This window comes from Lissotriton vulgaris, chromosome 5 (genome assembly GCF_964263255.1).
Source record: "Lissotriton vulgaris chromosome 5, aLisVul1.2, whole genome shotgun sequence".
NCBI lineage: Eukaryota > Metazoa > Chordata > Amphibia > Caudata > Salamandridae > Lissotriton > Lissotriton vulgaris.
The window spans coordinates 1,422,971,498-1,423,043,586 of record NC_141693.1 but is presented as its reverse complement, the minus strand read 5'-3'; positions in this window follow the sequence as shown (position 1 = coordinate 1,423,043,586).

Below are 72,089 nucleotides of genomic sequence, written 5' to 3'. Positions count from 1 at the left end.
CTTGTCACTAAGCATCAGCATGCGCCAGGCTTCAGGTGATGTACAGCTGAGTGTGTGACTTGGACTCGCTGCCTTGATGCATTCCAGTATTGCAACTTGCTGCAGAGACATGGACGGACTGGAGTTTATAAGCAGATGCTACTGCTGTGCATCTAGGGGTGGATGCTGGTTTTTGAAGCTGTGCCTCTTTGTGATTGGTTTTGTGAGCACTTTTCTATGATGTCTTTTCTGTGGGCATGTGTGTTTCTTTGTGAGTGTGTTACCATCTATAATTTTGCAAAGTATGTTACTGATGTGTGCCTACTTTCTTACAAGCACATAAAGACACATACACACATATATATGAGGCACCAGGAGCACTGATTTTTAATTCATCAAGGGGCTAAATAGTGGATTCAGATGTGTAAATGGTGAATTACTCCTCCCACCCATGGCCGATGCACAAATTGTGCCTGAACTGAATGAAGCAAACACAAGGAGATGATGGACAGAGCACTGAAACTTTTCAGACACTCCCCAGTCACAGATCTGGAATGAATCCATCATCGTTCTTTAGATCACTTCACTACCCCAGTTCAGACCCAGGTATATGCAAATCAGTTGTGACCCTGTGCCTCATGGGAACAGTCCAGCCCTCCCTGGACCAGAAACAAACATATTGGGACCGGTTTTGGGGCAACTTCCCTCATCAGCCAGGCTAGCTTGAATCCAGTGGCAAAGTGAGCAAGGGACCGATGTCAGGGCATACCCAGCCAACTTAGTCCATCATCTCCTTGTGTTTGCTTAATTCACCCTAAGTGCAGACACTGTTCAGACGCTCTCCCTCAGTCACAGATCTGGGTTACATCCATCATCGTTCTTTAGCTCCCTTCGCTACCCCTGTTCAGACCCAGATACATGCTTTTTAACATTTTTATTAGATTTTAAATTTTTCTTCCCTTGAATAAAGCATGACCACAAACCGATATTACTACTAATACAACAAAACATGGGGCATTGACAGACCTGTTAAGAAGAGAGGATAGAAATGACCATACAACAAGTAATACAGCAATCGATGATTATACAATTCAACAGAGTGTGCAGGACTATCGAGCATCCAAACCGTATTAGATAGCTACAGAAAAAAGAATGCGTACTACTATATTCATATCACAGATATCTTTGAAAGAATTAAATACTTCATTATTTCCTTATTTCATTGACTAAAGAAAAGCAAATAGGCAAATCAAAAATCAGAATAGAGAAACGGCAAGGAAATACAGGTAGCCCTCCTAATCCTTTAATCCACCAAGTCCGCAATAGGAGCCCAGATTTGTTGTCCCAATGCTTTCTTCCTACGGCCTCTTAGTTTATACATTGAAGATTCAATATTGTATGCAGCAAAAAACCTTGCATGCCAGTTAGAGAAGTTTGGAGGATCAGCACAAATCCATTGGGAAGTAATACACAGGCGGGCAATAGCCGTAGCTAGGAACATAAAGCCTGTTTCAGATCGTACCCTACTACCCACTTTAGTATTATTCCCTACTCCCAGAATAAGAAGAGCTGGTGTAACAGAGACTGATATCCCCAAAGTCGTAGTCAAGAATGTTTCTATATCAAGCATAAAAACAGCCTGTTTTGGACTGGAATAAAATATATGTACAGTATCCGCTACCTGGAGATCACATCTATTACATTTCCCTCCCCTCATTCCCCTCCATTTGGCAATCTTCGCGGGGGTATAATACAGATCAAATACTGACATAAAGTGTTGACTTCTGAGGCTCCCAGTAATCAAAATCTGGCTCGTTAGGGACAGGGAGTCCTCAATGTCCATTGCTTCTGCCCCACACTTGCTTGCCCATTTATCCGTGTGTGCTACCATATCATCCGGGAAGGAATCAAGCAAAATATGATAAATCTTTCCTAGCCAAGACTTCTAGTGAACAGCTTCCACCAGAGGTATCTTTTCAAAATTTAGAGCCTCTCTGCGCATATTTTCCCCCAAGAAGCTCAGGATCTGCAGATATTTAAAAAGATCACCCATACATAGACCGTATTTTTCCTGCAGTTTTGCAAGTTATGGTATGTTATGTTATAGAGGCTTATATAGCGCTCAGCTGCCCCATCAAAGGGGCGTCCCAGCGCTTCCAACAACAGAGAGATAGAACTGATTGCATCGGCGGAAAGCTCAACATAGCAGCTGCAGAATGAGCTCTATTAGAGAAAGAGGTAAGTTTTAATAGCCTTCCTAAAATCAAGTAGATCCTCCAGTCCCCGTATGTGAACCGGCACAGAGTTCCATAGTTTGGCTGCAAGGTATCGGAAGGAACGTCCTCCCGCTCACCCGAGGAACAGTGACCATGTTCTGTCCCAAGGAACGTAGAGCACGGGAAGGAACATACGGGGTCAACAAGTTACAGAGTAGATTAGGTGTGGCAAGTTTCAGGATCTTGAAAGTAAGGCAAAGAGTCTTGAATTGGATCCTTCCGCCATAGGGAGCCAATGAAGTCTCCAATGGTATCCGCGATAGGACGGGACCGTGGAAGACCTACCCAGGCTCTGGCCGCCATGTTTTGAATACTCTACATCCGGATAATCTCTGCTTGGTTAGCCCCCAATAGCAAGGAACTAGCATAGTCCAGGCGAGAAAGAATAGTCGACTGGACTATCAGCTGGCGCGTTGATGGGTCAAAGAATTTCAGGATGGGTTTAAGACCTTGTAAAAGGCCAAAACATGTACCTGGCACTTTTTTAGTGAGAATAGAGGAGTCCCTCCACACCCCCATGTTCTAGACTTGACTGCAAGTTGCCCATCTCTATAAAAATCCCCAAGCAATAAATACCCTTATTAGCCCACTCAAAAGTAACCCGAACCCGAAAGATTGGTGGCAGCGAACCTGTGGCTACAAATGGAGTGTATGCATTCCAATTAGAAATCTTAAGCTTCCGCCTGGCCAGTTTCCACACTTTATATGCTGCTCTCAAATTATTCCCCAACCCCAGTTCATATAGAGACGGGCTACTCTCCATTGATATATCAGCCTTAGCACTGACTAGTAAGATCGCCATATGCTGTAAAATAGTGGACCAGTAATAAAGCAGGAAGCTGGGTATAGCCAGACACCCACACTGTCTTGGGAGAATCATCCATTTGGCCGCTCTCCTCGACCTGCGATTGCCCCAAAGAAACCTAGAGCATACCCTTTTTAGCCTTACGAAACAGGAAGGAGAAAACTCAAGAGGTATGGTCCGAAATAGATACAGAAAGTTGGGTAAAATTGACATCTTAATAACAGTACTTCGCGCAAAAAGAGAGAGGTGCAAGTGATCCAATCGCTCCAATTTCTTATTAGCGATTTTGATTGTTGGACTGATATTTAAATCGTGTATTCTGCCAACCGCGGCTCTAATTGTAATACCCAGATAGGTAGCCTCTGCAATGACTTGGAAGTCCGGGGGGGGCAGATCATACCTGAACAGAGAATTTGAGTCTTATCCATTTAGCTTGTACCCCGAAAGAGCACCAAACTTAACTACTAAATCTTTCACCACTGGAAAGGCAGAGACAACATCACTCGTAAGAACCGCAATATCATCTGCGTATGTCAATTCCCTATACTCTATCTCCCCAATCCTAACCACTTTAATATGGATACTTCGCTTGAGTTTTCTTAAAAGGGGATCATATACAGGGCAAAGAGTATGGGTGAACAAAGACGCCCCTGCATCATGCGTCTGCTGATAATAAATGGTATGGAATCCTGGTCTGAAATCCGGATCACCACCTCTGGAGATGGATGCATTGCTTTAACTGCTTGAACAAAGCCCCTACCTAGCCCCTTCCAACATAGGACAAACCCCAGCAACCGCTAGGAGACCCTATTGGACGCTTTCTGGGCGTCCAAGAGGAGAACCCCCAGCGGTGGACCCTGTGTCCAATCAAGAAGGGCTATTACACGGCGGACCTGATCCGCCGTATCCCTTCCTGGGATAAACCCATGTGGGCTAAAAATACCAGAGGGGTAATAACCTTTTCAAGTCTAACTGCCAAAAGTTAGAGTAGCTTTTACTGTCACAATTGATCAAGGTTATAGGCCTGTAGGAAGCTGGATTGAGTTCAGTTTTTTCCCTAAAAACAATAATAATTGTCTTCCGCCAAGAATCCGGGATATACATTTTTTTTCGAGCATGTTAAAATATGAGCATAATATCATGCTTAAGTACTTTTCGGAATGTTCTTTAAAATTCCAGGGGAATGCCGTCTGGACCGACAGCCTTACCCATGGCTAAAGAGGTTATTGCAAAGTCTATTTCTTACCATGTAAGCTGGGCTTCAAGTGCTTCATTTTGATCCTTAGTTAACTTCAATGTTTCCATATCATTAAAAAAATCTTCCAGAGAATCTATCCCTGTCACAGCAGGTCCCTCAGCATAAAGTTGACAAAAATTATGACAGACATTCAGAATTCCTCTTTGGGAATCCTGGAGCTGCCCTGCATGAGCCTTGATTTTGCAGACATGATTGCAACAGCATGAAGTAGCCAATCGTTTGGCTAAAACCCTGCCTGTGTTACCCCCCCCCGCGCATGTGACTCAGCCCTCAGCTGCATATACTTGGATGCTACTTCTGTGCCGAAAGGATGATAAATTTTAGATTTTATAATGGCAATACATTGATGACATTCCACTATACTTGTACCCCCTTGGATTCTACTCATCAATTCACACACTGCTGACCTTAAATGTTGTACCCAGTTTTTGATTTCTTTCTGTAGTGATTTTTGACGGCTATGGAAAAGCTCAGTTTCCCCTCGGACGACTGCTTTAAAAGCATCCCACACAGTACAGACTGAAGCTGTATTGCGATTAATAGAAAAAAAATCCTCAATCCACTTGACCATATGAGTACAATATACCTGGTCAATCAAAAGTTTCCTTTTGAAGGTCCAGGGCCTCTGAACCTTTGAAATGCCCCTCGATGGAATCCCAATCGTTAAAGGGTTGTGATCTGAGATAGTTCTCAAAAGATCTTAATCTTACTTGTCTCACCTAACTGACTATATAGAAAAAAATTGTACAACCGAACTAACTTATTGTGGGGAGCTGAGTAAAACGTGAACCCAGGATCGGGTGATTCGAGTTTATGCCAGCTACCAAACAGCCCATGTTCCTTCAACAATCCTTGAAGAGCTTTAAAATCTCTAGCTTACCTACCTTGATATGGAAGAGTATCACATAAATCAAACTTGCTATCTGAATGGATATTAAAATCACCACGAAACATTACAGGGTGCGTCCATAGAGCGAGTTCAACACTTAGAAAGTTTAAAATATTCAGATCATCTAAATTAGATCCATAAATTGAGCAGAGTGACATAGGGGTATTATATACTATGATTTCAGCAATTACCCAGCGGCCCAGATTGTCTACTTTGACTCGTTTACATTAACCCACCCCGATCTTGACTAAAATAGCCACCCTCTTACTTGTTGTGCCCTGCCGGGTACAAGCGAACACTTCAAGCCCAAGATTCCTCAGCCATCATCGCTTGTTCCATGGTATATGGGTCTCCGGAAGGCATAACAAATCAATCTAATGTATAGCGGAGCTGTTTGGCTAGCATGGCCCGCTTTCTCCTTTCATAGAGACCACATATGTTAAGTGAGCAGATACGCAGACTACCCATCATCCTTGTAATTTATATACTCAGGATCACACATTACACAATGACACAAAACGTTGGGCATAGTAATAAAGCGCACTCCAAACTTCCATGTCAATATAGCAGCACAGTAACAAAACAAAATCCCCACAACACTCCCCCATCCCCCCACACCCTAGGCCCCTGACCTCCCTGCCCCCTCACCAAAGCCCCTCCCTTCCACCCACCTCATGAGGTGTATGGACCACTGGACCTCTGTGATGGAGAGTTGACTAAGACCCCCCTCTCTCCTGAGTTCCACCCCTACCATGGAAGAAAAAAAAATCCTCTCCACCAATATAGATCGCGAACAGGTTTAGAAAAGGCTACCTTTAAGACAGTGTAAGCCAGCACCAACATCAGCATGAACATAGATAAGTCAGAATGCTCCCCCTGCTTATCCTACAGAGTGTGCAAAAATTCCTTTGCCGAAACTTCAGAAAGAAAATATTTTGCCTCCCCCTTAAACAAACACTTTCAGCTTAGCAGGGTTAAACAAAAACGCCTGAGCCTTTTTTTCCTGAAATTGTGGAATCAATTGGCGAAGCTGCCATCTTTTCTAGATTGCTGCCTGGCAATAGTCAGATCTCACAAAAAAATCACACCCCTTCCCTACCCTTTTCCTATCTGGCCTTGCCAGATCATACAATGCCTCTCGGGCCAAAAAGTTATTAAGACATATCAAAATGGCACGGGGCTTTTCAGCAACTTGACCGGTATTTTTACGTTGATTGAACGGAAACCAGTGGGCCCTCTGAAGTTCAGTTTTCCAATCCCATTGCTTTGGATCAGGGAATGCTTTGGTAAACAGTTCCACGACGAACTGGTGAGCATCTGTGCCTTCCTTGCTTTCTGAGATACCCAATATCTGCAGGTTGTTTCTTCTTGACCGATTCTCAAGGTCCGTCAATTTCCATAATGTATCCGTCTTCTGAGCATCCAAGGAGTGAGTAAGGTCCTTTTGCGCTCCTAGTTCATCCTCCAATGTGGAGATTCTTGCTTCCACTAGTCCAATTCTAGCGGCAAAGTCGGAGCAGGTTTTAGCCACCCTGCGTATTGATTTCTGCAATTTACAGTAAGCCCCCTGGGTACCTGAACTCTCCACACCAGTCTCCTCCCTGGGAGCCAAAAGGCTCTCGTAAATGGTAGAGAGGGTTATTTCACTAGGCATGGCTTGATCTAAGCTTGGAGCTCCTAAAGCTGTCACTCTGTCGGTTGTGCTATTTCCATCCAGTTTAGGGGAGAAAAAATAGTCCCAGACCATTGAGCCTGCTAAGCCAGAGACCTTGTCTAGAGCAGGGGTGCCAAGTTCCCTTTTTCGGAGAGTTGCAGAGATATGAGGATAGGTCTCTCCAAACTCCCTCACCGTGACTGCTTGCCTCGCTCTCGTCCTCCGCCCAATCCCTCCCAGGACTTTTATCCCCTGAAGAAATAGAGGGGTCAGACATAGAATAAAATGTATCCCCTGAGTCCCACTCCTTTACAGGGTCCGCAGCACAAGTTTCTTCATCTTGGAGGTCAGAGAGAGGTTTCATTGCCATTGGGTCTGAGCTCAATACCTTCAGAGCGCTCCCCTGGCCCCCACTTGGAGAGACTACATTACCCATAAGGCATTGTTCTTGCACTCTGGCCATTTTTCTACTACCAATAATTCCTGGTTCCAAAGTCACAGCAAGTTCATCTTGACATATTTCAAATCTGGCAAATTCAGTTCCTTCACATAACACGCCCTGCCTCGCCACCCCACCAGTGTTACCTGCAGCTAAATTGCTAAAATCTGTCCCGAAAGAGGTCAAAGTACCTTGATTAAGCGCCTCATCTGGTGGCCCAGGAGTTTCAGATTCCAGATGCCAGAAACCGGTCCCCGGTAGCTTGTTTCCTTCCCAGTGTAAGAATTGGCTTTTGTAGTTTGGTTTGCCCTGTTCCCATCATGCACTGGGACAGGAACAGACTAATTTGCATACAGTCAGGTTCTGAAACTGGGATGGTGCAGTGAGCTAAAAAACGGTGTTGGATCTAGCCCTGATCTCTTGACTGGGTGAGAGTATTCTGTTTAATTCAGAGACTCTGTCCCTCACCACCTCTTGTTGTAAATATTTTTGTCCACCCTAAGCGTGGAAGGGTATACTCAGATGTGAGTCCCTTGCTCATTGCACCATCAGGATTCAAGCAAGCCGGGCCGAAGAGGCTGAAATGCCAGAAACCGGTCCCCGGTAGCTTGTTTCCTTCCCAGTGTAAGAATTGGCTTTTGTAGTTTGGTTTGCCCTGTTCCCATCATGCACTGGGACAGGAACAGACTAATTTGCATACAGTCAGGTTCTGAAACTGGGATGGTGCAGTGAGCTAAAAAACGGTGTTGGATCTAGCCCTGATCTCTTGACTGGGTGAGAGTATTCTGTTTAATTCAGAGACTCTGTCCCTCACCACCTCTTGTTGTAAATATTAAACATAAAGGAGACAGTCTGACGGGGGCCAGCAGAGGTGCCTCCTCGGCCTGCTCGGCCCACAGCTCGATCTGTGGTTCCTCCCATTCCCAGCAGGCTAGCAGCTGCCCCTGTAGCCGCCCGGCCAGTCTCTGTATCCCCTTCAGGTTTCCCAGGGCTTCCAGAGCCCGTAGGCGGCCCCCAGGTCTTGGGACCCTTTCCCGTTGTCTTTGGAGCCATCGTGGTTATCGGGCAGGACCAAGTCGTGAGACCGCTACCCAGAAGAGAGGGCTAGCAGAAGCCAAACGTGAAGGTGCCGGCAGCTCCAACCACCACAACCAAGAGCACCAGATCATGCCTGAGAGCATGGTGATTCTTTTTCCTCCACAACCACACCACCTCAATCCACGTACATAGAGAAAGGAACGTTGCTCAGGAGAGCACCAAATCTCAGCTCACTCGGCCAGCGTCGCGGCCACCATCTTGCCCCCGCATAGACCCAGGTATATGCAACACCACCTCAACACCCCATAAACAACTTTGGCTCAACTTGCAAGCCTGTATCGTGGCCAGGATCTGGTATGTGATATTCCAGTATTTCACCTGTTATTCCTTCAGCACACAGACTCTGAATGCCTATCAGCGAATCCAACATGTGAATCCAGGCTGGTTTCAGACTTGAAACAAAGAAATGTCAGATGGAAAGAACCAACATGCATCCCTTCTCTTACTATCCACCCGGACTGGTGCTGTCATCTGACACAGATTGTATTGTAATTGCATTTATATAGCGCTTACTACCCTATATGAGGCGTCTGTGTTTTTCTGCCAGTAGCATGCTACGCCGGAACCCATAAAGGATTAAAGGTGAATTAGTATGGTGAAATATGAAAGTAATTTGAGTGGTGGATATGTCAGTCTATTACTTGGATTGAAAAGGATAGTGGAGGGAAGGATTTAGAAAAATATATGTATATATTTTTTGTTTGTTTTGGAGCTCATAGCAGTAGGAGGAGACTTGGGATGTGTAAAAGGGAGGTTGAGAGGAGAGAGTCAGAGGGAACGGATTAGAAAGGCTTGTTTTGGGGTATTTGAATAGTAAAAGAGATATGAAATGATGCAAGGAGGGGTAGAGTAGTAAAGAGTCTAGAAAGGGTATTCTGGCAGCCGAGTTCTGAATCCTTTGTAGTCTGTTCCTGGTCATTAAAGGTGATCCGCGGCAGAGGCTATTGGTGTAATAGAGTTTGGACAGAACAAGGGAGATGGTAGCCTGAACCTTGTGTGGAAATCCCAAATGGGGGGGGGGGAAGATTTGTCACAGAGTTTTTATAGTAACAAAGCCTGATCTTGATAGTTTGTCCACGTGGGCATTCATCTATAGCTTGTAGTCCATGGTCATTCCGAGGTTTCTTACTTCTTTCGATACTTTAGGCGGTATTCCCAGATCATCAGGCCATGTGGTGTGCGGGTCATAATGCTTCCAATTGGCACATCTGAGTATTTCTATTTTGGAAGTATTCAGATTGAGATGGCTCCACGTCATCAACTGATCCACGGCTCTGAGACAACTGAAAATTGGGGAGTTTCCAATGTCTTTGGGGCATTCCAGTTGGAGTATTTTTGTGTCATCTGCATAGTTATAGCATGTTAGGTGAAGGTTTCATGTAGAAGTTGAAAAGCAAGAGTGAGATAATAGAGCCTTGAGAGACCCCTGCATTTGTGAAGTATGGTTTGAACAAGAAAGGTGGGGTATGGATGTAATTAGTTCAGTTGCGGTGGTAGGATGTGATCCAGTAATGAGCAGTCCCCTATATGTAAGCTTCATAGAGTCTTTGGATCAGAGTGTAATGGTCAACTGTGTCAAAGGCAGCTGAGAGGTCCAAGAGAAGTAGCACAGCAACCCTGTTGCGGTCATCTGTGTTCTTCAGGTCATCCGAGACAGCAAGGATGGCAGATTCTGTGCCTCTTACTGTACGGAATCCCATTTGGAAGTCTGAAAGTATGGCATTATCTTCAATGAATTGTGACATCGGGGTGAATCTGATAACCTACTTAATTCCTCCATTATATGAATAACCTAAAGCCCCTCCTCTTCATGGATCCATTCATCAAGAAGTAACCACTTCTAGTGCAGAATCCACATGAAGAGAACCTTTACCTTTGGAAGTTGTACCTGCCCTTACGTTGTCCTCCATTTTTTTTCCAGCATGCCATTCCACTCTTGCTTCAAAGCAAGGCTCACGTTTTATAAATATTCATGAAACCTACAAAATGGGGTATTATTCAGGAAACAGCTAAATTTGTTGTCACAGAAGAATTTGGTCTTCTACGTGATTGGCCTAGAATACATCAATGTGAAAAAGCACTCCTACTAAGGAATAAGTTATCCTACCTGTAAGGGCTGGACTGGTTGTCTCACAAAGGTGATGGCTGGAAGGGTTGTATGTACTTGTGTGGCTTTGCTCATGTAATGGCAGGAGTGACCATCTCAAATCCATACGATCTAGAAAAGGCAGTACAATGGTTGCCACTTCTCTAATAAAATGTGCCTCAAGTGATTGTCAGAAATGTGTCTGGCATGTAAACGCTCGAGACGTCTCAAAGCAACACAGTCTTCTAAAGGTTAAGGGAAGAATGAAATTGTTCAGGAAATCGTTGGAGTGTTAATCTGTTTGGAAATGTGCTATTATATTTGTAGTATCCGAAATGGTTGCCTCATTCTGGTTTGGCCGGGGTGATTGTCTGATTAGAATGAGGTATTCTGCATGTAACTTATGGTGTATTTCTTGAAAACAAGATGGCCTTCGATTTGGAGTGTTTGTCTATTCAGAAATGTGTCTGCATGTAAAGGCTGGAGCGACTAGCTTAAAATAATGTACTTTACAGGTGAATGGTTGTCTCTTAAAACAAAAATGATGTTATGCAGATAGTAATGGTCTTCTGACAAGACAAAAATGTAAATCATTATCTAATAATGTCAGGTAGATGCGAGGTCTTGTGCAATTCATTTTGATTCTTCTCTAGTGTAATCTCCCTGCAAGGCATACACTGTGTCAAGAGTTACACTAAGCATTCTCTACAAACCACTAACTTACCCATAGACAGAGTTATTTAAAACGTATGTACATCCTAAGTAAGAACAATGATTAGCAAATCCAGTGGGACTTTGCCATAAAACAATTGGCTATGCCAATGCTTTTTAAAAAAAATGTAGGTGGCCGATGTGAATATGAGCCTATCCGCAGTAGTTTAATGAGATATCTTAAGACAATACAAAATGCATTCAAACATTGTCGCTGTTGATATGCATGCATGCCTAGCAGCTTTCTTTGAAGGCAATTTTATTTTAGAAGTAAAATTCATTCAAAGAGCATAATCTCTATGTAATTTGTAAGCGTGCAACTGAGACAAGATTGTACATGAAGATGCCTTTCTCAATCAGGTGTCTTGTAAAGTGAGTGTGACTATTCATCCATAAGGGTCACAAGGTGGGGGTGGGGGGTTGAGAGAGGGGAGTCTGCTGATCCATGTAAAAGGGACTGTGGTTCAGTCGATGAGCCAGGTTTCGAGGTCCTTCCTGAATTGAGGCAGTGACGGTGATTGCCTGAGGTGGAGAGTTAGGGTGTTCCAGGTCTATGCTGTGAGGTAGGAGAAGGATCTTCCTCTAGCAGTAATCTTATGGATTTGTGGGACAGAGACTAGGGGAAGTTGGGCAGAGCGGAGGTCTCTAATAGGTGCGTGGAATGTAAGGCAGTGGTTTAGGTACGCAGGTCCCACGTCATGCAGAAATATGTTGGCATGTGTGAGGAGCTTGAAGGTGATTCTTTTGTTGACTGGGAGCCTGTGGAGGTCTCTCAGGTGGGCGGGCTGTGGATGAGGAGTCTGGCGGAGGTGTTCTGAATGTCCTGAAGTTTCTTGAGGAGTTTCTGGGTGATGCCAGTGTGGAGTGCGTTGCCGTAGTCCAGTCTGCTGCTTATGAGTGCATGGGTGACCATCTTTCTGGACTTGGTGTGGTCCACTTGAAGATCTTTCGAAGCAGGCATAGCGTGAGGAAGCAGAATGATGAAACCGTGTTGATCTGGCTGTTCATGGTGAGTGAGGAGTCCAGGATGATTCTGCTGTTTTATGCGTGGGGTGTGGGGAAGGTTCCAAGTGCAGCGGGGTACCAAGAGTCCTCCCAGGAAGAGGGGGTGAAGCCTAGGATGAGGACTTCGGTCTTCTCTGTGTTGAGCTTGAGGCAGCTGTCCTTCATCCAGGAAGCGACAGCCTTCATCCCATTGTGAAAGTTGTTCTTGGTGACTGAGGGTTCGTGGGTGAGAGAGGGAATCAGCTGGGTGTCATCGGCATAGGAGACTATGCTGAGTCCGTGGTTCATGACGATGCTGCGAGTGGGGCCATGTACATGTTGACGGGAGTGGTGCTCAAGGAGGGGCTCTAAGGCACTCTGCAGCTGATTTCTGTGGGTTCAGAGTGGAACAGTTGTAGTCTGACTGTGAGTTTGGTCCGTGAGGAAGGAGTGAGTTAATTCCAGGGCTTTGTTGCTGAGTCCGGAGTCATGAAGTCTTGTGCATAGGGTGCGGCAGAATATGTTATCAAAGGCATACAGGGGAACCAGGAGGATGATGGCTGCGGTTTCACCTCAACCAAGGAGGGTACTGACGGCAGCAGGGAGGGCCGTCTTGGTGTTGTGGTTGCTTTGGAAGCCGGATTGGGAGAGGTCAAGGAAGTGGCATGCTTCGATGAACTCAGAAAGTTGGGCGTTCATTGCCTTCTCAATGACCTTGGCTGGGAAGGGGATCAGAGAGATAGGTCTGAAGTTATTGAGGTCAATCAGGTCGACAGAGGGTTTCTTCAGCAGGGTGTTGTTCTCTGCATGTTTCAAGTCTTCTGGGAAGGTGGTGGAGTTGATGGAGCAGTTGATGGTGTGGCAGAGTCCGGGGCAATGGCAGTGCCAGCTCTGTTGAAGATGTGGTGCAGAAAGGGGTCAGAGAGTGCTTCAGAGTGTTAAGTATTTGGGGTTAGTCAGTTCTAGATGCCTTATGACATGATTCGGTAAGCAGAATATTTTTTGGAAGCTATTATTACTATGTTTTGTTTTATAAATGAAAGAATGTCGGTTTATTGAAATTATTAAACAATACTAACACACATTAGACTGTATTCCAAGAAATATATATTGTTTATTTTGTTTGAGGTGTATTCTAGTGAATATAATGGTCAGTGTCGGGTAGCCCAGTGGTATGGTGAAGATGTAAGGGAATGAAGACCAATTCTTGTCTCTCCTCAGCTTTGTCAACGCTGCATCCAGGTGACCGGCTGCTGCTCGCGGTTGCAGAAACAAGACCTCAGGATGACTTGGATCTAATGTCTTTTCTGAGCAGTTCACACTGTTCTTTTATTTTGTGTGATGCCATGTATAATTTAGTTTTCCTCAGGATAAATTCAGGCCTGCAGGTATCAGGATGCAAGAAAAACACTCCTCAATGAACATGGGATAGCTTGGGATCGTTCTAGGAATAGTGCATATTAAGGTGCAAAATAAGATACCTCCGTTTGTTGCAGTCTTTCTTTTTATGTCTTTATTTAATCCATCGTGCAAAGTGTGAAAAGGGGAGTGAGCTGCCTGGCAGCACTTTGCAGCTGCCAGGCCCTCATGAAAATGTGTTACCAAAAGGAGCTAGTGGTTAAGCGGGACGGGAGACTGGCAGCCGGTACCCAAAACATGGACAAAGTGCCCTGAAAGCATCTTGAAGTTGCCGGGCCTTTGTAAAAAATGTTAACTTGGGGAGTGGATGGGAAGTGGGACAAAGAGAGCGACAGTCAACTTGGGGAAGTGGAAGGACTGAAAAGAGAGCGAGTGGGGGAATATATCAAGGCAACATATACACTCCCGTGGAGTACTAAATGTTAAGCAAAGAAAGAGTCTCCTCAGGTATGCAGTGGAAGGATACAGCTCATCCAGTCAGAACTCTGCCAGACCCAAATGCCCCTGATTGGGACAAAGATGAGAGTAGAGAGGATAGAAGGAATTGAAGCCATTTGTCTGTACTATTTAGCCTCCCAACCTCCCATTATAAATGAATGGATATTTCGGGACCGAGACGACCCATTGATTTGTGTGAGCTGCATCTGTTTGGAAGAGTGGCTCTATGGCATTATCAATAAGGAGCTTTGTTTCCCAATTTTCTTCTAAAACTAATTAGGGCAGTCTCCAACTGCTGGCGTAGATCTATAAAATAGATAAGCTCATGCAAAACAGTAACTGGTGAAACCCTTTGTGGCATGGCACAATACTTAGTTAGGTATTGACGTTGGGAGGGTTTCGCCAGTGGTATATTATTGGGATTTCAAAGGTCGACAACATATGGAAGTCTGGCGATCTCAAAACGTTTGAGACTCTATTGGATTCATTCGTGTCCATGTTCTTGCCATTTACTTTAGGTATTTGCAACTGCAACACACAACAACTTCATGAGTACAAAGCCAAATTGACTTCCCTCCCAGAAATCAGCCTCTTAAAGGCTAACAACTATAGAAGCTATCGGGAAACCTAGAATAGCACAGACCTATCGTTCCCTGGCAATGAATGCACTAGACCATTTCATAGCACCAGAGTGTGCATAGAAACAGGATCTCGGTCCATTAGCGAATGTAGAGTGGGTTGAGTGAAAACAGGCTCTATGGGAACTTGACATATCAGCACAACTGCGCCTTATTTAGATCAAACACTTCTACAGATGTTGCTACTTTGCTGATAAATTACACAAACCGGGACTCTTAGATTCTTTTGCATGCTCACAGTGTAGAACTGACCATGCTAATTGGCTTCGTGTGATCAGGAAGAGTTCATTGATTCATGGTTAATGTCAAAGAATATACTTGATATCATATTGTGTTCCATGCCATTCAACGTTGTGCCTATTGGAGGTGATTGGAGGCTGGGATGACTGATGACACGGACACATGCTGATAGGAATGGGCTGCGTTCTATCAGGAACAAACATTGCTAACAACTGGACGCCAGAACACACTCCCCGCTTTCGAAAAGGACAAGGGTTATGGACCAATGTACAACCCACGAGAATGCAGTATGCCAGGAGAGAGGCTGTCAAAAGAAATATTTAATGGGAGCCCTGGTTAACCTATTTCAATTCGGTATGAAGTGAACATATGTTCACACTGCTTTGATGTTTGACAAACGAGCACTTCATTTCCATGTGCACTCTAGGGTTAATCCCTGCAATCGTAATAATGAGTATATCTATTTGAATGTGTTATTGTATAACTTGGTATACCAATAAAAAGTGTGTATCTAAAACAATAGCGAGGAAAGCCATCGAATCAACAACCGAGATAGACAGCCAAGCCATCTAATGATGAGCAAGTAGCTGACCCAAAGCTCACTTGAAGTATGTTGTATGTTGGAAACAACACGACTGCCTGAATAGCTAAAGCTGTTTGTATTCCAAACCTAAAAATGTGTAATCCTGTACAAATTCTGGTGACCACTGCTGTATGTACATTTCTTGATATTGTTTAGACTTGATCATTGGTTCACTGAACTCCTACATAGAACCTTTAGATGCGCCCTTATGTAGGATTTGCACTTCAATATGTGTCATGCTTGAGGCAATGTGCATTAGAACTGTCATAGGTCCGGTATGACGTGGGCTACCCTGATTTTGATATTGATGATCAACTCTGTGCATACCACAGACTGAACCATCTTCTACTATAGGCATCTTATTGCTAGGTATTTTCATCAAACTCATTCCGGATGAGGTCGACTTCAAGGGTCCAAGACAATACAGTCTTAGTGCTGCTGTGCAGACAGGAGCTAACCAGCTACGAGTCCAGCAAACCAGTTGTCTTTCAGGAAGATCTTGCTTGCGGTGGTACCACAGCCCCAAGGATCTGAGTTGCCTTTCAAAGCAGTGAGTTAGATTCTTGATGGGCAGCCTGGCTGGGACCAAGGTAGGTGTTTTTAAGAAAGAGACACAACCAAGTGTTTGAATGCTAGAGGCTAAACTGCAGAAGGTAAAAATAAAATTCTGTCTGTGTGAATAAAAGGCTACACCCTTGGTCAAACCACACTACTTGCAGTTGTCTCTCTCCTTGGGAGTTGTTTCAGTGGGGGACAGCGAGTTGCACTATCATTACCTCTTGGCTTTCCTACCAGTGCTCCTGCATTCAGCAAGGGCAGGAGGGAAGTGCAGAAGAATCTTCACAAGGACTGACTTTGAGGCACCCAAAAAAAGATCTGGTGGATTATAGCCTCCTAGACATCCAAGATACTAATCATTGACAAGCATCTCACGTGCAGACAGCCCACACCCTTACGAGGCCATGCTAACAGAAAATGTATGCTATAAATATAATATTAACATACCGTAGAATAACGCAGCATTGGCACTTGCTCACATTAAATTCACAGTGACATTCATGAATGACATGCTCAGAGGTTATATCCCTCAGTCCTTATGCCATAGGCCGTGCTGTTCCTTCCCTGGCACACAGCGTACGACTGGAGACTCCTAATCAACTGATCTTATTGCCAATGGGTACACACCCACAGCAGCAGGACATTAAAGATGAAATAAATGCACCACTGGTCAGGGCACATGGCATGCACCTAGGATAACTGTCCAAGTATTACTCACTCTTGCCTAATTGTCAGAGAGCGAATCCATTAGCTTTTATATTTAATCTTTTGCAGATTACTGGCCTACACAGGCACGGTTCATTAACGGAGCAAGAGGCTGCTAGCTCCACTCCCTGGTCGGGGAGGAAAACAACCTGCAGGCGACTGGCGACCGCCTGACCATGTCTTTTATTTATCTCTATGAGCCTGTTTATTCCCTTTGAGCCTTCCGACCAGAGAATGACCTAAACAATAAAGACCCCTCCATAAACAGAGTGCTGTCAATGTGCTGAGCCTGAGGCTGCCTGACCCAGAGGTTTTGTCAGGTGCTTCCTTTCTTAACCCCTCTTTCTTTCCCACTTGTTCTAATTTTTTTGGGTGAACAGATTTTATTCACTAATATCCAAGCATGCTGAAGCAATACAATGACATTTTAGCGGGTACATCATGCTTCCGATAACAAATATCGATAAACATGTCTGATGGTCGCACATTATCAGTTGCAGATTCTCACCATGTGTGGTCCGTACACAAAATGGTAACAGTATTTGTTGGTCGAATCAGAGTTCTCAGGGGAGCTATGCTCTGCATCCCTATGGTAGGAGATCTACATCTCAACAGACCGTCACAGTTCTAACTCGCAAAAATCACAGCAAACAATAAAAATAAAAAAAAACCCTCTCCCCCTCCCCCTTCCCACCCCCCACCCCCCAGGCATGTTGCTCCATCATCTATGGCTCTTTGGAGAACTGTGTCCAGTGATGCAATCAATCAATTAGTCCATTTGTAGAGCGCACCACTCGCCCATGAGGGTCTCAAGGTGCTGGTGGGGGAGGGGAGGGTTCTGCTACTGCTCGAACAGCCAGGTCTTGAGGAGTCTCCTGAAGGTCAGCAGGTCCTGGATCTTTTGTAGGGAAGGGGGGGGGGGGGGGGGGGTGGGAGGGTATTCCAAGTGTTAGCGGCGAGGAGGGAGAAAAATCAGTGTGTCAGTTGCAAGGCAACAAACACAGTAATTCCAGTAGGAAGGGATCCAAATAGGGGAAGTCGTTATGTAATATATGCTTTCAATCCCCCAGACTACATGTCCAGATAGGGCAACGTTCCAACCCCCACACACAGTTCTACTCACTCAAGGGGTGGTTCGGCATCATCAGTCGGGTGCTTAAGCAACTCTACTAACGCCACCCATGCTCTTGCCGTGTCTAACATTTTTTCATTGCCTATTATCTGGGCCATTGGAGCCTATGAATCCCTTCGCAATCTGCCCATTTTATAAATTCCTGCAGCCACCTCGCCACCTGGCCGCCTTCCAGTGACTGGTAATTTCTCGTTTAGCCAGGACTAACTGCAGGTCTATAAATGTGCTGGTAACTTTATTCTGGGCAGTTTGAGGAAAAGAGTGTAGCAGGCAAAATCCCGGGGTCAATGTCCTGTTTCTTTCCATTATGTCGCCTAATTGTGGAGAAGTGTGGCTCACTGGTTAGAGCAGGCAGACCCTGAAGCAGAGGTCAGACCCGGGACCAGGGTTCAATTCCCGACGCGGCAGGGTGTTGAGCTCAAATGTCCACGGACTTGATAATTCTCGCTTCCGTGCCTGACCTAATCATGGGTTCACACTCTGCAACTCTGGGCATTAAGCTTGCTTAATCTCCACAACGGCCCCCCGCGGCGGGATGCCTGGCTTTCACCTTGGGGATGCCCTGTAGGGGCTATCTCACAGGGAAAAACCAGGACGGGTTCCCAAGGCAAGCACGGAGATACCCCTTCGGGGGTCGATTCTGGCGCTATATAAGAAATATAATAATAATAATAATAATAATAATTTAGTCGATATCTCCTTCCAGAACCCCTCTAGTAATGGACATTCCCAGAACATATGTAAAAATTCTGCATTTTCTAGTTTACACCACGGACAGGCTGATCGGGCCCCAAAATACTCATTAATCTTGTGTGGGGTGAGATATGCTCTGTGGAGGGCAAAAAATTGATTCGCTGGAATCGTGCATTTCTGGAACCATTCCATGCTCTTTCTACTAGTGCCTCCCACTGCTTCTCATCTATGGGCATCCCGAGGTATGTCTACCAGTGCTTAATTTGTGCCGGTGCTTAGCACCAGCACTTATTTATCAGGGCCAGGTCTACTTGTCTGCTGAACCACCCACGTCACATTACGAATATTCACAAGCTATTGAGTACCTCCCACTCACACTGACTCGGCACAGTGTGTTCTCAAGGTCTTCCGCAGACTGATGCGGCTGGCTGTGCGAGCCTGAGCCAAGATTGAAGTTTGTTTCAGATATTTTGGCATTGGCACCTTTGGCGGTCCGTTGCCGGTGGGGGCAGCGGAGGGCGGGACACTGTCATTGATCATTGGGCAGGATTTGGGCTGGAGGATTTGGTTCTGCGGAGGCAGGGGCTGTGCAGCAGCGCGCGGATTTCATTCAGGTTGCCACGCCCCGGCACACCAGCAATGCAGCCCTACGACAACGCTGAGGGCAGGCAGCAGCACCAGGCCAAGTTAATTTCGGGGTAGAAGTTAAAGGCAGAGTGTGCCCACTAGTAACTGACGGTCGACCGCAAGTAAGTCCTAAATGGCGGTAGCCATTAACTGTTCATTACTGTCCGCCCCCAGCCTGTGGCGAAGCTTGCTCTTTGGTGTGGCACTGCACCAGTGTCTCTTTTTAAATAAAGATTTTCTTGACTGCAGCCCGGTGCACACACATTAATTGCTGGAGCTAGACAGTTCATGTACTGCAGGCTGCGTTTGGTGCGTGTGCACATCTTGTACCACCTTCTTATGAAAAGAAAATTCTGGACGTAGTGTGTGTAATGTGTCGCACATTTGTTGTGCTGATAATGGCTTCTGTGTTATTGTTATACAGTGTCTGCATTGCAAACTATTAGATGGGGCAGAAAAGGTGCTGGGCAGTTTGCCTTTCATTTAGTTTTGTCACGCACATTTAGGTTTAGCTTTCATGGGGACTATTCCATTTTTTATTTTTTTTTATCCTTGCACTACTTCAAGACGTGTACATCACCAGGGCTGAGCTCGGCGAACTGGGACTTGAAGGGAAGCGGCGTGCTCACAAGCCTGGCCGCCTGAACCTGCGCTGTGCACTGTGGTCACTGGCCTCGAGCAGCAGCTTCTGCCAATTCTGTGCACGTTGAGCCCCAGGGACTCTGAACTTTGTTGGAAGTATGGGGAGTGCGCGGCTCCATTACGTGTTTTACTGTCACGTGGGACCTCTGGACTGCGGGGTGGCTGTCTGAATCTGTACCAATTGGCTGGGGTTGCTGAGATCATAAAAGCTGATGCAGGGCCTTGCCCTGCATCAGCTTAGCGTCTGCTCATTGCTACACTGGTCGGGAGACTCTGTCATTGATGATTGTAAAGATAAGCATGCTTGATGACTTTTAAACTACTGAACCTGACTGATTAATTATACTACCGGTTGAGGGGTTTGAAGCTACAGACAGGACCCTCAATGCATAAACATTGACATTGACGGATGTGGAGCTGCCTGGGTGAGCAGGTGGACGGCTGAAGGGCCTGCGAGGCTGAGGGGCTCTGTTCTCTTGCCTCCTTAATACAGTATCTTTTTTAACTTGGGGACAGATTTAGAAGTCCCTTGCACCACTTTTGCGTCACTTTTAACATGGGAAAAGTGATGCAAAAGTGGCGCAAGGGGCTTGTAAATCTGCCCCTTGGTGTCTTAAGGGAAGAGCTGTGACTGCTCATGCTCCCCAGTGGCAGATAGTACAGCGGGGTCGCTGATCCTTGATGTCACTCAAACCAACTATTCATCCGGGACTCTTAGCCTTCTTTTGCTGAGGGTACTTTACGCAGCTTTGGCAAGACCGCCATCCTGCTCACCATGCAACTACTTGCTGTATTGTAGATTGTTCGAATTAAAGGGGGGATACTGTGATAGCCTGGAAGCCCTAGCCTGCCTGGGGATCATGCCTTGTCCTGCACTATTACCCCATGCTTGCTTGCCTTAGGCTGCTTCCGGCTTACTCACCTACTGCACCTTTTCTCCTTGGTGGAGCTGTAAGGCTCATGTTCCACCCATTCACTCCACAAAGCGCTGGAAGGCCAGGGAGATGGGCCCATGCATGACACACATCCTGAGCCCCTGAGCCAAGAGGAGGATTGTGAATATTTACCTTTGGCAGTCTCTTTCTTACTGCTCATGAGGGTGTGCACAAGTATCCTATGCCAGTGCGTAACTCAAAATAATGCCCCCCCACCTCCCCTTCCCCTCGCGGAATAGGATAAGGTCAGGAGCCCATTTATCGCCCATATCTGAAAAATATTCGTTGATTTTGTGCTGACTGGCGCTAAAGCCGGGCCTGCCCAAGAGTCTCCTTGACAGTTAAGCACAGAATCTGCTTGAAAGGGCCTTATTTAGATGGTTCTGGAGCAGGGTGGACACACATTTCTTAGTGACTTGATCAGGAAGGTGATGCGGAAGATGCGCTGTAGTTTGAATAGCCAGAGGGGGCAGCGTGGCATGACTAGGGGCAGAACGGCACTGTTAGAGGTTGAGACTCTGTTACAGTGGCAGAGCCATGTCTGGGTTTACAATCGTCAAATAATAAAAAGTGGTGTGGATGAAAAAGAAAATGTTAGCCTGTCTGTGTGGAGTTCTAAGCCCTTGCAGGCCAGGCCTGGGATGCAAGTGTAGAGATGTGTGGGTGTCGAAGTACGGGGACACTTGTATTGGAAAGTAACGGCATGGTATGGTATCGTGTGGGTCCCACTAAAGAAATGGCAGAGGCATTGCTGCTCTAGAACAGAACAGAACTGAGGTGTACTGGCAGCGCTTTCAATGCCCCAGGACAGGCAGTGCTTGCTGTGCTCTAGGACAGGGTTGGGATGAACTGTTATAAATGTGTGATACTGCATGATGTTTACTATTTTTGTCCTTAATGTGATGTTTGATTTTTCACAATCTTGTAACTCTTTCAGTGATGTAACATTGAGGGCAACACCAACACTCTGAAAATTGCTCCAGCGCCACTGGCTTTGGAGCCTTTGTGTGACGTTTCCATGCTTTCTGGCCTGTTTGGCTTTGTGTGACGTTTCCATGCTTCCTGGTCTGAGTACAGTGTGAGATTTTCAAGCTTTCTGGCCTGGGTGCCTTTGTGTAACATTTTCATGTTTTCTGGCCTGGGTGCCTTTGTGTGATGTCTCCATGCTTTCAGGCCTGGGTGCCTTTGTGTGACATTTCCATGCTTTTTGGCATGTGTGCCTTTGTGTGAAATGTCCATGCTTTCTGGCCTGGGTGCCTTTGTGTGACATTTCCATGCTTTCTGGCCTGGGTGCCTTTGTGTGGCATATCCATGCTTCCTGGCCTGGGTGCCTTTGTGTGACATTTCCATGCTTTCTGGCCTGTGACCTGTCTGGCTTTGTGTGACTTTTTCATGCTTTCTGGTCTGAGTAGAGTGTGGGATTTTCAAGCTTTCTGGCCTGGGTGCCTTTGTGTAACATTTTCATGCTTCCTGGCCTGGGTGCCTTTGCATGACGTTCCCATGCTTTCTGGCCTGGGTGCCTTTGTGTGACGTTTCCATGCTTTCTGGCCTGTGTGCCTTTGTGTGACATATCCATGCTTCCTGGCCTGGGTGCCTTTGTGTGACATTTCCATGCTTTCTGGTCTGTGACCTGTGTGGCTTTGTGTGACGTTTCCATGCTTCCTGATCTGAGTAGAGTGTGAGATTTTCAAGCTTTCTGGCCTGGGTGCCCTTGTGTAACATTTTCATGCTTCCTGGCCTGGGTGCCTTTGCGTGACGTTTCAATGCTTTCTGGCCTGGGAGTCCTGTGTGGCTTTGGGTGACGTTTCCATGCTTCCTATTCTGAGTACAGTGTGAGATTTTCAAGATTTCTGGCCTGGGTGCCTTTGTGTAACATTTTCATGCTTTCTGACCTGGGTGCCTTCGTATGACATTTACATGCTTTCTGGCCTGGGTTCCTTTGTGTGACCTTTCCATGCTTTCTAGCCTGGTTGCCTTTGTGTGAAATTTCCATGTTTTCTGGCTTGGGTGCTTATGTGTGACATTTCCATGCTCACATCATGCTTACATCTAACTATTAAATAGAAGAAACAATGGTTCTGTCGGTTGACATGTATTACTTCAACTCTTGAAAAAATCAGTCAGTTATTCCATGATAGCTTTGCATCTCAAGAACACACACAATGACCTTGTGGGGTATTGCATTATTTTTATAAATTACTTCATTTATAAATGCCCCAACGTTTTGGAATATTTCAAAGGTCGTCAACACACAAAGTGAACGATAAAGTGATATGTGACAAAGGTGACATATAGTGCAGTGGTACTGTAATGGTGTAATGTGTGATTAAAATATGTACAGGAAATTCAATAGCCAGAACACAAGTATTAGATATTAATGATTCCTTGTATATAATGGATAGGTTCTTTTTCACGGAGCCCTAAGACTGGTCCAGGGGATACTGTTGATGTTTCAACCCAGGGTCTGCACTCCTAGTTAGTCAGTGCCAGTTGAGGATGTGGGTGGAGCTAATATAGTAAGTGGGTGGAGCCAGTGGGGGACGTGGGTGGGGCCATTGAAAAGTAGGTGTGACCTCCGACAAACATTTTAGCACCTGCACTTCATATTTTACAAATTGAGCACCCATGTCTAACATTTATGATGCAGGCTCTCTAAAGGACGTCCTATCTCCTGGGTGAGCAGCCTATAAAGGCAAGTGACTGCCTTGATCGTCTCGCCCGCTGATACTATATACTGGCATGGTAAAGAGATCGCGGTTCCATCATCCCCTTCTTCCAATGCTTATGGATGGCTGCTGCATATAAGAGAAAGTCCCTCCTGGGAAGCTCATAACGTTCTAATAAATAATAAAGGGCAGTGGCGTCACAAGGGGGGTGCGGGGGGTGCGGACCGCACCGGGTGACACCAGCACTAGGGGGTGACACCAATGAGCGGTGACCGACGCAGACTGCAGTGAATCTCTAATTGTTGTATTTACCGATGCAGACTGTCACGCATAGTTTACTTTCAATAATTCTTCCTGCTGGCAATCATTTTATAGTTAAGAACGGTTTCTTTCATTATTAGCATTACAGCAGACTCTGCCCCTTGTGAACCCTGGAGTGACGCCTTGAGTGCATGCATGGTCTGATTGGCCAGAGGCAGACACAGGCGGGCGGCAATTTTGTTTCTGCTTTCCACGCACGTAGACGTCAAAATGGCGCCATTCTTCCAGGTCTGATCGTATGCGCGCAGGCCGGGGCCTGTGGATGTCCCTCCCTGTTTGGAGCCAGTGCTTGCCCGGCCGCCTCCTCCTTCCACGCACCGATCACCAGGTCACTAGGCATCGGAAGATTCATGCCGTGTGTGTGTGTGTGTGTGTTGCTAACTCGGACTCCTATCCCTGATTCAAGGCAGTGATTCATCACGGAACGTGCTGTGTGGTAAGTACAGTGCTGTTGCTACTAGAAAAGTTAAAGTTTCATGTGCTGGTGAAAAAAGGAGCACAAGCACGAGTTAATGTTTGTGCGAATAAATCTGCTGAATGTGCACCTTCTTTTGGAAGCACTCATCTGTTAACACTTCTCCCGACACAGGGACCTTCCGTGACGAGTCTGCTGCTTTGATTCCCATACTGAGAGTGTAAAATGTGTCTGCAATTTATAAGTCGCACGTGTGCGTTGCTCTGTCTGACGCCACTTGGACTGAGACCTCCGCTCTACTGTATCATGAGCATCTAACACAGAAGTTAATGGCTAGCTGCGCCTTTCGATTTGTATAGATGGCAAGATGATTCAGAGTGAACACACATTGCTGACATCAGATTACTGGTTCCAGTTGTCGGTCTCATCCCATATTATTTAAAGGGCTTACAGACCACTGTATGATGCACTTTGCAAAATGTTATAATGAGGAGCCACACATTGGATGGGCGAGGTACTGGCCTGAAATGAAATACAAGGTATTTGTAGGCAGGTCAAAGTTGGGAAAACAAAGGATGGGAGCGACAGGAAGAGGAGACAAACTCTGAAGATGCGCAACACAACTTTACCACGGGGTTAGGGGATGAGCCAAGGACAGCAGGGCATATAGGGCAGGTAAAATAAGCTCCTCTTTCTGCGTCAAACACTGACAGGGGATATGCTTAATTTGTGCTGCTGGTGGGCACCGGCACTCATTTTTAGCGACTGGAACTTATTTTTCAATATTAGACTTTAAGCAAGAGAGAGAAAGGTAGAAACAAGCGAAATAATGTGGAAGATAAAGATGGGAAAAAGTAACAAAGGGAGAAAAGACAGATGAAAAGGAACCAGCGAGATATAAGATAAAGGAAGGCAGGGTGTGGTGGGAAAAGGGTAAAGGCTTTGGTATTTGAAAACACCAGCATTCGACCACCCCAGCCTTCAGGATTGCCAGCAGCAGGCTCCCAAAGGAAACTTTGAACCCCTGCACTTTTTTTATATAATGTAATCTGCAAACCGGACTTTAGCCACAAAACATTTGTGATCTTGGTGAGGAGGTTGTGTACCTTCATCTCCAGGTTCCCTGACAATGACTGTTCATCACCAGCTTCTTCCTAGTGTTTATACCCACCAGTCCCACATCATGTTTGGTGCATCTGTAACCTCCCAAAACATGTAAAAAGTGTTATGTTTTGTGTGCTGAACTATTTGGTTGGTCTTGTTTCTTAAAAATCAAGACTTAGATAATACAAAATGTAGTATGTATGTGGACTCGCAATGCTAAAATAAGCATTGGTCCTGTTCTCTTGTCAATCTCATTTTCTCTAAAGAAAACCTCTAGGTGAGTGTCTTCTAGCAATGTGAGACTGTCATTCCTTAAATAAGTTTTGTGGTAATCTTTGACAATATTCTTTTTCAATCTAATTTGTGATGTATGGTGTCTATTCCAATATTTTTAAATGAGGCCTGAATAAAGTTGTGCATTGTGGTAGCACGATTCCTCTTAACATACATTGTATATGGCATTTAAAACCAGGGTTTAATTTGAGCTGGCGGTTTCCGGTGCTCGGCACTGGCACTTAATTAACAGCAACAGCACTTGAAACTGTATTCCACAAGATAGCACTGTCTGGCTAATTTAGAGATGACAACAACAACAGTTAATTATTTATTCAATATACATTACATTAACTGATATCCCCCCCTTACCCTCCCACCAAGCCATTTTTATAACTTAGGGGGCCTGGAATATTCCAAATTGTCACACTTGTAGGGTTGTAGGGTGATGGTTAGTAAGTGTGTTGTCACTATCATTGGTAGCACTGGCATGGGCAATGTGTGGTGCAAGCTGAAGTGGCCTCCTGATGAGAGCCCTGGCACCAGGCGCGTAGCTAGGCACTCTGCCTGCCACCTGTGGCGGACCCTGCCTTTTGCCACCACACGCCGCATTGAAGAGCTGGGGGAGGGGTGCTAGAGAATATTTTTGCCGCTGCCTCCAAAACTCGCGCCACCAGGTTACGCGTCTTTGTTCTTTCTCGCCTCGAGGAACAGGAAGCACAGCCAGGCCCCACTGACCAATGTTGTGATTGGTTGGCACACAGGCACTCCAGACCAATCGCAACACTACAATGCAGCATTGTGATTGGTTTTGAGCATCCTGGTTCGACACTCAAAAAGGGAATGGGGGCCTGAGAAGGTTCTCCAAGCAGGCTGTAATGCAGCCTGCATGGAGCACAGGGAAAGAGTGCATGACTTGTGTGGGCGGCCCGAGAGTCATGACCAAACAGTCATTGTGCACTTAGGAGTGAACAGACCACTCCTCCCTTGCTCCAAGAGCAGCACAACAACTTGCAAAGCAGCAGGAATCATCAAATGATAATAACTGAAAGTCTGTTTTTACCATATTATGTTTCTACTTCTTGCACTGCTTGAAAGCAATGGGGCGATGCTCTGGAGGAGACGCCACTGCCACTATGTGCTCTAAGATGTCACTGTGACTATGAGAAATATACACATCACGGGGCTGTGTGCTGATCACATGTGAACCTTACCTAACGCTAATGACAGGACGCAATTTGCAGCATCATTTGAACTGGTTTTTTTCAGTCTGTGAGAAAGGGCGCCAGTGCATGTGTCTTTCTTTCTGTCTCCTTCCACCATAGTGACAGTTTACATGTATTGAGTGCAACTAGAGATGATTTTCTTTTTTGTTTGTCTTACTAAAACTCTGACTGAAAGTTACTTTTCTGGCCCCCATTACAAATTCTGCGCTACTAAGATAGGGCAATAGCAGGAGTTACCAGCTCCAATGGAAATACCCTACCTGCTGTATCACTGTGGGCTCGGTGGGTCTCGTGCACATCCAGCTGCCGCTGTGTCCACTGGTGGACTCGGAGTGGACTCGGTCCATGCAGTAAGTTGTGAGGGGGTGACACCATGAGTTACCCGCACCGGGTGACACCAACCCTAGTGACGCCACTGATAAAGGGGAGCAGGGTATTGTCCTTGTAGAGGTCTCCGATATTGGAAATCCCTGCCTCTTCCCAGGTCCGTAGTCCCTGCCAGTCTCCCCCATGGGGTAGAGCCTCGCAAACAAGCAGCGGATTCTCAGGCGCATATGGGGGGGTCCCTGCTGGGTTCTTGTACTAGCCCGGTTCCAGCATTGGCGCATCGCCCACAGGTCCCCCGGAGCTTCTCTTTTGCTCAAGGGGAGCCACAGCAGCACACAAGAGAGCTGTCTCAGATCCAGATCTGTACCCCCATGGTCCTCCCCATTGCAAAGCCTTCCCGCCATCCATTTCGTGAACCACTGCAGTTGAGCTGCGTGGTAGTAGGCCTCAAAATCGGGCACTGCAAAGTCCCCCTTCCATCTATGTCTCATCATGGTGGTGAGCGCTACTCTGCGTCCCCCAGAGCCCCATGAAAATCCAGTGATCATGGTGTTAAGTTGGGTAAAGAATTTTTGCGGGATTCATAGTGGTAACGAGCTAAAATATTAGAGCAAATGCGGTAGTGTGACCATCTTTAGCAGCGCCACCCATCCTGTCACTGAGAGCCCAAATATTCAAGGTTACTCTTGGTGGCTTGTATCGCTCGTCCGATGTTACCTTCCAATAAGTCGGCGGCTGTGTGAAAAATACGTACTTCAAGATAAGTCAGACATCTGCTTTCCCATACTACATCTAGCTCATCCGGTGGGTCATTCCTTCCACTTAAAACAGGGAACAGGCACGTCTTGTCCCAGTTGACCTTGAGGCCCGCCACCCTCCCCAGCCTGGCCAGTAGGTTCTTGGCACCTTGTAATTCTTCTGCAGAGTTGGCGAGGAACATTAGAAGATCATCTGCCAATGCAATGAATTGGGATTGGCCCACCCTATCCAGTCCCCTGTAATTCTGCCCCAATCGTGCATGAACAGCCAGACATTCCACCGCCAGCGCAAACAAGAGGGGAGGCAGCGGACATCCCTGTCTCGTTCCTCTGCCCACAGCGCAGGTCTCTGTGATCACACCTTCCTTGCGCGCTCTGGCAGTGGAGCTCTTATACAGTTGTGGGAGGGCGGTAGGAAGTACAGAGACTTTACTTGTTGTTAACACATGCATTATTGGGCGAATGGCACGCTTCTTGTAGGGAAAGGTTCTGTAGTAGGGTAAAGGGGGTTCAGAAGCTTTCTCAGCAGGTTTCCTGTCCACGGTGGGGTCCGTCCTCTCCTTTTTCACTCCAGTGCAGTGCCGTCGGGTCGAGGTTCCAGGTAGGGGAGGCGTGTAAAAGAAACAAAAGGGACTTCATTTGAAAACAGCGTTTAAACGCTTAATCAGTGCTGAGGGAGGGACAGTGAAGGGACACTCTGTGCACAACAACTCTAGCTAAGTGAGGGATGTGCTCGGGGTGGGGTTACCGGGAGGTTAGGTACAGGTTCATTAGCTCGGGGGTCTTCCCCTTCGGCCCGCCCAGCCCGTGAAGCGCTAGCATACCTGTGCTAGCCACGCTCTTCCTCCTAGAGCGTGGCTGGGCGACTCATAGATATGTTGACCTCCTGGCTCCGGCGCGTCGTCACACTCCTTTGTTTCTCCGTACTCTGGTCCTGTTAGTCTGCTTTCCGCGTTCTCGCCAATTCTGTCTCCTCCGGTGGACTCACACACCGTTCTCTGCTGACTTCCGGGATTTGTCGGCCTGGCTCCTTCGACGTCATCAGTTAGGGCGGGGCTTGAGGACAGTTCTCCCCAGTTAAAGAAACAGTGCCCTTTATCGCTATCCTCGGAAAAGAGCGTAAATACTGGGTCAGTCCACTCATCCTGTTGCGGCAGAGAAGAGGGTGAAAAGGCGTTTTTAGGAGATTTAGTAATACAGTCTTGTGTCCTGTAGTGTAGTTCTTATTTTCCCAATAGGCTCTGCGCATTGGAATAACATAAACGATAGTGTAGACGTAGGACTGAGGTCGACTAGGTCTCTATTGAATATGTCAGACTTAATTTTCTCGAATGAACAGGGAGGAGTGAACTTCCCTGATTAGACAAGAAGGGATTCAGCTTCTGACAACCGCATAAACATGACCACTTTGCTCCCCCAGAATAAGGAGTATATCTCCAGAGTCGTGTGAAAACAATAGATAGCTATTTCACTCAGTCAATTGTGCATACTTAGTTTCACCAAAGTGCAGAGAAATAGAGAGAATGGCGTTTTCAATAAAACGCAGTGTTGTGGAAATCTGTCCATGTAGATAACACAGGTGTATTGTTCTAGAGGCAGAATTTGAATCGGTAGAGGATATTCATGTTCGTATTCTAGATTTTCTAGTTTTTTCATTTTCGGATCAAAATAGTGTTTCACATCTTCTGCAGTAAGAGAATTTTCCATTTGTATCCATTATGGATACAATTCCACAGCATTTAGATTGTGTGGGCTTGTTAATGCTTTCATGGCTGATTCTGCTGTTAAAACAGATATCCTCTTGCCTTGCGCTAGGGCTCTTTCTTTTGCTACAGAAGTTTGAACCGCTGTCAGAATTTTTTCTGTTGAACTAAATTTCATTTCAGCTTGTGTGTACAAATGCGATTTGTAGGCTATTGGCACTGTTTCTCCCTCATTAGAGGTTAGGTATGTGAATCTGCATCTTCCTGGCATGACTCGGATTACAAGGTTGCGTTCATTTGCGCGTGTTTGCAATTTTGTTTTAGTTAACATATCTGTCTGCAATGATCTTAATATCTCTGTGTGTTCTTGAGTCCAATTAATTGGTTTAAATTCAGGTTTTATTAATTCGTAAAGAGGTTTAACCCTCTCTGCATAATTTAGAATGTATGTTCTTCCGAAATTCAGGAAAGTCAGTATAGATTGTAAGTTCTTCAGTGTTTTTGGAGCCTGGAGTACAGCACATTTCTCTAAAAAGTTGTCTGCTAGACTTTTGCCTTCACTTGATAATTCATATCCTAAAAATAGGACAGTTAGATGGGCAATTTTTGATTTTTTAAAGTTAAATTTGTACCCTTCAGAAGCGAACCCAAGTATTATGGTGTTCACTCTTTTCAAGTGAGTCTCCGGGTCATCAACTGTAAGATAGATGTCATCGACATAGGATAATGCCTCATCATCATATATTTGTAGTAACTCTATTACCCTGGCTGAAAATAATCCTGGGCTGTTCTTGAATCCCTGTGGGAGACGACAAAATTGTTTTTGCGACCCCATGATTGAGAAAGCGGTCAAATACCTGCTTTCAGGTGCAATTTTTTGACAGAAGAAACCATTAGAGATATCTAATGTCGTTTTATATTTTTTGCGCACAATGTTATTCATTAGTGCTGCACTGTGTGAGTTTTTGACTGCAAAAGTTTTACAGCAGGAGTTTAGATGCCTATAGTCCAAAACTAGACGATATGAATCGTCTGGCTTGGAGACAGGAAACAAAGGATTGTTCTATTGTGAGGTGCATGTTTTAATCAACCCCTGATATTTAAGTTGATCTAAAATTTCTTTTACTTGTTTATTAGCTTCTTGCTTAACCGGATACTGCCTCTGTGCAGTTGGTTGATGTTTTAGCTGGATTTTATGATGAGGGGAATCCTCATCCCATCCTACATGATTTTTATATAATGCAGGGGCTTGGGCCACTGCCCATTTTCTAGCAAGCGTGTATTTTTTATGTATTGGGATATGATTTGAGAAGGCAGGCATAATCATTTCATCGCCAAGTGGGCACTCCCTGACAAACTCTGGTGGCCAGTCTTTCTCTGCTAGAAGGATATCATAGCCTTTAGATAGATTTTCCCAAAAGAGACCTTTAATTTTCCTTGTTTTATCTCCCTCTATACGCAATATTATTTCATATAGTTTATGGGGCACGCTCACTCGGGTGTCTGCAGTTTCCACTTGAATGTATTCATTTGTGTCCACTGTCTCCAGAAGATTCATCAGGATTTTGCGAGCTATGCTCAATTCTGCTGCGCTGTCTAGCATTGTCTGGGCCCACTCTCTGTTTTTCAGTTGTGTCCTCAGGATTCTGGGCATGTTTTATGTTAATACTCGCTACCTTCTTTCTTGGAAATTGTTGTTTTTTACTTTGATGAGCAGGTTCTTTGTCATTGGACCTGACGTGCTCTTCCTTATGTTCTGACCGTCCTCTTCTTTCCGATTTTCTTTGATGAAGTCTGAAAAGATCGAGAGGAGCGTGTATCAATGTCTAGATATCTGTCAGGTTTCTTCAAATTGTCCCTATTTCTAAGGTTGTATCTTTTCTCAGAGGGCTCCCTTTGGGGAGACTTGCCCCCCTCTTCTGGAGATCTATTTCTCCGTTGGGGCGACCTTCCTCTGGACTGAAATTGTTTTTCTCTGGGAGTAGTTTGTTTGTTACCCTCCCACTTTTTCTTTTGAATTTGAGATTATTTTTAATAAAAGTTTTTTCAGGATTTTCTATTAGTTGGGGTTTTACTGGTTTACCACCCAAGCTATCTCTGCCTAATTCTTCATAGGATTTCTCAATTATTTTAGCAAGCTCAAAAGGTTGGTCTGTTATATCGGTCTCCTTTAATTTTTGGCGGATTGCCGCACATGCTGCTTCTCCTTTTATGTTGGCTAATAATATAGCCGAGACCTGCCTAAAGTCTTTTAGTAATTTCATACCCAGAGTTAAGGCAGGTTCTGGACCGTATTCATTTTGAATCTGTCTTAGTACATCTGGTATAACCGCCATAGATGGAACACCATGTGTTTTTGTGTAGATAGAAGCAAAGACTGTGCCCCAAGTGTCACCTTCCTTCACATGTGGTGCGATCCCCATTGAGAGACAGATAGTCAGAATTCTGTGTTTTTCGTGTGGGGTAGTATCAGGAAATACTGCCTCTATCTGAGTGATTTTTTGAGCTAACCAGAATGGAATTTGTTCCCGTTTTGCGGGTGTTTTACCAAGACATGATTGTAAATTCTGTGGTGTAATTTTGTTTGTGTTCCCCTGGTGAGGAGTGTTTTGTGGAATTTTAATAGCAGGTTGGACTGTTGAAGTCCGCATGACATATTGGAACAATTGTCTATGTATTTTAATTAGTTGTTTTAGCTGAAGTAAAAGTTCTCCGTCTGACATTGCTTCAATGTCTGGATGAGGTGTGTAGCTGGCTAGAACCGGCCATGTGGCTCCTGGTCTACCTAGTGGACTGAGCCTTGTAATGTGATTTTGATGTTTTAGGGCACCATTAAATAAGAGCAGGTGCTCTTGATACGTTAGTGGAATTTCAACTTCCTCGAAAGGAGAGTATTCCTCTGGAGCTTCCGCTATTTTATAATAGTGGAACTCATGTGTTACAGCGTGTGCTGCTGGAAACTTTATCCAGGTATAGAATACCTCTGTCTGCCGAAATTCATGTGCCTCTACCACAAATATGACGGTACCACCTCTTGATGTTACTCCATTTTCTATAAGTTTTATAGTTATGGTTTTTCTTATATTGACCGGGATGATTATTGCATCCGCGTCTGTTTTTTGGACAGTTGTGTCGTCCGCTGCGAGTTGAGCTGCTAGTCTAACTCTATCCCTTTCGTCGTCACTTTCTGACATTTTTACTGACTGAAAGGTTTTTGTTGCAGATCAAGTTTCAAGGAAACAAAGATTAGGTGCACAATATTTTGGAACAATGTATCCTTCAACGTTGACTATACCGTAAACTAATACATAGGATTCCCATCCTACTAAGTTCTGGCGGATATTTAACCTTTCACCCACTCCAGACGTCTATTGGAGTTTTCATGGGGAAAGGGGTCTGTGTGAAAAAGCACAACTGAGTTATTCTACTATCTTGCGTTAGATTATCGCCTTACCAAACGTTGGGCACCATGTAGTGTAGTTCCTATTTTCCCAATAGGCTCTGCGCATTGGAATAACATAAACAATAGTGTAGACGTAGGACTGAGGTCGACTAGGTCTCTATTGAATATGTTAGACTTAATTTAGGTTTGCCAGCTAGCTCAGAGGTCACTAGAAACGTTCTCGAATGAACAGGGAGGAGTGAACTTCCCTGATTAGACAAGAAGGGATTCAGCTTCTGACAACCGCATAAACATGACAACTTTGCTCCCCCAGAATAAGGAATATATCTCCAGAGTCGTGTGAAAACAATAGATAGTTATTTCACTCAGTCAATTGTGCATACTTAGTCACCAGTGCAGAGAAATAGTGAGACTGGCGTTTTCAATAAAAGGTGTTATTTTATTGAGCAGTCTTCTTTCTCATGCAAGAGAAATGAATTGCCACAATTGCAATACTTGTTATAAAGTAAAGTGCGTACAGTAAAAGGAGTATTATGAAATAATACTGTAAAAGCATTGATATGGTTTCTGAGCCGTATGATACTTAAAAGGTATAAAATATATATAGTTACATACAATGATAATAGTTTGACTAAACGTACTCAACTGGTGCTTCTAAATACGCCTACCCCGATGTACCTAACCTAAGCCTAGTACGTGGGAAGGAGTAAATGAGTTGCAGTTTAAGTTAAGTTAGTTTTTTGCCAAGATTCTGATTCAAGAATTCTCTAGGGGTCTAATCAGCTCCGTACCTTGGTTTTTAGAATGGAGGACGTCTTGTATCTCGCTCTCAGGACTCGAACTCCAGGCAACCCGCAGGGGTGACTGGGAACACCGGAGCTGGATTTTCTCGGCAGGAGAAAAAGACAGCGTCTTTCTCAGTGCGTCAAGTGGGAGGGACGGCTTCCTTCGGCACTCACATCAGCTGGGCTTCGGATAAGTAGATATCTGCTCTGCTCCACACCACCGTGTGTTGCTTAAGGCAAACATTGGTATATTTATACCTGGAAGGTGCCGTGTTTGACGTAAGGTTGGACAAAAGAAGTCAATAAAAAGATGTCACTAGGGAAGGGCCGTTCTTTTAGTGCTCGCAGGAGTTCTAGGACAAATCAAAACAAAAACACGGGGAATTCCTAGGTTGCTGGAGGTTTGGTATGTTGTAAGAACTCGTTGTGCTTTCTAGGAATCTAAGGAAGTAGCCTTGCCGCATTTGGTTTGCATTGGCCTTTACTTTAAATATGAAATATTGAATTAGGGTCCTAGATAAAACACAACAGTCCCTTCTGCGATCAGGCCACCCTTGCCCCACCCTTGCCACAACAATATTGCTGTCCAGGCCACAAATCCCTCTCCTAGCCCAAAGGCCCTCAAAATTCTGAAAAGATATGGCCATTCAAGACTGTCGGAGGCCTTCTCGATGTCAATCGATAAGATGCACGCCTCACCGTTGTCATGTATGGGGGTGTCCAGCAGCTGGAGCAGTCGTCTTATATTCATGGCTGTGTTCCGGGATGGAATAAAACCCGCCTGATGTGTGTGCACAAGCGCTGTCATGTGAGTCATTAGGCGGCTAGCTAAGATGCGGCTCAATATTTTAAAATGAAGGTGGAGCATGGCGAGGGGGTGGTATGCTGTGCGATCCCAGACTGGCTTATCCAGTTTTAGGAGCGGTATAATTACTGCCTCCCTGGCTGACACGGGCAAGTATCCATCTCGCTTCGATCTATTGTACGGGGCCTTCAAGCAAGGAGCCAAGACATCCACATATGTGGAGTAGAACTCGACCAGGAGCCCGTGCGTACCAGGCTTTTTGTTTCGGGCCATGTGTTTGATGGCCCTCCTGATCTCACCTAGTTCTATATCTCGGCCTAGGGTCTCCGCTGAGTCTGCATCATTTTGAGGAAGTTCAATATCCTCTAAAAATCCCTTGCATTCTAACACCATTGGGTCTAAGTGACTCTGGTATACGGTAGTATAGTATTCCAAGAACTGTGTATTGATATCTTGTTGTCCACAATGAGTCACGCCATCCCTTCCTCGTAACTCTAGGATCGTGGGCCCGGGCCACATTGGCCCTGTGGTCAAAGCATCTCAGCCGTTCCACCTGTGCCGCTAGCATTTCCCTGGCTTCCAGCAGATCCGCTTGCCTGTCTACTCTTCCCGGTCTATCTCTTTCCACATCTCGGAGCCGTTTTTCCGCTTTCTGTACATCGCTTAAGAGAACCCTCCGTACGCCCATTGCTTTACTGATACAGCGACCCCTTATGACAAGTTTAAAAGCATCCCATTCAACGTTGGGGCTGGTAGCCGTGCTAGCATAATTCTGGAAATACTCTTCTATAGCAGTGCATATTGTGGTTCGAAATACCTGGTCCTCTAACACCTTTGGTTGGAGACACCAAATAGGAATTTTAGACCTGGTCCGCACCTAGTTCAAGGATACCAGTAGGGGGTTGTGATCAGATATCGTCCTAGCTAAGTACTCACTCAAAGTGATCCCTACATGTACGTCCGGGGAGCAGAGAATGAAGTCCAATCGAACACTTGCCCTTGCCAGCTGCGCTGTAGTGCTGTCCCTTCCTTCTGTGTGAGGTGGGTTTCTTGTAATAATGTCATTTGCACCCCTCATCTAATCAGATAAGCATCAATTTGGTTCCGTTGGCTCATGGTGTGTATCCCCCTAACATTCCAGGTTATGCATTTGAAACCTATGGTGGAATCCATAGTACAATCCCCAGTCCTTCTCGGTGTAACTCTCCCATAGCGACATTCCTGGCCCTGAACCAGTTTCCCCAACAGTAAAAACAACACAACTCTTGTTCCCCAGGACAGGCTTACACAGACAGGTCCCCATCCAAACGAAGTCACTCAAACAGTGAATCATGGAAGTGGCAGAAAGTATTCCGGCATCATTAGACCCAGAACCCCCCCAGCTCCATCCATCCTCCACAGATACAGAACACTCGGTAAGCCCCAATAGTGCAAGTGTGTCCTCTGGCAGGTCTCAATCTGGACCTCTAGAACCCAGGGCCAACATTCATCAACAGGCAAGCCTCTGCACATATGACCTGTTGTCTGGTCAGCCGAATACGCCATCCGCAGTTTGTGGTATAACGTCCGAAGTTCAGTGTTTGAGAGCCCATGTACACTGCTTGATCTCGAGCTCCCAGATCTGTCCCGTTCAGGGTCCGTAGTATTGCCACGTCAATCTTTGTCTCTAGCACTTCTCTCGAGAAGGTGATGGCCTGCATGATGTCAGCCAGGGTAGGGTACCCAGATGGTCTCTCTACTCGCCCACCAGATGCACTCTCATCCTTGTCAGTGCAGTGCTCCTGCTCGTCCACACGTAGCACCTCAAATCGTTTTTTCTTGGACACTCTTCCCATCATGTGGCTTGTCGGAAGAAGTAGTGGGATGGCGCAGTAGTCTCGTAAGTCCGAACACCCTGAGCCAGGGTATGGCGGTGCGCACGGCAATGGGTGCAATAACGTCAGATCTCTAGTACCCGTGGACGCCCTACAGTAAGCTTAATCGCACCTCTGTACAGAGGGCGATGGGGAAGCATCTCATACACGGACCGGAGGGATATCTGTGATCTGTAAGGTCTCTAGGCGGTCGCCTTAGGTCTCATAGGAATAAGTAGTAGTCATCCAATGATTCTGCGGCGTTGTCCAAGGCAGCAGCGTAGGCCCAGTGCCATGCAGGGGTTCAGCAACCAGGCAGCAGCGCAGTGTTACCCCTTAATCTCTTCCCTTCAACAGCGTCTGGGGCCCCTTATCTGTGGATAATGCCTGGGCAAGGACCAAAGCACCCGGATCAGCAGTCCCCAGCCTCCAGGATGTTGCACAGCTTGCGCCCCAGGCAGTCTGATGCGCTCCTCGGTCTCCTCTGATTGCAGGGTGTCTCCATGCCACGTTCTGCCTTCCGCTCTAGCAGGGAGCTCCGCGTTTCTCCCAGGGCTTCTCTCCGAAAGGGCAATTTCTGGGCTCCACATGGTCCTCCCACTTCAGCTCGCCGCAGGTCTGCGTTCTCCCCGGTCTCCTGCATTCATTATTGTTGAGGCTCCCAGGCGGTTCTGATCCCCTGCCGTCAATTAGGCATCTCTGGATCTAGACTCTATGGGCAGTTTACAAGGTGTCCTTTCAGGGGGAGCAAGCTCTTCACAAACGCCGCTCCCGATCGGCGGTTGATAATACTACTGCATCCCGCCAGGAGCTCCCCGCGTCACCATTTAGGGTCAGGCTTCTTCTGCTGAGCGCGTTCTAAGCATCACCTCGCCTCTGCTCACACCGCTCAGCCGCCTCGCGGATGGGTCCCCGCCAGATACCAAGTCCCACACACTACTCTGCTGATCTGTAGGCGCACCCAGCGCATCAGGCTCCTTCACCAGCGGGGTTTCTGTTGCGAGTTGCAGCCGCCATTTTGTCCGCAATCCAGCCGGAGTGCGAACAGGGAAGAAAGTCGCCAATTTCTCAATACCACGGATCCTCAGAACCTCGGGAGTGTACCCAGAGGGGCACAAGGTATTCCGCCCCAAGTTATGGTGCTAGGGGCCACCCCAGCTTATCAGGAGTAATTGCGGTGAAGGGAGGCCACGGAGGAGCTCCCTTGTCTGCTGCTCCCTACATCGGCGTCAAGCTACGCCCCCCACTTGCTGTTCTCATGCCCCTACTTTTTCTTACTTCACTTGTGTCTATTTCCCGCACTCTTTATTCATCTATCTCTCCCCTTTTCTGCCAATTTACATAAAAATCCTCCTTTAACTGTTGAAGTGGAGGGAGGAAGGTCATCACGCCCAGGGCACAAGTCCTAAAAAAAGAAGTGGGCGGGACTGACCTAGTTTAGCAGTGCTAGTGACATCACGGCGCGCGACATCACGGCGCACAACATATATGGCGCACAACATCACACATGGCATCACAGGAATTGACATCATAGAACGTGGCATCACAAGCCACGACTTTACAGGAAGTGGCATCACAAGAAGTGACATCAAATCTAAAGCCCTCATATATATGTTTAGGAGGTCTATCATGTGTACGTTTGAGCGCATTGCAAGGACAGTAGCAAAGTGAGCAATGGAAGATGATATGTGACTGCTATTCCTTGCAATCCCCCAGTTTTATGTAACACATCCCTACATCAATTTACAAACTTATATAATTTATTGTACATTCAATATGCACATGTTGATGTAAACGGCTCTGACACCCTGCATTGGAATGAGTAGGGCTATACAAGAAAAAATAGTGGTACTTAAATGATTTCAACGCCTCCTCAGGGGACGTAAGCTCTGTATAAATGCAATTTGCTTTATGTAAGTACTGGGAAAGACCAACACAGCTCATATTCTTACAGTGCATGCATATCTCCTAAACAGGGACTGAACAAAGTGAAAGGATGCCTCTCTTAAGTATGTGTGAAGTGCTAACAAAGTGTGAGCATTTGTTTCCCCTCCGCTTCATTTGCATCAGGTGTAAGCCTTCTGACTGCTCCCAGCCAAGAGACTCAAACAAAAGGAGGCCTGATGCCTCTCAAATTTGGCCTTTGTTATGGGCCCAGCAGGAGTCGTAAATAAGAAAGCCCTGCCCCCTCCTGCACAAAAGTGTCCCAGTGTTTGGAAATCTCACCGGGATGAGTTCAGCACATTATGCAGTAGGGTCCAAATCATTGGCAGTGTGGACTGCGTTCACCCTGTGAAAAAAGTGGGTGGACACCATCCACCTGCGTGTACCCCCAACTTGTGCCCTGACTATGCCATTGCTCCTGACATCTTCATTGTGCCTAACACATAAGCCACCACTTGCCCGCTCTCTGTAGACACGAGTCTCGAGGTCACCGTTTTAGAGCTATGACGGGGATCATTTGCGCCTCCCTTCAGTCTAATAATGATGTAATCAAAGGGTTTTCACGGAGAGGCTACTACTGCTTGCCAATGTATTACACCACATATAGAGGACTTCATAGCCCCGACGAGGAAAACAAGCATTAGAAATGCAATAGGTCTCACATTTATTTGAGTTAGGGCTATTGGCATAGCTCAACAGCTAACAGACAAATTGCCACTTTGCAGGTGCTGAACAGCACATTGTTCTGTAAAATGAGCTGAAAACCTAAAACAATGTTGATAGCCTACAAAAATAAAAAGGCAGATCAGGATGGTCAGGAGGAACTGCAGACGTATTGGGATGGCCAACGCAAGCAAACAATGAGTGAAATGACCCCTATCATTACAGATCTATCATCTGCAATCTGCTTTTTTTAATACAAGGGAGCCTGTAATCTATATATATAAAAACGAAAGTATGTCCGTTTGTCCTTTATGCATTACTACACCATTCATCCGATCGCCATGAAACTTTGGAAAGTTGTTGAGTACACTCCAAAGAAGGTTTGTGGCAAAAAAAAATATATATATATGTTAAAAGTTGTTGAGTACACTACCGCAAAGGTTTCTGGCAAAAAAAAATATATATATATTTTTAAATATCGGCCCCCAGGGCCCTCATAATCTTTCCCATACTGAATGTTTACAGTTTACGGTGCGACTCACTTTTGCAATGACCATCAACAAAGCACAAGGACAATCGCTGCAGGTGTGTGGACTAGATTTGGAGAATCCGTGCTTCTCACATGGACAACTGTATGTGGCTAGCTCACGCGTCGGAAAACCTTCTGATTTATTTGTGTATGCACCAGACGGAAAAACAAAAAATACTGTGTATCCACAAGCACTCGAATAAATAAACAGAATTAAAACAACACTTTAAAATGTTTTCCATATTACAATGAATAAGTTGCAATAAAAATGACACAATGTAAATTGAATGTTATTATAACAAGTTTCCTTAAATTTCCTTTCTTCTGAGATCACAGCAACGCGCGACTGGTTAGCTAGTCTCTATATAAAAGCCTGTCTCTACTTTTCTTATTACAGTCTAGTTGTGACATGTCTAGGAATCTGTAATAACAAATTAACATAGCTGCTCAACTGTAATATGCTAAATCATGTGTGTTCCCATTCCCTGTATGTCTGAGCTACTGTATGGAATACAGAGAGTGAATGATGTAATAGAATGTTGCAGTGTAAGAAGTTTCAAAGCGGAGTACCATAGTGTTTAAAGTTGAGAGTATCCTATCATGAGAAGCTTCATGGGGAAGTACCCACAGGTGCAATGTGAGAAAAGAGTAGTACCATGTTGCTAGTGGCTACAAGGGGAAGTAGCCATGGAGTGAACATGTGGAGAAGTGTAGTACCCCATGATGTTGTGGGGAATAGCCAAATGTTTTGCCTGACTGTCGTAGGTGATAGCCACAAGTTTCAATTGAGTCGTCATTTTGTACAAATGGGAAGTACTGGCAGGAGGCGGAGTGAGTTTTGTGGACATTTTATTCAGTTTGCATATAATGGAGTTGGTCAGTTTTGTGGTTAAATGGTGGTGTTACATTAGTGTGTTGTAGGTGAGTTCTTTGCTTGCAGAAATGTTTTGATGTCAATGGTTGTATTGTTGGACTACTCTAGTGTTTGCTTGTTGTGTTGTGTCAGTATTTTTTCAGTATGCGTCTATTGGAGGCTGTCGTTCAGAAGATGTCTGTTCTTGTTTTGATGTAGTATCCAGAAAGAATGGTATTGAGTGCAGATTAAGTGCTTTTCTCTGCTTGGCACTTGGCCATGTTAGTTTATCTAGCTGCTATTCCTGGGTGTGGGCATGTTGGAGCACTGTTATGTTATGATAAGTGTATTTGTAAAGCGCACTTTCACCCGCCAGGGTATCCTGACCCTGAGCAGGTGTGTGTGCGTAGCTCTGGCTATGGTAGGTTGGGTAATTGAAAAGCCCGGTATTTAGCTTCTTGCAGAATTCAAGAAGAGAGCAGTAGGCCTGGATGTGGAGTGGGAGGCAGTTCAACCTTTTAGGAACAATGTAAGAGAGTGCCTGCCCTCTCAATCTGGTTCTGTGTGTAACTAGAGGTCCTGAGGAGTGGAGTTGTCAGGGTGGTTGGCGGAAGTAGATGTGACTGTTTAGGTAGGTGGGGCCTAAGTTGTGAGTGCCTTGAATGTGTGTGTGAGGAGTGCTAAATGAGCATGTTTGTGTGTTGGGAGCCAGTGGAACTCTGTGAGGTTTGCTGTGAGTTCTTTCTGAGAGGTTAAGGAAGAGTCTGGCTGCTGAGCTCCGGATGGTATCTAGTCTTCTAGTAAGTTGCTTGGTGAGGGTGTTTCTGTAGTCCAACTTGCTTGCTGATGACTGTGACATGAGTGGTAGCTTTTCTAGTGTTGTTTGGTTGCAATTTGAATATCTTCCTCAGCATCTTCAGGGTGTAGAAACAGGATTCAGTGACTGTGTTGACTTGTGTGGTCTTATCCTGTTTGCTGTTTGATTATTCTGAGATTCCTGGTGTCAGGCCCAGTTCAGCTGGCCACCTGTTGGAGTGCCATGGTGAGGTATTCTTACCGAAGATCATCACTTCTGGCTTGTTAGCGTTGGCTTTCATTTAGTTAGCGATTTTTGTCATGCAGACGGTGGACTTTTTTCTTGTGTTGGGGGTCTCTTTCAAGAGGGAGAGTATGAGTTGCATGTCACTGGTGTAGTAGAGGATGTTGATGTTGTGTACACTGATGATGTTGGCCAGAGGAATCACGTATGCATTTAAGAGGGTGGGGCTGATCGATTAACCTTGAGGCACTCCACATATGAGTTTGCCAGCTTCTGAGGAGTAAGGTACCAGGCTGAAAGCTTGTATTCTATCTGTTAAGCAGGATCAGATCCCCCGATACGAACCATCTGGTAAGGTGTATTTTCTATGTAGTGGCAACAGTTTGTATTGTTTAGTTTTGGTATTGTTTGGGGTGGGTTTCATTGGCTGGGGGTTAATGGGTACTGCTATTTTTTACAATATTCAAATTTTTACAGTATATGCACTTATAAAGTATACACATTTTTATCTTTGTAATGCTTCCACACTTAATATTTAGTGGATCATAGTTATATATAATAAAAACACAGAACATATATGTGAATAGTACTTGTTATAGAAAAATGTAAACAAAACGTCTAATCGTGTTCATATATGTATGAGTATCATCCGCAGTACTCAATAAAGTTTGAGTTAAAAAAAAAAAGCAGGATCAGATCCAGCAGGGAGTGGGTCCTGGGATGCCAATCTCATGCATCAGACTGATGAGGATAGGGGCTGAGACCATGTCAAATACCTCAGAGAGGTCCAGGAAAATGAAAGCTGTCATGTCTCCTCTGTCAAGGATCATGCAAATGTGATCTGTGGCAGCAATGAGTGCTGTTTCTATACTGTTGGTGGACCTGAATCCGGACTGTGTGGAATCACAGAACTGGTGGTTCCTGAGTTGGTCAGTGAGGCATAGTTGATTAGTTTCCGAAGTCCTTTGCTGGGTATGGTAGGAATGAGATGGTGTTAGACTTGGCATCCTTGGCGTGGTTTCCTCTGACTTCTTTGCCTCTACCTCGTGTAATTTTGATGGTAGGCTGGATTATGTTTTTGCTGGCTTAGATGGTTTGGGCGCTTTGCCACTGCTAATCAGTGTCAAAGTGCAAGTGCCAGCTGTGTAAATTATTATTATGGTTAGTTATCCATGATTGGACTATTTGATTTACTAGTAAGTCCCTAGTAAAATGCACTGAGTGTGCCAGGGCCTGTAAATCAAATGCTCCTAATGGGCCTGCAGCACTGATTGTGCCACCCGCATAAGTAGCCTTTTAAATGGGTCTCAGACCTGACACTGCAGTGTATGCACGCACAGTTTTAAACTGCCATGTCAACCTGGCAAGTGCACCCACTTACCAGGCCCCAACCGTCCCTTTTCTTACAGGTTAGGCACCCCTCAGGTAGGCCAAAGGTACCCCCATGGGCAGGGATCACGTGCTGATGTGTTTTGAATGTCCAGATAGTGAAATACTGACAATTTTCGTCTTTCACTATTGAAACGCTATCTGTCCTATAGGCTAACATGGGAGTTGCTTTGTAAGATCTCACAAGTATAGCTTTTCATCGGGACAAGATGGAGAAATGGCGTTTAGTCTCTCTGAACTCAGAATTTAATATCACATCTTTGTAGGGAGATAGTTTTTAAATTGTGTGTTTTGAAAATGCCACTTTTAGAAAGTACTATTAAGATCAATGGGGTCACCCTGTATCCCTCGGAACCTGGGTTAATAGTTATAAAGCTACAAGTGCAAACAATTTATACAAACAGATAATACCAACGTGGGATGTCAGAAAAAGAAAAGACTATAACAATTACACAGACAATGCAATGGGTGTATAAAATGATTGAATGCTTTGTATAAAATTGTTTACACAACTGTCGAGAAAAATAGAGAAACAAAACAAATATTTTAATGAATATATATTTTTGATAAAAACTTACTGAGGTGTGGTACATTTATAAAAGTCTAGTACAAAACCACTATTGGTTGCGAAAGAAATAATCAGGTTCTGAACCAGTACCCCGTGGTACTTACCCAACGGAACAACTTGTAGCTTTATAACTTTTAGAAAATAGGCATATTCTTGTGTAACGATTCTGTGTGCTTCTGGTGTTTCTGTATTACCTGTATGGTTTTGTAGTGACAGGAACTGGGGATGTGCATTCAATGTAGAGAGTCCCAAAGTAGGGTTAAGGTGTGTCCTGCCTTTCCTGGGTGATTCATAGCTGGGCTGAATAGACCTGGGTTGCATTTAGAGTGGTTGGAGGAGTTTCACTTGCACATGAGTAGGTGGTGTGTCTCCTTTGTACAATGCTGTCTCCACATCCTATGGTCATGCTGCACGAGAGAGAACAGAAGTGGTTTGGACTGGACTCAGAGACCATGCCACAAAAAGAACAAAGAGAAAATGGGGTATAAGCATTGAATCTTAAACCCCTGAGAATTAGATCACTTCTGGACTGAAGAGGAACCTCTGCCAAGGAGAAGAGTTGGAGAGCTATAAGGAGGAGCACAGCCCCTTTGCTGTGTGTGCTTTGCTGGGTTGGCCTGCAGTTGCTGCTTCTACCAAGGACAGGACAAAGACTAGAACTTTGCTGTGAACCTGCTTGAAAAAGAATCCCCAAGGGCCTGTGTGTGTTGGCCTCTTGTTCTGAAGTCTCAGGGCCACAAGACTTCACCTGCAACCGACTGACCAGCACCTGGACTCCTCTATGGACTCCAGCATTCAAAAGGGAACCAATTCCAGTTCTTTGGCCCTGAGACTTGTGTGGTTGGTGCTACAAAGCAAGAAGAACAACTACGACACCGTCCGCGATGCCGCGATCTGCACCTAGGCCGGGGGCACCGCTCGTGAAGTGCACAACACACCGTCCTGCTGGTACTGCAGCTCAGATGCCCTTCGCTTGCAGTTATCGTCCTTCCTGAGTCCATCGCTCACACCGACGCGTCCCTGCCAGCACCTGCATCCCGTTATTGCGGAGAAGGGTGACTTCACTAACTCTTCGACTTTGTATCGCCTCACTGCCGATGCCACGTAACTTCCCCAGTCCTGGATTCAACAACTCACCTCCTCACAGACTCGCACCTCACCTCCTCATGGACTCAACATCTGGCCTCCACTGTGGCAATCAAGGAACCGGTTTTGTCTCCGCAACTAATTCTCACCTCCATGGCGTTGTGCATTGCCTACTGACTTTGTTTCCAAGGTACTGTTGTTTGGGGGTCCTTGCAACTCCATACCCGAAGCCACACACCTCGCGGTCAGCACCGTTCTTTGGATTTATGCATTTCACAATGTCATAATAACCCCCGGTAGAGCTATTTTGTTTCTACAAGTTCTATTTTAGAAGTAACTGTTCTAAAAGTATATCTTGATACCTGGATGTTGAATTTTTATCGTTTTGGTTTAGATAAAATACTTTATTTTTCTAAACTGGTTTGGTATCCATTTGTGGTGTTTCCACTGTGTAACTGTGTGTTTGGGTACAAATACTTTACACATTGCCTTTGGGATAAGCCTTCCTGCTTATGACAAGCTACCAAGGAGGTGAGCAGTGGTTGTCTAAAGTGTGTAACTCCCTTACCCTGACTAGAAGCAAGGGCCCCTACTTGGATAAAGGTGTCTACCTCTGCTAATTAGAGACCTCTGTTTATAACAGATAGGTCTGTAGTTGGATAGCATGGCTGAGCCAGCAGATGTTTTCTCGATTAGGGGCATGACAGTGGCATGTTTCCAGGTGTTTGGTAATATGGCTGAGTCAAAGGACACATTGATGATAGGTGTTTGTGCTTCGCTGATCAGTAAGAGTTATTTGGTGAAGGCGCGGCAGGGGCAAGGGTCAGATGGGGCCGGAGTAGATGGTCTTCCTGGTAGCAGAAATTTTGATGGTGGTGAGGGCAGGGCACAAAGTCAGGAGTCGTTCTTCGGTTGTGATGAGAAGGTGAATTGCACTGCTGACAGTATCCAGTTGAGGATCGAACATGATGTCTATGGAGGTGATTTTTTTACAGAACAATTCTGGGAGCTTGGTGATGGGCTGTACTTTTATGTATGTGTGTGTGTGTGTGTGTGTGTGTGTGTGTGTGTGTGTGTGTGTATATGTATGTATGTATGGGTGTATATATGTATAGCGTTTTGTCCTTGTGTGGAGTGTGAGTGTGAGGAGGAACTTACCGGTGTGGCCCCATGGGCAGAGGTTCTCCGTGATCAGGCTATTACTCACAGGACTTGTGACAGCCAGGAAACTCCCAATCCCGAACGTCCGCATCCATGCCGTCTTTTCATCTCCATACAGAGAGCTGGGAGCCAGGATCCGGAAGGGGATGGAAATGACCCCGGAAATCCTCGACAGAGACCAATGAAAGCTGCGGACTGCGAGGAGAAGGGCGGGCACTTGTACGAAGCTGGAAAGCGGGAGAAGACACCGGTCGGAGCAGCGAAGACGGAGACACCCTGCGGAGAGACCAGAGAGCCCAGGAGAGGAGACATCACGGGAGAGGAACCAGACAAGCCCTGGTGCGAAGAGTGGTGGATTCCACCGGAGGACCCTGAAGAGCGGCCGTGAACTCAGAAGAGTTTGCGGCAGGGCCGGTGAGTGAGGGTGTCCCACGAGGATTGGGGGGGAGTTGGGGAGAGAACTGAGGGTTGCGGGAGGAGCGTAATTGTGGTGGCATATAGTACTGTTTTGAGTTGCGGTATCTTGCTGACCGCCTATATTTTAAATGCGACCCCAATACCCCGAACCAGGTTATCAACTTAGGGTTGCTCACTAGGCTGATAGGATCTAAGTAGATCTCCGGATATGGTCTGTTTTGATTTTGAGTTTAATGATCTTGGTTTAAAAAGACTTGTAGCCCATTTCTGACTTCTCCCTACCCACACTAGTCCTTTCTTCCCGAATCCCTTATCTCTAAGTACCTATTAGTTTATTTTGAATATTGGAACACTTCCAAGGTGTGGTGACGGGTTACCCCTTTACATTCAGGAAACTGGTGTTCTGACAGCCACTCCTCTTTCCTCTTTTATGAGCCTCCGGGGAAACCCCTTGGACTCCGAAGACAAGGAGCCAGAACCATCGCCCTCCACACCAACATTTAAAGAGGAAGAATCACCTGAAGAAGAGTATTGTGACGCCCGAACATTTGTTTCTCCTGAACATAAGCTTGTTGAAAATGAAACTCAGCCTGTTCGTAAATTCATACAGCCTCCTCGCCTGTATATTAAACCTGCACTCCCACAGTCATTTTCTTTTGGAAGAAATGGAAGAAGGAGAAGGTACGAGAATTTGTTGTGGGTTGCAGTTTGGCAAAGTGGGGCGGATGCCTGGGAATATACGACCTATTTACAAATTCATTTTAAAAAATTGATTTACTCTTACACTTTTGAGGTACTTTACTACTTTTGGTAATTCACAAAATCCCAGTGTTAATTTACTCACAAGTGTAGACATACACGTCCCTAATCCCTCAAAAAGTAAGCCTAGCTACATTTATGACTGTAACTTAATACTGCCAAAAATAACCAGTAGCAAGTCCAGCATCACACAGGGATAACCACTAATGCTGCAACACCCTCCCACAGAAAATAATGGGAGCAAGGACTTAAAATGAAACCCCACAGGAGATAATGTTAAAGTAAATAATTTAAAATAGTTAGACATTTGAATAAATATAATGCAATTTAAAAAAATACATAAACAAGACAATTATATAGTTAAAAAATATTTCAAAATCTTTTTGGAATGCATACAATAACATAACATTTAGTTTAATTGAAAATGTACTTAAACTAGTTGTAATTAATTCTATACATCAGTTTTAATATTTATTATTGCATGATACAAATTACTTCATGTAGACATTTATTTTTAAATTTAAACTTCAGTAAACTTATTTTAATTTAATATATTTAAATTAAGGATTTGTTACAAAATTAAGTTAATAGTGCTGCAGCATATTTTATGTTTTGTACTGCATTTAAAATAAATATAAAAAATTAATGTACTATACTATTTAACATTAAAATAATTGTGCTGATTTATTATAACATGTAATAAGCTTTTGTTTTTACTTTCCATACACTTTACTAAAGGGAAATCTGCACCTCCAGCGTTGAGATTCCCTGTGGTAAACTATAGGGAAAATTTAAAACTTTATTTAATTTAAAAAAGTAAAACAATTTTTGTGTTAAATATGAATGTATATTTATTTTAAATATAAAACACATTTTTTAAACAGCACTATTATCTTAATCTTTAATTAAATATTTAATTAAAATTCTTTTTCTGAAATTTTAATTAAAGAATAAATTCCTAAAGTAAAAATAAGTACAATTTTATTATGCAACAATAACTTTTTCAAATGATGTAAAGCATTTAAAGTATTTAATTATATTTCATTCAAGATATTACATTAAGTTATGAATTTAAAAAAGTTGTTAAAGATGTTTAAATTAAATAATATATATTATTATTAAACTACATTTAGTTATATGTTTATCTATCTTAAATAATTTAATATAACATTATTTCCTATTGGGTTTTACACCTCCATTAATTTTCTATAGAAGAGCGTTGTAGTACCAGCGTTTTGCCCTGAGTGATGAAGTACTTACTCCACCCCTTAGCTTGAGTAATATAATACTGTTTATGGGTGAGTGGGTGCTTGTTCCTCCCTAAATCTCTCACTAAACCCCTCACTAAACCCCTCTTAACGTCTCCCTAAATGCCTGCTATATAGTAGAAAGTATTCCCCTTTTCCAGCTGGTCCCTCCCACATTTACTACTAAGGGGCCAATTCCGATCTCGCTGGGAAAAGGCTCTGTCCGACTCTGTTTCAGAGGGCTTTCTGATCGGCTCATACTCCAGGGCTTGGAGCGCCAGAGTACGATGGGAACAAGCGCTGATGGACAAGGGTCTCTCGGAACCCCATTGAAGTCAATGGGTGCCTGTTGTATGACGCGTATATAGGCTCCCATTGATGAAAAAGGTACGTTGCACACAAGGGCGCCCCCTCTAGTGGGGACGCATCTGTCCCACCCACACCATAAATGCATGTGTAGGGGGACCCTTGGGCCCCCCTGTTAGCGACTCACACAGCTACGGGTGAAGAGGGGTCCAGCGCAGACCCCTGAAGTCTGCTTCCCGGAGCTTGTACGAGTCGAAAACTCCATCTTGATCCGGCTGTCCGAATCGTGCTTCATACTGGCTTGGTCGGAACTCTCCTCTATTGCAAGGCACGATTCGCTTACGGCCGACACGTGCGGAGTGATCTGGACCCAGAAACGTCTCAGTCCGCGATTACACGTTTCCCGCATCGTGCTTGCTTGCTCGTACAGTTGTACGAGTCGGTCATAAAACACGCGTCCGGCTCGTACTTTTCCCGTCTGGATCGCGTTGGGAGCCATTCCGAGCGAAATCGGAATCGGCCCCTAAGTAGTAAATTTACATGTGTGAGGATCTTCACATGCTGTGTGAATAGCATATTGTAGTACATTACGGCTACTAACGTAGTACAAAATTTAGTTTGTGAAGAAACCCTTTTATGTTTAAGTGTAGTTGTGATGACAGGTTTTCTGTTGGCGCCTTATCAAATCAATTTAAATTTTGATTTGAGCTGATGTATAATTTAACTTTCCTATTTTATTTTGTGACTTGAGTGTGTACCGTTAGAGATGACAGGGAACCTTTGCCTAAGGAAGCCAGTGGGCTCCGTGCATTGGCTGTCAAGTTACTGGGCATTTTCGACTACTTTTCCTGTATGCAAAAATGTTCTATGGTGTATGTATTGGTAGGGCCTCAGATCTGAGGAGGTCGCAAGACGTCCATATCTTGGACCGCTGTGTTGTGGTAGTAACAACCTAGTTGTTGTCTTGTTTCTTTGTTTAATATGAGGTATAGGGAGTCTCATGTCTTAACCCATTGCAAAGTTCTGTGACTGCTATTTGTTGCCTTTGTGTGTCTGCGTGCGTATCAGAGAGTTTAAAAGGTTGTTGCTGGGTGAACGTGTAAGCCAGATATGTTGGTGATTTAGTGATTGTGAATGCTTGTTCCTGTGCTTTGTATGTAAGAAAATGGCTGTGGTTTTGTGAGTAAGAAAGGGAGATGTGTATATCACGTATGTTCCCACTCCCTCTATGTCTGAGCTTGTGTCTTGCGTGAATTATGTAATAGAATGTGTAGGTATATGATCTGCAGTGGAAGTTAGGAGATGGGAACAGTTGGAGGGAGGATGGAACCCTGACAGGACCTACCTGCTACTGTTGTAACCTAGTTGGCTACCCTGAAATAAAGAACTTAAGGGCTGATTACGAGTCCGGCAGTCCATGGACAGCCAGACTTGCAGCGGTCTGACTGACGGATTATGACTTTCTGCATTGTTCCAGCAGTGGACCGCAGGCTGTGCATTTGAACTGCCGTTCCCAGGTGGTAGCGCGGCGGAGATGCAATACAATATGCTGAGCGGGACTGGCGCAGTCCTGCCGAGCATATTTCGAGTTCCTCCACCACCAGCCTTTTCATGGCTGGGAGCTCATCATGAAAAGGCGAGTGTCGGGAAAACAAAGGCGGCCATGCGGGGCCCATCCCCTCCCGCCCTTGGGACACTTTTAGGGGGGCTCAACTTGTCCCACTGTATGCTTGCACACCTAGTTCCAGCGTGGCATGGATTTCACAGTCCATGCCGTCCTGGATCATTTTTGATGTTCCCATTTTGGTGCCCTTTTTCAGGACACCGCCGTGGGAACGGCAAAAGGACCGTCAGCCTGCACGAGTTCAGATCATAATCAGGCTGTGGCTTTGGTGGTGCTGTGCCGGCGCAAAGGCGGCAAGGCACCGCCAAAGTCGTAATCAGACTCTTAATTCCTACAGGAAGGCCCCAGACACTTGTATGAAGGCCCTGCCCTGCAACATCAACAAAATATATAGGGCAACATTTTTATTTTTTGCAGAGCGTAGGTCATTAGAGCAAAGACAGAATCTCTCTGCATGTTACTACCCATTCTCTGCTACAGTTTTTTTTATTGAGTATACGTTAAAATGATTCTAATATCTTTATGCAACAGATTACTAAATGCATTTTGATGTGCTTAATTTCACACACCAGATTCTGCTATTAATCTTCATGTCTTCGCCGTATTATCTCTTTCATACAAAAGAGAAAGACAATAAGGACTTAAGCACTTTGTTGAAAGAATGATGGTGAGACCATGTGTATTATGGAATAAAATACCATCTACTGTATAATATAAAAATATTGCAAGTTACATTGGAGTTCCATGACCATATGCAGGAACTGTGCCTCGACTTCCTTTATCCAATACATATCAGCATTGTATGGTTGAAGGTGCTAATGAACCCTACCACCTAGTAATTTCTAGTCAATTATCACAATTTATCAACACAATTAATTAACTAACTAGAAATGTGATAGGTTAGTGACAGACATGTTAGGTTGTTGGATGGCAGTACCTCTTGCAAGGCAACTTTTACATGCCCGCAGATGTAGCAGTGCACAGTCGTGTTTATCTGTGGCTCTCCAGTGTCAGGCATGGGTGACACAAACTTCCTCATAGGTTGGATGGCTCCAAGGTGAACCCGTTTTTCTGCTGACAGGGGATAATGCTGCTGGCAAATTAGCCATATCCTAAAGTAACATTGCAACATTTAACGCCATTTTTTCAAATTATGGAACTAACATGTGCCTGACTCTCTCTGTCCCCCCTTTCACATTTTCATACAAAAATATCCCTGCGTGACATTGAACTCGCTTTTTATGTTTGCATCATCTGCTAGAGCCCCAATAGAACTAACTATTGGCCCAGTGGAGAGGAGGCCTTATTATGACCTTATTTTCTTTCCAAAACGTCTGAACCTTAACACAACGCACCAACTAGGAAGCATGTCCCCCACGAGACAATAAACCCTTCAGCAGATAAGAGAGGCATCAGGATAAATGATTTTGTGCCTAGGCGTAGGATACTACCCAAATGAGGTTCATACACATTTTTCCTGTACTGAGCGCAGCTCTTTTTAACCTGTCTTATTAAGCTTCACTGACAGAACCAATGCCCAGATTTATTAAGGGCTTGCGCTGCGTTTGCATAATGCAAAGTGACGCAAGGCCCTTATGTCAGATTTATTAAGCATGGCTCTGCGTGGCTTAGTAAATCTGGAGTAACGCGGGGTAACGCAAGTAGTTGTTTGCTTTGCTCTATGTTGGGAAGGCATTCCGTGGATAAGGAGTGGAATGGATGTTCCAAGCGTGCACCCTTGGATTCTGATGCATTCCCAGGTTTACTAAGAATAGTAAAACTGGGAATGGGTCGAAATGCTATGCTATGCCATGCCATCAGAGGAGTAACGAGGAGACTGTTTGTTTATCCTTGTTATTTCATCTTTTGACATGTGCTGCATTCTGCAACGGGCATGAAAAGAGGAAAATGCCTCTGAGGACTGTTTTTGTGCAGGGAGGTGGCGCATTTGTGGTGATGTGATGCTGGCAGTAATCAGCATGGACACTGATGTCATTTGGAGTGTGTATGAGTATTCTGCCCTGAATGTTCTGTAAGTGGCAGTTACTACTTATGCCTGGGCTGTGCCAGCTGGGACGGCTCTCTGTACCATCAAATTAACAATTCTTACAATTTGCACTACTGCGTCCTCTTCACTTCGCATCAGAATTCCTGCCCTCTCCTGTCACACAGTGCAGCAAGTTGTTTTGCTGCATTGCGTAACGTTTTCATAACTCTTGGCCCCAGTTGAGATTCTTCTTGCAACTGAGAATGTGTTTCAGCTTCACAAGAACACTTGTTGCATCCCCAACAACTTGTGTTATGTTATGTTATGTTATTATTATACTTCTATAGCGCACGGCCACTCCATGGAGTATCCCGGCGCTTTGTCGAAGAAAACCCAACCAAAGAAGGGAGAACATAACACTGAAAGGACATGCATATACAGGAAGCAACACCAGATTAAGGGAAAAGCCATGTCTTAAGGGCCTTTCGGAAGGACAGAAGGCTAGAGGCATGTCTCAAAGAAATTGGGAGGTCATTCCAAGCATGAGAAGCTAAGTAGCGAAAGGACCGTCCTCCTGCTCTAGCGCGCTTGATAATGGGAACACTCATTTTAGATAGGGACGAAGATCTGAGAGATCTGAAGGGGTGATACCAGGACACTCGTTTGGAGATATATTTAGGCCCTATACCATGCAGGGCCTTAAAAGTCGTGGTCAAAGTTTTGAACAAAATCCTTTTCGCAATAGGTAGCCAGTGTAGGGTTGAAAGAAGATCAGTGGCTCTGGTTCTTCTAGGAAGACCAAAGATGGCTCGGGCCGCGGAATTCTGGGCGATTTGAAGACGCCTGATCAGATATTTGGGGAGTCCCAGGAACAAAACATTTGCATAATCCAGCCTAGAGCCGACCAGTGCCTTGTGCAGCCTAGAAACAGAGATCAAATGCAATGGGAGACTGTGCGAGGAGGAGGTCCACTGAGATTAGGGCTCCAACCTGTGACTCACTTAGCTCAATTGGTGACCCAGTGGCATATCTGGGTATAGTGAACACTTGACTGCTCCTCATGTCCAAAGATTGCTTGCAACCCTCAAATTCAAGAGGAAGGCCTCCATCACGACGTTGCCTGAGTAGGTGGCAGTGAAAACCTTCCTCTTCATCAGCTGGCAAGAAATGGGTGCTCCCAGCCACCTGTGTGAACAGGGAGGGAAATGTGATACCTTTGCATTACATGAGAGTCCTCAACCAGCAGCATAAATCACAGATGTGTAACAGAAAGAATACGTGAGGCCTGTGTCTTAGAGGTAGCCGTAAGGCTTTATGGAGCTGCAATGCAAAAGAAAAGACTGTTTCTGTGACCACCAGAATACTCTAACATTAGGGACTCTCCAGACCATAATTGCTAACAAGTTGGCTGCAATCCTCTACCATTCCACCTCTAGGTTGTTCAATCCCCAGGTCCAATGGTGATCTAAGATGAAGCCCACTGGCAACAGTGAGAGACAGGCCAGCTTCGAAGGTCTCTATAGCAGACCGAATCTGGTTCAAAAGTACAATTTCCACCAATCTTCACATACATCACTCTCTGAAGCCAGGGCGCTTACAGGTTCCCTCCGAGCTATAGAGGTTCATGTTCATTGCATCCAATAGCAGGGGTTATATTGCAGCGGTAAAGGTAGCACTGTCTGGACGTCAAACCACTCCCTTTATACGGCCCAGCTTGTACATTCCACACAAAGTCATGGTTCGAAGTCAAAGAACAAAGAGATTGCTCGAAGACCATTATATTCAGGCTCCCACAACTTCTCAAAATTCTTGGGTTTTGAATTGCGTGCTGCTCCTCGAGAGGGGTCGGGATGAGCCCAGAGGACCCGGGCCCAGATTCAGACAACCCAAGATTCACCGCTCATGGAAGAAGAATGCTGAATGTTATGAGCTTTAAGATCTTGAAAGGAATATGAGCAGTAGAGTATCTTCTCTCTGCAACTAGTTAATGACCTTTCATCTCCTGTCTACGTAAAAGTATAGCTTGGGCACTGTCCTGAAACATCCCAATGAATACTGCAAGAAACACCAAGTACTCTTCAGGATACTGTTTTCTGATTTTGTATAAATGGACAGTCCTGAGGATATCCGGGAAAATATCCTTATTCTTCTAGTAAGTAGAGGTCTCTTGTTGCATCCCACTCACAAACATGGCATGCGTTTGAGGGTCCTTCAACCATTCATGGAATAGGGCAAGAACATAGGGGAATACTAAAAACACCAGTGGGTGCTCTGTCTTCCATTTTGCTCTCAGAATTGCCATCATAACAGTTGTCATCATTCTCAGCTTTATTAACAAGGTTTCAAAGTTGAATATTCATCTGGTGTGTCTTCGCCTACAGCTTATGTGGAAGATGCAACAATTACATCATCACTGTTTCCAGGCCCTAAATCCTAATTTCTGCTACCTGGCCTCCTCTGCCAGAATCGGAGATGAACAATCCATCCTCCACAGAGTGTGTGCTATCACTGACATGGAATCTGCAAACCAGTAGCAAAGGACAACATTCATGACAAGCTCTCTGACATCATTGATAATGTTACTGATGGCAACTAAACTGACACCATTGATGGCAATATTGTCCATAGAGGTGGCACAAGTTAAAGTTACTTGAAGTAACTAAAATTATTACATTTAAACTGACATTTTTCGCCTTAGTATATTAATTACCATGTTAACTTTTTTTTCCAGTGAATTGCTGAGGTTTTAATTAATGCAAAGTAAGATATTACCATATTTAACAATACCTTTGCTTTAACCTTTTTTCCAGTTAAAGAGGCTGGCAAAGACATGTGGATGGAGAGTACTTTACAGATAATGTTGCATAGATAAATAGATAGACAGAAAGGTGGATAGGCAAACAGATGGCTAGATAATGGGCGGCATACATAGAGGTCGATGCATAGAAAGTGGGGGTTGCATGGATAGATAGATAGATAGATAGATAGATAGATAGATAGATAGATAGATAGATCGATAGATAGATAGATAGATAGATGTTGGAATAAACGACACAGCTTCAATTAGTGAAATAATAGTTAAATGTCTACACAAGCATGACATAAAAGAGCATTGAAAGCAAACTAGGAATCCATGCAAGCAGGACATACAAACCAAATTAGTTTACAAATATAGCTATAGTATTCAATTAATATACATACTAGCATGACATATGGGGGTGCATTTATAAATGCACTTCATTGCGTGCAGCCTAAAAAGAGATATATAATGTTTCAAATGGCCACAATGTTGCACTCTGTGAATTAGTACCAGTCACATAAACAAAGGCTATTCCATGCGGAATCGTTGACAGTATTACCAGGAGATAGGAACTGATATTGCTGGGTTGTGCTCTGAGCTCACATCAACAGCACCATAAAGAGCTGTCAGAAAGTGTCCATCTATCACTTCAGGTTCTAAACACAAAGACAACACTAATAATGAAGCAAAAGAAAAACAGTGGCATTTATTTATTTATTTATTTATTTTAGAAGCTTGTAAAGCGCGCGGCTACCTCCGACGGGGGTGTCCCGGCGCTGAGATTACAGGTCAAATCGCAAGAGAGGTTACCAGGTACAGAACCGTCCAAAAGACCAGCAGGGAGGCTTTAATTAAGTTAATGTTTGGGAAACAGCAAGGTTTTTAGTTTGCGTCGAAAGACTTGTTCCGATTCAGTGAACCTAAGGTCCAGAGGAAGACTGTTCCAGAGCCTGGCTGCAATAACGGTGAAAGTTCTACCACCACTACGGGCCAGTCTGAATCGGGGGACAATCAATAATCGGAGGCTATTGGATCTCAAATGCCTCACTGAAGAAGATATCTTGAGTCTTTTGCTGAGATAGGCCGGGCCAGTGCCATGGATTGCCCGAAAGGCAAGGATCAGAATCTTAAAGTCAATCCGTCTAGCTATAGGCAGCCAGTGAAGCTCATATCGGTAACCTCGGACCGAGTGGCGGGCGGGGATGTTACCAATAAGCCTTGCCGCCGCGTTCTGAACGATTTGCAATCTATCTATAAGATATAGAGGGGCACCAGCATATAAGCTATTGGCGTAATCGAGATGTGCCATAATGAGTGATTGCACAATCGTTTTGCGGGAGGACTGAGGGAGGTAGGGAAAGATCTTCCTTATCATACGAAGTTTATTGAAACAGGCCATAGAGACTTTATTAACCTGGGCTTTACAGGACAAGGTGTTGTCGAATAAAAAGCCAAGATTACGGGCAGACTGCACAGGTATAGGAGGGGGGTTTAGGACAGTGGGCCACCATAAGTTAGCAGGGGGAGTAGACTTCTGGCTAAAGAAGAGGACCTCAGTCTTGTCCGCATTTAGAGCCAAATGATTGGTAGCCATCCAGGTGCAGATGTTGCTCAGGCAGTTTCTGAAGTTGGAAAAGAGGGAGTCAGAATGGTCTCTGAATGAAAAAACAAGCTGAGTGTCATCAGCATAGGAGACCACTCTGACCCCCCAGGACTCAACTAACCTGGCAAGCGGGGCCAAATAAACATTAAATAATAAGGGGCTCAAGGCGGAGCCTTGCGGCACTCCACACATGAGGGGTTTATCTTCTGATTCAAATGGATGCATCAGTACCCTTTGGGTTCTTCCGGATAGAAAGGATTTAATCCAGGCTAAGACTGTGCCACCAAACCCCAGTTGGTGTAGACGGGAAGTGAGTATATCATGTGAAACGGTATCAAATGCAGCGGACAGGTCGAGGAGAACCAACATGGCCTCTTCGCCCCTGTCCACTGATTCCCTAATTGTCTCAGATACCTCAAGCAGCGCGGTCTCGGTGCTGTAGCCAGTTCTAAAACCGGACTGGGTATCGTGCAACAACTGGTTAGTTTCTAAATATTGAGCCAGCTGTTCCTGAACCACCTTCTCCAACATTTTGGCGGGTTTAGGCAGGAGCGAAATCGGCCGGTAGTTGCTGAATTGAGCGGGATCAGCGCCCGGCTTCTTCAAGATGGGGAGAAGCCTGGCATGTTTCCAGACCTCAGGAAAGTGGCCGCAAGCAAGGGAGAAATTCCAGATGGAAAGAAGAGGGTTGATTAAAACAGGGGCAAGGATGCTCATAACTTTAGCAGGGACTGGGTCTAATGGAGATCCCGACTTGACTTTATGAAAGAGGGGCAGTGCAGTTTCAGGTGTGAGTTCATTGAAAGAGGTAAAGGAACAATGTGAAGGATGAGAAACAATAGTCTGAGGACTAAGTGCAGAGGTATCGAAGGAGGAAGAGAGTTTAATTATTTTATCCTGAAAGAAATCTGAGAGACCGTTGCAAAGGGCTTGGGTGGGAACACATTGAGTTTTTAAAGCAGGGGGATTTGCAAAATCCTTCACAATGGTGAAAAGGGTTTTGGATGAATTTTGCGCCTGTTGAATAAGCTTAGAAAAGTGGGCTCTCATCGAGGAGCGTTTGAGTTTTTTAAACTTATTTAGGGCAATTTTGTACGTGGATTTGGCGGTAGGATCGTAGGTCTGACGCCATATACGTTCCAGCTGCTTGCATCTGCTCTTTTCCTCGCGTAAAGTAGGGGAGAACCAAGGGGAAGAAGGACGGGATCTGGCAGACGCCAGAGGGGTGAGCGGGGCAATGTGGTCCAAAGCAGAGATGAGGGCAGAGTTATATCTCTCTGTTTCCCTATCAAGATCTTCCAACTGCTTGAATTGAAACTGAAAGCAGGAGTCGATAGACTCACAGGTAACTTTGGTCCATTTGCGACCGCTAGCTCTGTTAAGAGAGGCAGGAGGGGGAGGAGCAGGGCAGGTAATATCAAAAGGAAGAAGATAATGATCTGACCAAGTGAGGGGGAGGGGGGAGAAAGAAGAAATGCCAGGATGATTGGTGAAGATTAGATCAAGTGTGTGGCCTGCTTTATGAGTAGGGCCATTAACTAATTGGGACAATGTAAGGCCTTGTAGAGTTTCCAGGAATGAAGAAGCTTGTGCACAAGAAGGGTTGTCAATGTGAAGATTAAAATCTCCTAACACTGTGAAGTGGGAATGTTTAAGTGAGAAGTCTGCAATAGAGTGCGTCAAGGCACTTAGAGATGAGGAGGTGGCCGAGGGGGGGTTGTAAACCAGGATGCCAGCAAAGATAATACTTGCAGAATCCGTAGTTGTGAAATACATGGCTTCAATGAGGCCAAGGTTGGGGATTTTCGTAATGTTTAATTTGAGGTGAGATTTCGCAATAGCAGCGAGGCCCCCACCTGGTTTAGAGCTGTCACGATTTATGCCCAATAGATGATAGCCGGAAGGAATGGCCAAATTTATGTCCGGGTTAGTTGAATCTTTAAGCCAGGTTTCTGTCAAAAATAATAAGTCCCAGTTGTTAGTATCTAGTGACAGCCAGATATCAGCGGCGTGAGCGGGTAGTGATCTACAATTAATTAGGGCAGCTTTTAAGGTGGTCGAGGGCTGGTGAGTCACGGCGTTCTTAGACTGAAGAATCGATTTAGAAGAAGCAGGGATGGCAAATTTGCAGCGCGAGCATGTATAGGTGGAGTTATCCAGGCTGTGAGGATTGCAGCAGATAGTAGGGCTGCAAGCACTTTGGCGAATGAGATAAAGTTGGTCGATAGTCCAGGAGATATTTGGGGAGCGAGAGACAGGGGGACCGGCGCTGGGCGCGGGCCTGGCGCTGACGGGCGCAGACGGGCTTGCCTTAGGCGCGCCTTCGGCGCGCCATCGGCGCGCCCGCTGCGCCCGCCCGCTGCGCGGGCGGGATGGCCCCTTACTTTTATCCATTCTTCTAAGGGTGAAAGGAGGGTGGGAGGCGTCCAGGAGCTGGAGCGCTACCCTGCCTCCCCCAAGATGGCGGTTCCGCGTTCTCCCAGCCGGCGAGAGCGCTGTGCTCGGCTGCGCCGGGGAAGAGAGAGCAAGGACCCCTGTGACGAATTTACTCTCGTCAGAACAGGCAAGGAGGTCAGTGGCAGAATTAAAAAAGCATCAGTTTAAGGGAACTGTCTTGTGTGGGGAGGTGTTCTATGTGAAAAGGCAATATGGAGTCACTCAAATTAAAGTTAGCCAGTGGTTGAAGTAGGCTGACCCACTGCCTTATGCTTTATGCTTCATTGTGAGGTGGGTGGAAGCAAAATATGAATAACACAAGAGACCAAGGAATGAAGAGAACTAGCTGACACCACTTTAAGTAAATATATTGGTTAAACCAAATGTTATTGGCTGATGCCAGACCTAAAAAGATTTTGTTTTAAATTGGTCAGTGAATCCACACATTTCTTTCAGGTGTGAGGACCTACCTCAAACTAGACTGAAATGAGAAGTGGTGCAATATTTCAAATGCATGGTAAATACACAGAGAAAATTGCCATTCTCTAAGAAATAATTTGCTTTTATTGAGCTGCCACGAGCATTGTACATTATGTGAGAGAACATTAATGATGCTTATGTGGATAGAAAGCTAAATGCATTCCTATAAAAAATGTAATTCACAAATCCATGTTCAACCACAAAAGGGACGGCAATGCAGTGCTGTTCCACCATGTTCAGGAGCAGCTGGGAAGGCTATCCTTTCATTTTATTTTTCAAAGAGTCAGCCGAGAGAGGGCGGGGAGAGGGCCATCACGACGAGAGTCAGGAGCAGGGAGGAGGAGTGATGTGCACTGCTAAGTGCGCATGTTGGTTTGGCCGGCTGCCCTAGCACGGCCAAACAGATATGCGCACTAAGCATTTCTGCAGGCTCCCAGGCCCAGTCTGAGAGCCAAACCAAGCCGCTCAGACCAATCTCAGCGCTTCTGTCATGCAGGGAATGGTATTCATAGCATGAGAGCAGAGTCTGGAATGCCATCTGGGAGCCTGCCCAATGTGCAGCAGTTCGGGGACGTCCGAGAGGTGAGGATTGGGACAAGAGCAGAGGAGCAAGGCGGCGTCTGGCAGCGGCAGGTAAGTACTTTTTTTTACATTGTTTTTTCGTTTTTTAAAGTATTTCTCCAGCGATGCCTCACCACTTGGATTTTAGAGCATCCCCCGCTGTGTTGGTTTCCCTGCTATTAAAACAAACATTTCCTGCAACAAGCTCAAACCTATGCAGAACTGTCCCAATTTGCAGACATGGGCCAATTGTTTAGCTAGTGAATTCACTAATCGGGGTCACTTACTTTGGTGACAGGGCCTATTTTCTGTCCCAGTCCGACTCTGCGTACATATGAAGGTTATTTAATCTTTCACTGCCACCCATTAAACCACTAATTTCCTCCCTACAAATGTCACTATTGCCCTTTTGAGAACACTGCTTTCTTCGAGCAACACAAGGCGGGCTTGTGTGTCACAGGTGGTGCAAAGCTCCTCTGCAAGCAAACCGCAGCCAAAGAGTCATTGCAACTCGAGTTCCTCGTGCGGGAAACCGGCTCTACGGGTAGCAAACAACCGCGTCATTGTAGTGAAGCGGTCTTTAATGGGCTTCTCATGACTCCGCGAGCCCTCAGCCGCGTGGAAACACTTTCCGTTTTTAAGGGATACTCCGTGTGGTGCGGTCTACCTCACCATCTTAAAGGCCTTCAAAAAGTCAACAGTGCCAGCTGGCAGGGCGCTATACTGCCCCTCATTGCCACAGGCTTCTTTGAAACTCCCGAGGGCATATATCAAGACAAGACGGCTGTATAAAACTAAAAAATATGTACATTGTCATTAAAAATCAACAAAGACTTGTGCAAACTAGAAGACGAGAACTAGGGGCCAGCTGTACAAAGCTTTTGCAACTCCATATACAGGTGCTGAGTAAGTTGCGAGTGCAAAAAATGCATTCTGGGTTGTACTAAAAAAAATGTAAGGAAGTGCAAAGTTTGCACTGAACGGACAAAAAAGGGACTGTTTAGCTGTACAAAATTATTGAATTACAAACAACGATTTACAAGCCATATTTTATACAATTTGCAATTAGTGAATCTGTGCGGTACGTGCATAATAAAACCTTTGGAAATCGCCCTCATTTGTACATTACGCAGACATAAATACATGAAATTGCGACAAGAAAAACAAGCATTTGCAATGCAATAGGGCTCGCATTAGTAAAGTTAGAGGTATTAGTATTGTAAATGACAAATTTTGTATTTATGTTTTTGTTTTGAAAATAGCGAAATTAATAACTTTGTCATTTACAATGCCAATAGTGTTAACTTTTGCAAACGTGACACCTATAGCATTTGTAATGCAATATGTGTTGTATTTACATGACTTAGATCTATTAATATTAAAAATAACAATGGGTTGTATTTTTTTCAATATTTAATACTTAAATAAAAGTTATTGTAATTTATAATGGCAATAGCTTAAACTTTTGCAAAGGACTTTTTGGAAGATTATGTTTAGTGTATTTTATTGTGATGAAAATACAAGAATAGAAGTGAAATATTAAAAAACAATTGTGACATTTGTAATAAAGTTTGAAACATTGAGAAAACATATTTGAATCAGTTGTTGAATGGTTGCACAGAATGATGCTGTGGTGGCTCTGAATGATGTTGTAGCGGCGACGAATGATGCTGTGGCGTTCAGTGATGCTCTGGTAGCGCATAGTGATGTTTTGATGCCCCTGAGTGATGCTGTGGTGATGCGATGGATAGTGAGGGCGATAGATAGATAGATAGAGGGAGGGCGAAAGATAGATAGAGGGAGGGCGAGAGATGGAGGCAGGGTGAGAGATAGAGGCAGGGTAAGAGGGCGAGGGATGGAGTGTGGGCGAGGGAGGGGTGGAGTGTGAAGCGGAGGAGGGATAAAGTGTGGGCGGGGAGGGCTGGATGGAGTAGGGTGAATGGATGGATGGATGGAGTGGGGGGATGGATGGATGGAGTGGGGGGATGGATGGAGGAGTGGGATGGATGGAGATGGATGGATGGATCGATGGATGGATGGATGGATGGATGGAGTGGGGGGATGGATGGATGGAGTGGGACAGATGGATGGATGGAGTGGGACGGATGGATGGATGGAGTGGGATGGATGGATGGAGTGGGGGGATGGATGAATGGAGTGGGATGGATGGATGGAGTGGGGGGATGGATGGATGGATGGAGTGGGGGGATGGATGGATGGATGGAGGGGATGGATGGATGGAGGGGATGGAGGGATGGATGGAGTGGGGGGATGGATGGATGGAGTGGGGGGATGGATGGATGGATAAATGAAGGATAAATGAAGTGGGATGGATGATTGGAGTTCTCACACCGCTCACACGCCTCGCGGATGGGTCCCCGCCAGTTACCAAGTCCCACACACTACTCTGCTGATCTGTAGGCGCACCCAGCGCATCAGGCTCCTTCACCAGCGGGGTTTCTGTTGCGAGTTGCAGCCGTCATTTTGTCCACAATCCAGCCGGAGTGCGAACAGGGAAGAAAGTCGCCAATTTCTGTATACCACGGATCCTCAGAACCTCGGGAGTGTACCCAGAGGGGCACAAGGTATTCCGCCCCAAGTTATGGTGCTAGGGGCCACCCCAGCTTATCAGGAGTAATTGCGGTGAAGGGAGGCCACGGAGGAGCTCCCAGGTCTGCTGCTCCCTACATCGGCGTCAAGCTACGCCCCCCACTTGCTGTTCTCATGCCCCTACTTTTTCTTACTTCACTTGTGTCTATTTCCCGCACTCTTTATTCATCTATCTCACCCCTTTTCTGCCAATTTTCATAAAAAACCTCCTTTAACTGTTGAAGTGGAGGGAGGAAGGTCATCACGCCCAGGGCACAAGTCCTAAAAAAAGAAGTGGGCGGACTGACCTAGTTTGGCAGTGCTAGTGACATCACGGCGCGCGACATCACGGCGCACAACATATATGGCGCACAACATCACACATGGCATCACAGGAATTGACATCATAGAACGTGGCATCACAAGCCACGACTTTACAGGAAGTGGCATCACAAGAAGTGACATCAGATCTAAAGCCCTCATATATATGTTTTGGAGGTCTATCATGTGTACGTTTGAGCGCATTGCAAGGACAGTAGCAAAGTGAGCAATGGAAGATGATATGTGACTGCTATACCTTGCCATCCCCCAGTTTTATGTAACACATCCCTACATCAATTTACAAACTTATATAATTTATTGTACATTCAATATGCACATATTGATGTAAACGGCTCTGACACCTTGCATTGGAATGAGTAGGGCTATACAAGAAAAAATAGTGGTACTTAAATGATTTCAACGCCTCCTCAGGGGACGTAAGCTCTGTATAAATGCAATTTGCTTTATGTAAGTACTGGGAAAGACCAACACAGCTCATATTCTTACAGTGCATGCATATCTCCTAAACAGGGACTGAACAAAGTGAAAGGATGCCTCTCTTAAGTATGTGTGAAGTGCTAACAAAGTGTGAGCATTTGTTTCCCCTCCGCTTCATTTGCATCAGGTGTAAGCCTTCTGACTGCTCCCAGCCAAGAGACTCAAACAAAAGGAGGCCTGATGACCCCTCAAATTTGGCCTTTGTTATGGGCCCAGCAGGAGTCGTAAATAAGAAAGCCCTGCCCCCTCCTGCACATTGTTGCTTGTTGCAGATAGAAAGCAGACAACGTGCAGGTGCTGCTAAAAGTGTCCCAGTGTTTGGAAATCTCACCGGGATGAGTTCAGCACATTATGCAGTAGGGCCCAAATCATTGGCAGTGTGGACTGCGTTAACTCTGTGAAAAAAGTGGGTGGACACCATCCACCTGCGTGTACCCCCAACTTGTGCCCTGACTAAGCCATTGCTCCTGACATCTTCATTGTGCCTAACACATAAGCCACCACTTGCCCGCTCTCTGTAGACACGAGTCTCGAGGTCACCGTTTTAGAGCTATGACGGGGATCATTTGCGCCTCCCTTCAGTCTAATAATGATGTAATCAAAGGGTTTTCACGGAGAGGCTACTACTGCTTGGCAATGTATTACACCACATATAGAGGACTTCATAGCCCCGACGAGGACAACAAGCATTAGAAATGCAATAGGTCTCACATTTATTTGAGTTAGGGATATTGACATAGCTCAACAGCTACCAGACAGAAATTGCCACTTTGCAGGTGCTGAACAGCACATTTTTCTGTAAAATGAGCTGAAAACCTAATACAATGTTGATAGCCTACAAAATAAAAAGGCAGATCAGGATGGTCAGGAGGAACTGCAGACGTATTGGGATGGCCAACGCAAGCAAACAATGAGTGAAATGACCCTTATCATTACAGATCTATCATCTGCAATCTGCTTTTTTTAATACAAGGGAGCCTGTAATCTATATATATAAAAACGAAAGTATGTCCGTTTGTCCTTTATGCATTACTACACCATTCATCCGATCGCCATGAAACTTTGGAAAGTTGTTGAGTACACTCCCAAGAAGGTTTGTGGCAAAAAAAAAAAAAAATATATATATATATATATATATATGTTAAAAGTTGTTGAGTACACTCCGCAAAGGTTTCTGGCAAAAAAAAAATATATATATATATTTTTGAATATCTGCCCCCAGGGCCCTCATAATCTTTCCAATACTGAATGTTTACAGTTTACGGTGCGACTCACTTTTGCAATGACCATCAACAAAGCACAAGGACAATCGCTGCAAGTGTGTGGACTAGATTTGGAGAATCCGTGCTTCTCACATGGACAACTGTATGCGGCTAGCTCACGCGTCGGAAAACCTTCTGATTTATTTGTGTATGCACCAGATGGAAAAACAAAAAATACTGTGTATCCACAAGCACTCGAATAAATAAACAGAATTAAAACAACACTTTAAGATGTTTTCCATATTACAATGAATAAGTTGCAATAAAAATGACACAATGTAAATTGAATGTTATTATAACAAGTTTCCTTAAATTTCCTTTCTTCTGAGATCACAGCAACGCGCGACTGGTAAGCTAGTCTCTATATAAAAGCCTGTCTCTACTTTTCTTATTACAGTCTAGTTGTGACATGTCTAGGAATCTGTAATAACAAATTAACATAGCTGCTCAACTGTAATATGCTAAATCATGTGTGTTCCCATTCCCTGTATGTCTGAGCTACTGTATGGAATACAGAGAGTGAATGATGTAATAGAATGTTGCAGTGTAAGAAGTTTCAAAGCGGAGTACCATAGTGTTTAAAGTTGAGAGTATCCTATCATGAGAAGCTTCATGGGGAAGTACCCACAGGTGCAATGTGAGAAAAGAGTAGTACCATGTTGCTAGTGGCTGCAAGGGGAAGTAGCCATGGAGTGAACATGTGGAGAATTGTAGTACCCCATGATGTTGTGGGGAATAGCCAAATGTTTTGCCTGACTGTCGTAGGTGATAGCCACAAGTTTCAATTGAGTCGTCATTTTGTACAAATGGGAAGTACTGGCAGGAGGCGGAGTGAGTTTTGTGGACATTTTATTCAGTTTGCATATAATGGAGTTGGTCAGTTTTGTGGTTAAATGGTGGTGTTACATTAGTGTGTTGTAGGTGAGTTCTTTGCTTGCAGAAATGTTTTGATGTCAATGGTTGTATTGTTGGACTACTCCAGTGTTTGCTTGTTGTGTTGTGTCAGTATTTTTTCAGTATGCGTCTATTGGAGGCTGTCGTTCAGAAGATGTCTGTTCTTGTTTTGATGTAGTTTCCAGAAAGAATGGTATTGAGTGCAGATTAAGTGCTTTCCTCTGCTTGGCACTTGGCCATGTTAGTTTATCTAGCTGCTATACCTGGGTGTGGGCATGTTGGAGCATTGTTATGTTATGATAAGTGTATTTGTAAAGCGCACTTTCACCCGCCAGGGTATCCTGACCCTGAGCAGGTGTGTGTGCGTAGCTCTGGCTATGGTAGGTTGGGTAATTGAAAAGCCCGGTATTTAGCTTCTTGCAGAATTCAAGAAGAGAGCAGTAGGCCTGGATGTGGAGTGGGAGGCAGTTCAACCTTTTAGGAACAATGTAAGAGAGTGCCTGCCCTCTCAATCTGTTTCTGTGTGTAACTAGAGGTCCTGAGGTGTGGAGTTGTCAGGGTGGTTGGCGGAAGTAGATGTGACTGTTTAGGTAGGTGGGGCCTAAGTTGTGAGTGCCTTGAATGTGTGTGTGAGGAGTGCTAAATGAGCATGTTTGTGTGTTGGGAGCCAGTGGAACTCTGTGAGGTTTTCTGTGAGTTCTTTCTGAGAGGTTAAGGAAGAGTCTGGCTGCTGAGCTCCGGATGGTATCTAGTCTTCTAGTAAGTTGCTTGGTGAGGGTGTTTCTGTAGTCCAACTTGCTTGCTGATGACTGTGACATGAGTGGCAGCTTTTCTAGTGTTGTTTGGTTGCAATTTGAATATCTTCCTCAGCATCTTCAGGGTGTAGAAACAGGATTCAGTGACTGTGTTGACTTGTGTGGTCTTATCCTGTTTGCTGTTTGATTATTCTGAGATTCCTGGTGTCAGGCCGAGTTCAGCTGGCCACCTGTTGGAGTGCCATGGTGGGGTATTCTTACCGAAGATCATCACTTCTGGCTTGTTAGCGTTGGCTTTCATTTAGTTAGCGATTTTTGTCATGCAGACGGTGGACTTTTTTCTTGTGTTGGGGGTCTCTTTCAAGAGGGAGAGTATGAGTTGCATGTCACTGGTGTAGTAGAGGATGTTGATGTTGTGTACACTGATGATGTTGGCCAGAGGAATCACGTATGCATTTAAGAGGGTGGGGCTGATCGATTAGCCTTGAGGCACTCCACATATGAGTTTGCCAGCTTCTGAGGAGTAAGGTACCAGGCTGACAGCTTGTATTCTATCTGTTAAGCAGGATCAGATCCCCCCGATACGAACCATCTGGTAAGGTGTATTTTCTATGTAGTGGCAACAGTTTGTATTGTTTAGTTTTGGTATTGTTTGGGGTGGGTTTCATTGGGTGGGGGTTAATGGGTACTGGTATTTTTTACAATATTCAAATTTTTACAGTATATGCACTTATAAAGTATACACATTTTTATCTTTGTAATGCTTCCACACTTAATATTTAGTGGATCATAGTTATATATAATAAAAACACAGAACATATATGTGAATAGTACTTGTTATAGAAAAATGTAAACAAAACGTCTAATCGTGTTCATATATGTATGAGTATCATCCACAGTACTCAAAGTTTGAGTTAAAAAAAAAGCAGGATCAGATCCAGCAGGGAGTGGGTCCTTGGATGCCAATCTCATGCATCAGACTGATGAGGATAGGGGCTGATACCATGTCAAATACCTCAGAGAGGTCCAGGAAAATGAAAGCTGTCATGTCTTCTCTGTCAAGGATCATGCAAATGTGATCTGTGGCAGCAATGAGTGCTGTTTCTATACTGTTGGTGGACCTGAATCCGGACTGTGTGGAATCACAGAACTGGTGGTTCCTGAGTTGGTCAGTGAGGCATAGTTGATTAGTTTCCGAAGTCCTTTGCTGGGTATGGTAGGAATGAGATGGTGTTAGACTTGGCATCCTTGGCGTGGTTTCCTCTGACTTCTTTGCCTCTACCTCGTGTAATTTTGATGGTAGGCTGGATTATGTTTTTGCTGGCTTAGATGGTTTGGGCGCTTTGCCACTGCTAATCAGTGTCAAAGTGCAAGTGCCAGCTGTGTAAATTATTATTATGGTTAGTTATCCATGATTGGACTATTTGATTTACTAGTAAGTCCCTAGTAAAATGCACTGAGTGTGCCAGGGCCTGTAAATCAAATGCTCCTAATGGGCCTGCAGCACTGATTGTGCCACCCGCATAAGTAGCCTTTCAAATGGGTCTCAGACCTGACACTGCAGTGTATGCACGCACAGTTTTAAACTGCCATGTCAACCTGGCAAGTGCACCCACTTACCAGGCCCCAACCGTCCCTTTTCTTACAGGTTAGGCACCCCTCAGGTAGGCCCAAGGTACCCCCATGGGCAGGGATCACGTGCTGATGTGTTTTGAATGTCCTGATAGTGAAATACTGACAATTTTCGTCTTTCACTATTGAAACTCTATCTGTCCTATAGGCTAACATGGGAGTTGCTTTGTAAGATCTCACAAGTATAACTTTTCATCGGGACAAGATGGAGAAATGGCGTTTAGTCTCTCTGAACTCAGAATTTAATATCACATCTTTGTAGGGAGATAGTTTTTAAATTGTGTGTTTTGAAAATGCCACTTTCAGAAAGTACTATTAAGATCAATGGGGTCACCCTGTATCCCTCGGAACCTGGGTTAATAGTTATACAGCTACAAGTGCAAACAATTTATACAAACAGATAATACCAACGTGGGATGTCAGAAAAAGAAAAGACTATAACAATTACACAGACAATGCAATGGGTGTATAAAATGATTGAATGCTTTGTATAAAATTGTTTACACAACTGTCGAGAAAAATAGAGAAACAAAACAAATATTTTAATGAATATATATTTTTGATAAAAACTTACTGAGGTGTGGTACATTTATAAAAGTCTAGTACAAAACCACTATTGATTACGAAAGAAATAATCAGGTTCTGAACCAGTACCCCGTGGTACTTACCCAACGGAACAACTTGTAGCTTTATAACTTTTAGAAAATAGGCATATTCTTGTTTAACGATTCTGTGTGCTTCTGCTGTTTCTGTATTACCTGTATGGTTTTGTAGTGACAGGAACTGGGGATGTGCATTCAATGTAGAGAGTCCCAAAGTAGGGTTAAGGTGTGTCCTGCCTTTCCTGGGTGATTCATAGCTGGGCTGAATAGACCTGGGTTGCATTTAGAGTGGTCGGAGGAGTTTTACTTGCACATGAGTAGGTGGTGTGTCTCCTTTGTACAATGCTGTCTCCACATCCTATGGTCATGCTGCACGAGAGAGAACAGAAGTGGTTTGGAATGAACTCAGAGACCATGCCACAAAAAGAACAAAGAGAAAATGGGGTATAAGCATTGGATCTTAAACCCCTGAGAATTAGATCACTTCTGGACTGAAGAGGAACCTCTGCCAAGGAGAAGAGTTGGAGAGCTATAAGAAGGAGTACTGCCCCTTTGCTGTGTGTGCTTTGCTGGGTTGGCCTGCAGTTGCTGCTTCTACCAAGGACAGGACAAAGACTAGAACTTTGCTGTGAACCTGCTTGAAAAAGAATCCCCAAGGGCCTGTGTGTGTTGGCCTCTTGTTCTGAAGTCTCAGGGCCACAAGACTTCACCTGCAACCGACTGACCAGCACCTGGACTCCTCTATGGACTCCAGCATTCAAAAGGGAACCAATTCCAGTTCCTTGGCCCTGAGACTTGTGTGGTTGGTGCTACAAAGCAAGAAGAACAACTACGACACCGTCAGCGATGCCGCGATCTGCACCTAGGCCGGGGGCACCGCTCGTGAAGTGCACAACACACCGTCCTGCTGGTACTGCAGCTCAGATGCCCTTCGCTTGCAGTTATCATCCTTCCTGAGTCCATCGCTCACACCGACGCGTCCCTGCCAGCACCTGCATCCCGTTATTGCGGAGCCGATAACCGAGAAGGGTGACTTCACTAACTCTTCGACTTTGTATCGCCTCACTGCCAATGCCACCTAACTTCCCCAGTCCTGGATTCAACAACTCACCTCCTCACAGACTCGCACCTCACCTCCTCATGGACTCCACATCTTGCCTCCACTGTGGCAATCAAGGAACCGGTTTTGTCTCCGCAACTAATTCTCACCTCCATGGCGTTGTGCATTGCCTACTGACTTTGTTTCCAAGGTACTGTTGTTTGGGGGTCCTTGCGACTCCATACCCGAAGCCACACACCTCGCGGTCAGCACCGTTCTTTGGATTTATGCATTTCACAATGTCATAAAAACCCCCGGTAGAGCTATTTTGTTTCTACAAGTTCTATATTAGAAGTAACTGTTCTAAAAGTATATCTTGATACCTGGATGTTGAATTTTTATCGTTTTGGTTTAGATAAAATACTTTATTTTTCTAAACTGGTTTGGTATCCATTTGTGGTGTTTCCACTGTGTAACTGTGTGTTTGGGTACAAATACTTTACACATTGCCTTTGGGATAAGCCTTCCTGCTTATGACAAGCTACCAAGGAGGTGAGCAGTGGTTGTCTAAAGTGTGTAACTCCCTTACCCTGACTAGAAGCAAGAGCCCCTACTTGGATAAAGGTGTCTACCTCTGCTAATTAGAGACCTCTGTTTCTAACAGATAGGTCTGTAGTTGGATAGCATGGCTGAGCCAGCAGATGTTTTCTCGATTAGGGGCATGACAGTGGCATGTTTCCAGGTGTTTGATAATATGGCTGAGTCAAAGGACACATTGATGATAGGTGTTTGTGCTTCGCTGATCAGTAAGAGTTATTTGGTGAAGGCGCGGCAGGGGCAAGGGTCAGATGGGGCCGGAGTAGATGGTCTTCCTGGTAGCAGAAATTTTGATGGTGGTGAGGGCAGGGCACAAAGTCAGGAGTCGTTCTTCGGTCGTGATGAGAAGGTGAATTGCACTGCTGACAGTATCCAGTTGAGGATCGAACATGATGTCTATGGAGGTGATTTTTTTACAGAACAATTCTGGGAGCTTGGTGATGGGCTGTACTTTTATGTATGTGTGTGTGTATGTGTGTGTGTGTGTATATGTATGTATGTATGGGTGTATATATGTGTAGCGTTTTGTTCTTGTGTGGAGTGTGAGTGTGAGGAGGAACTTACCGGTGTGGCCCCATGGGCAGAGGTTCTCCGTGATCAGGCTATTGCTCACGGGACTTGTGACAGCCAGGAAACTCCCAATCCCGAACGTCCGCATCCATGCCATCTTTTCATCTCCATACAGAGAGCTGGGAGCCAGGATCCGGAAGGGGATGGAAATGACCCCGGAAATCCTCGACAGAGACCAATGAAAGCTGCGGACTGCGAGGAGAAGGGAGGGCACTTGTACGAAGCTGGAAAGCTGGAAAGTGGGAGAAGACACCGGTCGGAGCAGCGAAGACGGAGACACCCTGCAGAGAGACCAGGGAGCCCAGGAGAGGAGACATCACGGGAGAGGAACCAGACAAGCCCTGGTGCGAAGAGTGGTGGATTCCACCGGAGGACCCTGAAGAGCGGCCGCGAACTCAGAAGAGTTTGCGGCAGGGCCGGTAAGTGAGGGTGTACCACGAGGATTCGGGGGGAGTTGGGGAGAGAACTGAGGGTTGCGGGAGGAGCGTAATTGTGGTGGCATATAGTACTGTTTTGAGTTGTGGCATCTTGCTGACAGCCTATATTTTAAATGCGACCCCAATACCCCGAACCAGGTTATCAACTTAGGGTCCTTTCTTCCCGAATCCCTTATCTCTAAGTACCTATTAGTTTATTTTGAATATTGGAACACTTCCAAGGTGTGGTGACGGGTTACCCCTTTACATTCAGGAAACTGGTGTTCTGACGGCCACTCCTCTTTCCTCTTTTATGAGCCTCGGGGGAAACCCCTTGGACTCCGAAGACAAGGAGCCAGAACCATCGCCCTCCACACCAACATTTAAAGAGGAAGAATCACCTGAAGAAGAGTATTGTGACGCCCGAACATTTGTTTCTCCTGAACATAAGCTTGTTGAAAATGAAACTCAGCCTGTTCGTAAATACATACAGCCTCCTCGCCTGTATATTAAACCTGCACTCCCACAGTGATTTTCTTTTGGAAGAAATGGAAGAAGGAGAAGGTACGAGAATTTGTTGTGGGTTGCAGTTTGGCAAAGTGGGGCGGATGCCTGGGAATATACGACCTATTTACAAATTCATTTTAAAAAATTGATTTACTCTTACACTTTTGAGGTACTTTACTACTTTTGGTAATTCACAAAATCCCAGTGTTAATTTACTCACAAGTGTAGACATACACGTCCCTAATCCCTCAAAAAGTAAGCCTAGCTAAATTTATGACTGTAACTTAATACTGCCAAAAATAACCAGTAGCAAGTCCAGCATCACACAGGGATAACCACTAATGCTGCAACACCCTCCCACAGAAAATAATGGGAGCAAGGACTTAAAATGAAACCCCACAGGAGATAATGTTAAAGTAAACAATTTAAAATAGTTAGAAATTTGAATAAATATAATGCAATTTAAAAAAATACATAAACAAGACAATTATATAGTTATAAAATATTTCAAAATCTTTTTGGAATGC